The sequence below is a fragment of the Anomaloglossus baeobatrachus genome, chromosome 1 (genome assembly GCF_048569485.1).
Source record: "Anomaloglossus baeobatrachus isolate aAnoBae1 chromosome 1, aAnoBae1.hap1, whole genome shotgun sequence".
In the NCBI taxonomy this organism is placed as follows: Eukaryota; Metazoa; Chordata; class Amphibia; order Anura; family Aromobatidae; genus Anomaloglossus; species Anomaloglossus baeobatrachus.
In genome coordinates, this window is record NC_134353.1 from 338,002,773 (window position 1) to 338,060,247 (window position 57,475).

Consider the following 57,475-nt stretch of genomic DNA (forward strand, 5'->3'; position numbering starts at 1 on the left):
CCCACCACATTGCTTTCAGTGAGAACTGCCCGAAGAGGTATAAAGAAGCTGTCCCCATATGAATTAATGTTTGGTAGTGTTCCTGAGACAGAATTATATTTCCCACAGCAATTGCAGGCCTCGTATGCTTTTCTCACTGAATATGCGTATGCTTTTCTCACTGAATATGTCGCTGAGTTGCACAAACATCTGACTGTTACTCATAACTGTGTTCTTTCCTCCATCCCAGACCCCATGTTTATAAGTGGCACACACACACCGGCACCAGGTGACTGGGTCGTGGTCAAGAGACACATAAAGAGACCATTGGAGCCTAGATCCAGGGAGCCATTCTAAGTGATGCTAACCACTGCCACTTCTGTCAAGATCCAAGGCAAAGATACAAAGATAACCACTCTGCCTTTTGGATTATGCTGATGGCAACTGTACCTCTTGTCCTATCAATGAGGCACTAAAAGAGGACTGTGATAACAAACTGGTAAAGCATCACCAAGTTCTGTTCCAAGATATGGACTCTAAAGCACTAAGAACTGTTGGATATGCACTCCGAGCCCAATATCTTCTAATTCTACGCCATATCTTGCAGATCCCCTGATCCTATATGAGGACTATAAGTTAAGCCTGTGATGCTCACACTCTTAGGACTGGAAAAACTGTGAGAGTACTTCAATTACTCGTGATTATTTGTAATGATAGTTGTTTCCAGAAAAGTGACCATGGATGTTTGGAGCAATAGTGAACTGTGGTTTACACATTCTGTGTAGACTTGTGAACAACTTTACCAATTTAACTAACATTTTGAGTCTAAGACATCCTGAAGGAATGAGGTCTGTCTCAAGAACTGCTGACATTTGTGTACCAAACCTTCGAAGCAAAGGACGTTTGACTGATATGTGTTGTGTTGGGAGAACCACTGACATAATACACTGCACAATTCCTAAGGATTTATATCTAGTATGTGGTCACCAGGCCTATAAATGACTTTCCCGAGGCGCAGAGGGGATCGACACCTCTGCACGCCTTATGCCGCTACCTTTATATTTCCTCATGGTGTTCTAGATATAAGTGCTTTACCTAAACATTCCCTATATAACCGAGCTGCAGACAAATGTATCTGACAATTTGGTTCTCAGGTATCACTGGGTGGCTGATGGGCATTCTACAGATGGGAATGTTGATACTACTAGTGTATGTAGCTGCAAGAATTGGTATATTTGTTGTGACAACATTATGTAAAGAGACTCGTAAGATCAAACATCACAGGCCATCAGTTAACACATCTGCAAAACATCAAAGTGCTCCCTTAGTAAATATATATATGATGAAATTTACAAACAAGATATCTATCAGTGAACGGGGTTGGCCCCTTCATGCTGTCACAGCATGGGGATATAGCTGGTGGATAAATTGTCTGTAAATAATAAAAAGGGAGGAATTGTTATGGTTAATATTTTATATTAAGTTTTGATTATCATTTAAGCAATTTATATATCTATATATCTTTGATAATTTTGTATTTTTATATTAGCTTCATAAGTGTTATTCATAAAAGCAATAACACAGGGTGTACTCTTTGTTATAAGGATGCTTTTGTCTCAAATGTCTTTGTTAATGAAGGTCCAGAAAACTGGACAGAACTAGATTTTTAGAAATGCAGCCGGATCCATGATTTACGATTTTGTTATTTTCAACTTTCATTCCATTTTTGGTCATGTACTAAGCCGTCCCCTTTTCTTTTGTGGTTGTAATAAACTACTGTCTGGGCATCTGAGATTCAGACAAAGCCTGGTACACGGACATTAACTGTGTGTTCGTGTGTTTGTCTCCGATGCATCGCTATTAATTGGACCAACACTGGCAGATCTGGAGATCACTTTGTATCTCACCCTAAATTAGCTCTCCCAAGAAAGTGGTTTCCACGACAGAACACACAACATTGTTGGTTATAAGTGACTTAAGGACAAAATGAAGAATTGGTGACGGAAGGTTGAACTAGATGGACCTAGGTCTATTTTCAACCTAAATAACTATGTAACTATATAACCTCTGCTTCACCCCCTTCAAGATTCGCTCTCAGCGGGGCTCAGGAATCCGGTACAGTTTCAAAATCATTCGGACATGAGGTTCCATGAGGATTTCATGTTCTAAGACCTGAAAACAATCTGTCAGTTCTGAGAACAAGTCTCTGTTCCGATGAAGCAATTTTCGGCAGTGCTGCTTTTGGGCAGGTGACATCATCTCTGCGACCTTGACAATCTCCACATTGGCATCAAACTTAACCACCCAACATGAGATTTCCACGGGTTCCCTTTCTCACTAGTTTCAGTTCTTGGAATGCTGTCTCAGCTTCTGGAGATCATGTGGACATAATTGACTTTGTGCCCTTAAGGAGGTCAGTTTCAAACTCACTCATACATGAGGTTCCATGAGGATTTTTAGGTTTTAAGGCTTGAGTTAAACCATCCAGTGCAAAGAACAAGTCTCTGTTCCAATGAAGTAACTCTCAGCACTGCTGCTTTTGGGCAAGTGACGTCTCTCCAATCTTGACAATCTCCACATCGGCTTCAAACTTAGCTACTAAATGCTGGGCTTCTAAGGGTTCCCTATCTCGCTAGCTTCAGGCCTTGGAAGGCTTTCTCCACTTCTGTAGACCATTTTATCATAGCCAACAGCGCCTCTGCAACATTGACAATCTCCACATCAGCTTCGAATTTAGCCACCCTGCATGCTCATGCACTTAGGCCACATGCTCGATTACGCTCTTGAGGGGTGTAGAATCTGATTCTCAGGTCTCTTTCACTATATCCATTAGTCCACAAGGATGTTGGCCATTAAAAAGCTCAAACGAGGAAAATCCTGTAGAGGCCTGTATGACTTCTCTGATGGAAAACAATAAGTACAGTTGTAGACAGTCCCATGTCTCAGTCATCCTTTTCCCCAATCTTCTTTAGCATGGCCTTAAACGTTTTAGTAAACCGTTCCACTGGTCCATCCATCTGCGAGTTGTACACCAAGGACCTGAGGTGTGTGCTCTGCAGGACTTTGCATAATTCCCTCATGATATTTCACATGAATGGAGTGTCTCTTAGTCTGTCAGTATCTCAATCAGCAGTCCGCTTCGGAAAAAGGTCTGGACCAGTTTTTTAGCTATACTTTTAGCAGAGGAATTTTTCAGTGGTACTGGCTCTGGGTATTGTGTAGCATAATTCATGATCACTAGATTAGGCTAATAGCGGACTTGACCAGGGGTACTACTAAATCCATCGCTATGTGATCAAATGGGACTTCAATGATAAATAACTAAGGGACTACGAAAGTGAGAAACTGGGGCGGTTAGCTGGCAGGTGTGACCAGACCTACAATAATTCATAATCTCTAAGTGACAGCTGGACCAGTAGAATCTCTTGAGAATCCGCTCCTTTGTTTTGTCCACCTCCAGATAAACACTTAAGACATGAGTATGGGTCATCTCTAACACCTTGCATCTGTAAGGCCATAGTACCAACAATGGTTCTAATACCTCACCTCTGTGCTTGCTGACACAATACAATAACACCCCATTTATGGATACCTGTTGTCGACCCCCGACTCTTGAGGAACCCCGTTTAAAACAGTTACATTATCAAATGCCCCTTTAAGAGTTAAGTCCTTGAGGTGGGCGATTCCAAAGTTACCCCGGAGAAGATTTTTTTTTTTTTTTAGAGGTACCCTGGTTGTTGTCAGAGCAGCCTAGCAATTCCATTTTTCCCCACAAGTCCCAAAATAAGGCAAAGTCCTGCAAGTTCTTAACTATACCACCGGCTTGGAACTTAATGTTTCACATGTCAAATTTTCTTTATGTCCTCCAGGGCCATAAGGTAGTCCTTAGCATCCCCGTGGATACAGCGAATGCCCACCATCTTTCCAGAAATCAGCTGGTGAGGAAGTGTGCTCCTTCTTAGGGTCACCAAACTCACTGGGTCCAAAAGAGCAGTCATTAGCACCCCGTTCACTGACACAGGACATGTTTGAGACCCCTCGCTGGGTTGAGAGTCAACACTGCAGGCAAGTTATGCAGAAGAGAGCAATGCCGACCTATGTTGCAGTCCATCGGCTTGGTGGTCATGGGGAAACAAGTGGCTATGTTACCTGGGGCGTGACACTTCCAACAAATCACATTATTAGCTAGGGCCTTCGGCAATAACTCAGACAGCCCTTGAGACCCTGGAAGTCCACATTTGTGGCTTTAGTTCTCTTTTTTTTTCGGTGTCAGCATCCCATTGGGAACCATTGGGCTCTTGGCATGGAATGGACCTGTCCATGAAAACCCTTTCCACCCTTTGCACTGGAGAGGAAGATTCCAGTTGCAACCACTTCTGAACCAGATTTAATAAATCAAACATTTAGGACCGGGATGATTTGTCACCACAATAGCCAGAGTGGTGCACCCATTGTGCCCTGACCATCAGCATTACTCCTAGGTGCACCAAGATCTCGGTTTTCAACTTGGCGTACTCTTTCGCATCCTGCAGTCAGGTCATAATAGGCCTTCTGCAATTCCCCCGTTAGATATGGTGCCAGCACCTCCACCCACTGCTCCAAAATTAAATTTCTCCCTTTCCGCCACCCTTTCGAAAACTGTCAGGAATGCCTCTATTTCATCATCCGGTGACATCTTCTCCAAGACTCTACTTACTGTCTTTCATATCTTCATCATCTTGACTCAAATGTGGTGAGGAGTTCCTGGGGTGGAACTTCCCAACCAAGACAGTCGTCTGCAGCTGCTGTTGTTCTTGCTGCAGCTGTATCTGTTGCATAAACAGTTTATTGGTTTCCTCCTAGCCTTTCTGTTGCGGCTGCCATTATTATTGCTGTTGCGCCATGCAGACATCATTACTCTAGCAATGTGCATGTGCCGCCGGACAAAATTTGAATAAAGAAAAGGGGCGAGACTGGAGGAGGAATTTACACAGAGGACCTGGCCCAAACCGCTGCATACGTCAATCAATGAATGCACCACTTTGTGGACCTTTATCAACGTTCTTTTTCTGCAATCAAAGATCCAATCTGAGAATTGAGTGTATGGCTCTAATCAACATACAAGTGCCAGTATGGCATTGCTTTTAATTTATATGGGAAAATCCTGCTCTTTGGTTCCATTTCAGCATACTTTTCTTTCCATACCACAGCAGAAGTAAAACATAACTCTTGAAACAAAAAATTTAAATCTTTATTATTTCCAAAAATTATTTATAGAAGACAAGCATATTTCAGTGCATATTACAGGAAAAATAACTTTCTGGATATCTATGTACCGTGCACAGCAGTATCATAAGTATAATACACATTGTTATAGGGGACAACAACAATTTTCTTAGTTCTAGTTAAAGGGGTTATCAGACAATAATGAATAATTCCTTAGCACAAAAAAATTGGTCAAAAGGAATCATTAAAACAAAAAATGCTCCTGTATCTAGAAATATTATTACACCTATTGTAGAGATGAGCAGATTGTTTGCAGGACGACAGTCCAACGATCAGCTCAGTGGAAACCGCAACAGCTCTGCCCTCATCTACTGTCTCCTCACCCATCCCTTGTAGACTGTGAGCCCTCACGGGCAGGGTCCTCTCTCCTCGTGTACCAGCCTTGTATTGTTATTATTATTATTTATTGTACTGGTTTTTATTATGTATACCCCATGTAAAGCACCACAAAATAAATGATACTATAATAAATAATAACCTGGCAGCTAGACGGGAGGCCTGGGAATCTTTAACCTTCCGGAGTCCCTGGCACAGCCTTTGATTTGTTGGAGATGACGCCTTATCATCTGTATGACGTGAAACATTGATGACATTTTGCCAGCCAACCAAAAGCTGAGTCATGCACTCCTGAAGGTAAGAAGTTTGTGGGTCTCCAATCTAGTTGGCACAAATTACTGAGCTGGACTAGAGTCCTACGCATCGTTCTGCTCATCTCTATTCCTAGTGTTGTTTTACAGCAGAGTATTTTTCCATTGTGCAGGTGATACAAAAGCTTGCCATTCCCATGTGAAAGCTGTCACCTTGGTGGGTTGACAGGTCTTTCTCCTTACTCCCATACATATACATGAACATATGGTTTGACTAAACATTTATAAGCTTTAAATATAAAGCAAGAAGAAAGTTGCTGACAGACACCCCAGCTTATATGTATGGGGGACTTTAGAATCAGCCTCTTCTTGCCAGCAGATATTGTGAGTCGGGAGAGGGGGCATACTATAATAAGTAACAGTAATAACTACACACAGGAACAATTTAGAAGAAAAAAAATACTTCAGACTAAACAGAATAAAAAATAAATTGCTTGAATAAAGAAAATGAACGTTTGCGCATGGGGCAACCCTTTTATTCCCGACTCTTTCGTGGGTGTACTAAACATAGAAGTCAAAACATTACTCTCTCCAATATCAAAAGGGGTTACACAAATCAAGAAAACCAGTGCCATATCTATCCATATATTGTGACTGTAAGGATGATCTCTTGAATGGAAGGGTTGCCCACATCAATGCCGTGCAGGAAAAGACTTCAGAGTGCAATATGCCAGTGATTTTATTTCTCTACGTGTTTTGAAGCTCAGGCGCCTTCATCAGGAAAAGTCATTCCTGATGATGGAGCCTGAGCTCCAAAATGCGTAGCGAAATAAAATCAATATTTGGCATATTGAAAGACGAAGCCTTTTCCTGCATGGCATTGATGTTGTCAAACCCTTCCCTTCAAGATATTATCCTTGCATCCACTACGAGGCCTGCAGCAGCCGAGAACCATTCACCACATATAGAATTCAGTGGTTATGACTGTTCTCAACCATGCCAGGTGAGCGCATACTGCTAATCCTACACCTGAAATCCATCGGGGTAAGACCCCCCCCATCTGTGTTTTTTGTCTTTCCAGCTACATCTCATATTGTGAATGGTACTGCAGCAAATATGCATTTACTTAATGGCACTTAGCTACTATACCTTACCTGTACACACCCCAGGGACGCTATCCCTGGAAGAAAGCAGCTAGGTTTATCTATTCTAGTATGACCCACTTCAAGGATTTTTTTATAATACATCCACTGGCTACATACATACATATATACACATATATATATATATATATATATACCAACAAATGACTTACTAAATACTGGGGCCCTCATCATATGTCTGTCAAAACAGAATCACTTTGCTGAGGATCCGTTTGATTATACGGGTTCCCATCCAGTTTATTAATATCTCTTAAGATATATTCAAAGGGGCCAACAAACTAATGATGAATAGCTGGGCATCAATATCAAATTAAGCTGTACATCCAGAAACCAGTTAGGTTCCAACAAATAATGAAAGACATGAAATAGGTACATGGAAATAATGGCAGAACTCTAAAATAACCACATAACTTAAACTCAGTTTTAGATGTGTGAGCTAAGTGATAAAATGGGGGGGGGGGGTGGTGTATGAAATAAATACATCTTGAATAAGATGAAGACGCTGGTAGGCAATAATAAATATCCCTAAAAACAACATGCAAGCCATTTTTTAAACTGCAATGTATGATCAGCTGCTGTGCTTCCAATGCATGGCTCGATTGCTTGTCACACACAATTATTCCTCATGAAAGCCAAGAGCCATTCTGCGTAGCCCTGAGAACGAATTTGATCATCACTTTCAGCATGAAAGACTAAAGAACTTTGGACACAAGGTTGTGCTGTGCAAACTTACTAAGCGCTCAGTGTAAAAACTACAACCAAAGGATATATCAGAATTATACAATACATATCTATGCATGTTATCAGTAGTGCTGGAAAGAAGATCCTCAGTGACCCCCATATAGTTGCGACAGTAATTCTTTAAATGCAGATGTAAGATCATTTTTTCAGATGGATGGTGGCATATTATAGGCATATCTACTGTACACGAAAGCAGACTGCTCTACGTAATATTAGAGGGAAGTAGTCTATAATCCTAACATGGACCCAAAAGCCACCAACAATTTTGAGGTATCAAAGCTTTACTATGTTACTCCATCTAGACTATAAACACTACAGGAATAATTTGCCTATTTTTCCCCGAAAATGTATTGCCTAAGAAGAAACACCCATGGCAAGATTTTTAGATTGCGTTGCAATTTAGCCTTCTTTCAAAAGGAAAATAATCTCTAGTCGCCAATTAAGATGGCCACTTTGGCAGTCCATGTCAACCCCATAACTAGGTATTACCACATGACTGAGGATATACATTCAAACTAGTCTTCCCCTCAAAGAAGACATCTCCATCTGGCAACAGCTGTTTCCAGGGTTCTTACCCCTCATCAGTGTAGAATAGGACAATAATTGGCTGGGTACCAGGCTTCTTTCTTTAGCTTTGCATAAATATCCCAAGTTAGGCTGATTACAGGATTCACAATGACCTATAGTTACTAGTGATGAGCAAAAAAAAAAATTGTTTAAAAGAACTCAAGTCCTCAGTGGTTGATACCTTTTAATGGCTAACTGAAAAGATGGTAATAATTGCAAGCTTTTAGTGATTAGCAAGCACTACCATGCTCAGGTGCTCGTTACTTGTAACGAGTAGTTGAACGCTCAGACGGGCTCAACTCGTGTACCGAGAATAAGGCTATGTGCGCACTTTGCGTTGAGTTAGTTGCATTTCAAAACGCATCCTCTGGCAGAAATTGTCTGTCAAATTTGGTTTTGACCACAAAAATGCTAAAAATACGCTTGCGTTTTTACTGCGTTTTGGCAGCATTTTTACATGCTTCTTCATTGCTTAAAGTCAGATGCATTTTGAATACAAATACACTACTAAATAAAAAGTTTAAACATTCAAACACTATGGAAAAAAAAATGGATTACAAATATGATTAAAATCATCCAAAATTGCTAATTATGAAATTTATAACTGTGTTCTAATATTCATGTATAAAATTACATTAATTTTTTATTAATTTAATTGTCGGACTGTGTGTGTTAAGGGACATATCATGCCCTTAATAGAATGTTAAAAACGCATGCTTTCAGCATCAAAAACGCATGCTAAACGCTAGTATTTTGATTTAGGAAGCATTTGGAAACTTCTCATTGACTGTTAGCAAAACGCTGCCAAAATGGCAAAAACAATTGACATGTTGCTTCTTTAAACGCAGAGTTTTTGACAAATTTTCAGCATCAAAAACGCTGCGTTTTTAACAGCATTGTGCGCACAAGAAAGCCCTATTTCCCATAGACTTTGCTTGAAAATCAAAATGCATACATTTTTTGCATTAAAACGCTGCAGTTGAAAACGCTGCGGAAACCCATGAAAAAAAGCAAAGTGCGCACACAGCCTCATGGAAGTCAATGAGGAACTCTAGTATTTTTCTGGAAAAGTGCTTAAATTCCCCATTGACTTCCATTATACTCCGTACACAAGTCGAGCCCATCTGAGTGTCCACCTGCTCGTTACAAGTACAGAGTAGCCGAGAATGGTTGTACTCGCTCATCACTAATAGTTACAATCGCCAAAGGGTGGTGCTAAAAAGCAATCTTAAACTGGGAAGGATATTCTACAAATCCTTTAAAAGTATAAGACAGAAAATATTCTCTTTGGAAATCAGGATAAATGCCCACTATTTAGACAAACATTAGTAATAAATGCAGCAATTACATATTAAAGAGAACCTGCCTGCAGGATTTAGCTCCATAAAGTAGACCCATGGCCATAATGGCGTCGTGAATGATACCTAAGGTGAAGGAATCCAATCTGTGGTTGTTGAATAATCTTCCTCTAAAGCCTGCTTTACATGTTTCAATTAATCGTGCGATCGCACCCGCCCCCCATCGTTTGAACGGCACGGGCAATTTGTTGCCCGTGTCGCACAATGCTGTAAACCCCCGTCACACGCAGTTAACTTCCAAACGACCTCACTGTGGGCGGCGAACATCCACTTCCTGAAGGGGGAGGGACATTTGGCGTCACAACGACGTCACACAGCGGCCGGCCAATAGAAGCGGAGATGAGCGGGACGTAAACATCCCACCCACCTCCTTCCTTCAGCATTGCCTGCAGCCGCAGTTAAGCTGCAGTTCATCGTTCCCGGGGTGTCACACGGAGCGATGCATGCTGCCTCGGGAACGATGAACAGGACGTTTGATTTTTTGAAAATGAGCGACGTGTCAACGTTGAACGAGAAGTTGAGTATTTCTGCTCGTTCATAGCTGTCACACGCTACGATATCACTAACGATGCAAGATGTGCATCACTTACGGCGTGACCCCACCGACATCTCGTTAGATATATCGTAGCGTGTAAAGCCCGCTTAAGGCTTTCATTTCATATTGTTTTCGGTGCATTGGGTCAGACTTGGGGGTAAGACCTTCTACTGCTTCTTCACCACTACTCTGTTTCTTTTAGAGGTGATTATTCGGTGACCTGACTCTTTTTGGAAATTTTGTGCCACCATCATTGAGTGGGCGTCGCGTGCACTGTGTGATTCTGCAGCCGAACTGAAGGTCTTCAATAAAAACGCGTCAAAGTCGGCAAATGCACAGATCGTAATTTAAACTTAATGACCTCTTCATAAAGGCAAAGTTTCGATCTACACATGCGTCACCTCTGGCACAATTTTATTGAAGACCATGAGCAGCGTGAATCTATGAATTGTCTACAATAAAATTGGCGCCAGAGGTGGTGAATGCGCAGAATGAATTTTTGGCTTAATGATAAGGTCGTTGAGTTGCAATCTTGATCTTCGAATACCATCTTCGGTGCCATTTCATTTAAGTCCTACAAACTGACCGCAAAAATCTCACTAAGCAAGTGCCGCCCACTGCAATGATAGCAGCAGCGGCACGGAATTTAAAAAAGGAGGCAGGTCACTGAATAACCAGTGACCTGTAAAAGAAAGAGGGGGTAGGTGAAGGTGTGGAGAAGCAGAAGACCCTAGCCTCAAGTCCCACCCCGATTGAACAATGCACCGAATAGGTCATTAAATGAAAACTTTAGAAGAAGGTTATTCCACAACCACAGATCGGATTCTTTCACTGCAGATGACAGTTTAATCAGAATCACAATGCCATTATGGCCACGGCTTTACTTTATACTTTAGAGCTAAATCCTACTGACAGGTTCTCTTTAAGGACAACTTAGATTTTAAGTCTGATTGCATTTCTACACAGGGATTTGTGAGTGCTTTATCAAAGAGCAGAACATACAGTCATGATAACAATACCCACTTATAAAAGTGTATGGACCACCATTCTTAATATTGTAAAAGCACATGTAAAGATGAAACCTCCTACATGATGATGGAACATAAAAGCCAGGGAAACACAACCTGCATCACTTTATACATTTCTTCTCCATCTCCCTACTTAGAAAGAACTTTACCAATAATGACCCAGGTAAGTAGTGTACAGATCTTATACTAGATGGAAACAATGGGCATCAGGTACAGATTGATGTTTACAACATCACATCTGTGTGTTTAGTTGACCTCCATATAATGGGACTGTCAGCAAGGCTCCACTGGGAAAGGTGTTAAAGTTACTAATTTAGTGATATTCATTAACCGCTAATACCATCACCTTAATGAAAAACCCTTGTAAATGAGTTGCTTCACAACAGACATTTACAGCACATCAGCAGGATATGCCATAACTACTAGATGCTGGTCCCAGAGGAAGCACTGACTAATTTACAAGGGTTCCCTGTCCTGACTGGTACTTTTCTGCAGTTACGTGGGCCGGCATTTCACAGCTAGAATTAGATTAGCTGTATTCAGAACTGCCATAGCAGTGAATGGAGCCGGGACATTCTCTACTACTCTGAGGATTGAGGGTGCTGCAGCTCTGGAGATAAGTTCATACCAGGCCCATATATTTTTACTGAACCTTTTCTTCATAATAGTCATATTATTAAGACAAGGCCTTAGCTTGGCCAACCCAGTCAAATTTCACTATCCAATCTATATGCCCACACTTTTCCCATGGCAAGTGGATTTAAAAATGCCTGTTCCTAGGTTTTCAAGAGATAAGCCACTGCCATACTCTGTTGGCAATTAATTATTTCCCTCTACTCACAGATCATGCAGGAACAAGAGGTCTACATTTGGAATGACTATTCGTGACGTTTGTATGATCGGTCCATTGGCTATTGAAATATGGATGGCAAGGGCTGAAGAACCCAGCACTGGAAGGGGAACCAACAAACTAAAATGTGCATGCTGACTAATATACTGAGAGAAAAATCTGTATGTAAATATAATCCCACTAATATAGATGTATGCATCATGTAGGACCAAGATACAGGGAGTTTTATTCAAACCCCTCCTAAGCCATTTTTAAAGACCCCGATATGGCCATTACACCTGATCCATTGTAGTTCTACTTACATCAATATAGAAATCCATAAGACTGCCACGGGTCTAGTGAACCATACTACGTCATGCCGTATTCTGGCTGAGAAACTAGCCCCATCATCGATGACCAACCCAGGCTCCAATGCATCCGTTCCCCTCATTACAGGGGAGCATAGCCTTTGCTCAGTGTAGCAGCTTATTCACTGCCTAAACCCCCGACCCCCAGCATAGGAGAATATGATTTCTGTCCATATCAATGTGCTTAGTAACTGCAAAAATTACTTCTGCCGGCATTTTTACTTCATTTAAGTTAAAGGAAAATAGAATTAGTAAATTTAATTTACAATTGTTAGAAACAAAACAGGACAGTAATTCATCTGAGAACCTTCTTAAAATAAAACACAAATACAATGCTCATGTCAGTCAGAATGATGGCTATGATACAATAAAACATAAAAAAAACATTTATAATAACAGCCTAAATAAAAAGTGCATTTTCTATGGCATTTTACTTTCAAAACTAATTCATACATTGAGGCTCTGACTATGAAAATGGAATAAGCCCCCTCCTCAAAAAAGAAATAAAAATTATAAATATTAAAATAAATATCATCTAACAAAGCTAACAGAAGAGGTATGGACACTGAACAGACATCAAGGAAGCAGGTTGCTATCTCTTTAAGTAGATTCCAGGTAAGCCATTCTACATGTTCATGGCAAAAGCATGATTAAACAATGGCGAGACTCCACATGCTACTGCCAGTTTTATCTGTGCCGAGTCCTTCACTGGCTGAATGGGTGGTCGCTGGAGTCAGGATCATGGGCCTTTGAAGAGTTCAGTCCAGGTAATGTGCTTCACCACTGCTGCCAACTGAAATCATCATTGTTGCCAAACACTAGGAAGAAGCCTAAAATGGTAGAAAAGATGACGGTGTTTCCCGTCAGGACAAGCGCACATGCTCCCCAGCGAATCTGTGGACAACAGAAAGGCAGCATAAAGATATAATATTCATTACATCCAGTACAAAAAAATGTCAACCTAAGGATACAAACTTGACAGGGGCGAAAGAAAAAGGGTACAATATTATATGCACGCACACATATATATTTATTTGGGATATGTTTGTCACATGTGTGGCACTCAACGAAAAGCGCCACAGGTGTGGTGGTAATAAGTCACATGTCCTTTCCCAACTGTCCCCAATACTGTTTTGGTTGGTGTACGGCCTTTTTATTCATAGGCTCCGCAACAGCACTTTAACCCCTTCACCCCCGGCCACTAAAACACCCTAATGACCGGGCCATTTTTTGCAATTCTGACCAGTGTCACTTTGAAAGGTTATAACTCTGGAACGCTTCAACGGATCCTGGCGATTCTGACATTGTTTTTTCGTGACATATTGTACTTCATGTCAGTGGTAAATTTAGGCCGATATTTTTTGCGTTTATTTGTGAAAATTTAGGAAATTTGGCGAAAATTTTGAAAATTTCGCAAATTTCAAACTTTGAAAATTTATGCCCATAAATCTGAGAGATATGTCACACAAAATAGTTACTAAATAACATTTCCCACTTGTCTACTTTACATCAGCGCAATTTTCGAAACAAATTTTTTTTCCGTTAGGAAGTTAGAAGGGGTCAAAGGTCATCAGCAAATTCATTTTTCCAACAAAATTTACAAAATAATTTTTTTAGGGACCACATCACATTTGAAGTGACTTTGAGAGGCCGAGGTGACAGAAAATACCCAAAAGTGACCCCATTCTAAAAACTACACCCCTCACACTGCTCAAAACCACATCCAATAAGATTATTAACCCTTTAGGTGCTTCACAGGAACCAAAGCAATGTGGAAGGAAAAAATGAAAATTTTACTTTTTAACACAAAAATGTTACTTTAGCCATAAAATTTTCATTTTTACAAGGGAGAAAAGAGAAAGTACACAATACAATTTATTGTGCATGTTCTCCTGAGTACGCTGATACCCCATATGTGGTAAAAATCAATTGTTTGGGCGCACGGCAGAGCTCGGAAGGGAAGGAGCGCCATTTGAATTTTTGAACGCAAAATTAGCTGCACTCATTAGCGGACGCCATGTCGGGTTTGAAGACCCCCTGAGGTGCCTAAACAATGGAGCTCCCCCATAAGTGACCCCATTTTGGAAACTAGAGGCCTCAAATAATTTTTCTAGATGTTTGGTGAGCACTTTGAACCCCTGGGGGCTTCACAAAAGTTTATAGCGTTGAGCCGTGAAAAGAAAAAAAATTTTTTTTACCACAAAACGGTTGCTTCAACTAGGTAGCTTTTTTTTTCACAAGGGTAACAGGAAAAAATGCACCATAAAATGTATTGTGCATTTTCTCCTGAGTACGCAGATACCTCATATGTGGTGGAAAGTAATTGTTTGGGCGCATGGCGGGGCTCAGAAGAGAAGGAGCGCCATTTGACAGCAAAATTGGTTGGAATCATTAGCGGACACCATGTCACGTTTGGAGACCCCCTATGGTGCCTAAACAGTGGAGCTCCCCCACAAGTGACACCATTTTGGAAACTAGAGCCCTCAAATAATTTTTCTAGATGTTTGGTGAGCACTTTGAACACCTGGGGGCTTCACAGAAGTTTATAGCGTTGAGCCGTGAAAAGAAAAAAAAATTTTTTTACCACAAAACGGTTGCTTCAACTAGGTAGCTTTTTTTTCACAAGGCTATCAGGAAAAAATGCACCATAAAATGTATTGTGCATTTTCTCCTGAGTACGCAGATACCTCATATGTGGTGGAAATCAAATGTTTGGACACACAGCAGTGCTCGGAAGGCAAGGAGCGCCATTTGAATTTTTGAGTGCAAAATTAGCTGCACCTGTTAGCGGACGCCATGTCGGGTTTGAAGACCCCCTGAGGTGCCTAAACAATGGAGCTCCCCCACAAGTGACCCCATTTTGGAAACTAGAGGCCTCAAATAATTTTTCTAGATGTTTGGTGAGCACTTTGAACCCCTGGGGGCTTCACAAAAGTTTATAGCGTTGAGCCGTGAAAAGAAAAAAAATTTTTTTTACCACAAAACGGTTGCTTCAACTAGGTAGCTTTTTTTTTCACAAGGGTAACAGGAAAAAATGCACCATAAAATGTATTGTGCATTTTCTCCTGAGTACGCAGATACCTCATATGTGGTGGAAAGTAATTGTTTGAGCGCATGGCGGGGCTCAGAAGAGAAGGAGCGCCATTTGACTTTTCAAACGCAGTGCACTGATCGGCCGCTGCAGGACGCACGGTCGGATGCGATAAAAAAAAGCGTCGGGGATACGTAAAAAAAAAAAAGTCACGCCAAAAATTGACCATGGATGCAGATACGTTATGTGCATCCCTGATCAGCGCTTGGCGGGACGCACGGACGGATGCGATACAAAAAGCGTCGCAAATACGGAAAAAAGTCACGCCAAAAATTGAGCAGGGATGCCGATCCGTTATCTGCATCCCTGATCAGCGCTTGGCGGGACGCACGGACGGATGAGGTGTAAAAATGGACAGGGGATACGGAAAAAAAAAAAAAAAAAGTTATACTCACAGTACCTAGAGGACTAGCAGGAGGATCACTGACCAGAAGAGCTGCAGAGGAACAGATGGCAGAGAGATGGACAGCTTTACAGGAGCAGCAGGCAGATCAGCAGAATGCCCAGGAAGGACCAAGCGATGGACGCAGATGTGATCAGGCCGGTGAAGACAGGTAAGAGGACGTCGGGGGAGAGCAGAGGGGGAGAGGGGGGGGTGAGAGCAGAGGGGGAGGGGGTGAGAGCAGAGGGGGAGGGGGTGAGAGCAGAGGGGGAGGGGGTGAGAGCAGAGGGGGAGGGGGTGAGAGCAGAGGGGGAGGGGGGGAGAGCAGAGGGGGAGGGGGTGAGAGCAGAGGGGGAGGGGGGGAGAGCAGAGGGGGAGGGGGGGAGAGCAGAGGGGGAGGGGGGGAGAGCAGAGGGGGAGGGGGGGAGAGCAGAGGGGGAGGGGGGGAGAGGGAGCTGCAGAAGCAGAATAGAAATAATGGGGGAGGCAGTCAGATCGCGGGGGGAGCGGGTCGGGATGTCGGGGGGGGGGGGGGGTGGTTGGGGGGAGCAGATCGCGGGGGGGGCACGGCAGGGGCTATCACGGCAGCGCGCAGGGGCACCACGGGAGCGCGCAGGGGCTGCAAAGTGAGCACAGTACTCACTTTGCAGCAGCAGCGGTGGTAGCAGATCGGGAGGGGCACGGGCAGGGGCCTTCACGGGAGCGCGCAGGGGCCTTCACGGGAGCGCGCAGGGAGCGGAATACTTACCATTAGAGCTGCAGCGGCGGAGACATCAGAGGCGGCGGCGGCAGCAGCAGCGGTGGCGTGGTACCAAAAGTACCAGCCACTCCACGCTGCAGCCATGTTGGGGGAGGGCTCGCAGGCCAGCACAGGCCTGGGGAGGGCGGCCACCGGCAGATCAGACCGCCCCACTGCACACTGATTGGAGCGATTGCGCGTCATAGCACGATCGCTCCAATCAGTGCTGCAGGGGCTGGGGGCGACATGTTTGAGGTCCACCTATGATATGCTGCTGCAGCTGCGGCATCTCATAGCTGGATCTCACAGGATCGCACTAATTCGGGCATTATTTTTGCCGAAATTAGTGCGATCGATGTGGTTGGCGGTTCAGATTTGAACAGCCAATCACATCGATCGTCGATAGGGGGTGGCGATGCCACCCCCCCTGGGGTCAAGCAAAGGTCCCCTGCTGTAAGAAACAGCAGGGGACATCATTTGAAAGCCGTTGCTATGGCCACGGCAATCAAATGAAGTTTAGGCCGTAAAATTACGTCCCTGGTCGTTAAGTCACGTTAAAATAGGACGTAATTTTACGGCCCGCGGTCGTGAAGGGGTTAAGATTGTATGTAGAGAATTGCAAATCTGAACTGTAAAGTTTGGGGTTCATATCAAACAGTGGGTGTCCTGGTCTAGGACTCGAACACGGACTTTTAAAAAAAATTTCCGGTGTCCGAATTAAGGTGCTGTTTGTATGTCAACCACTTGATCGAGCATCGCTGTGCTTGGGTACGCTCAGTGCTCAGCCCAATGAGAGCTGCTTGCAGTCTTTGGATAGCTCTCACAGGGTGTAAAAAACAAAAAATGCCCTCTCTCACCCAGAAATGCTCTGTTTATGGCTGGCTGTATGTGGGTGGAGAGCCAAACTGCCCAATAACGGACTTTTATTGTACTCATTACTCGAGTTGTACCAGTTAGTTCTTGACTTACATTGAGTTTGGGCTCCAGGATGAGGTTCAGGTCAAGCCCGGGTCAAACTGAACTTTAAAGCTCGGTTGAACCCAAAACTTCACAGGTCCGCTCATGTCTACTTGTATGTATAAAATGTCACAAAATAAAAAAAAAAAAAAAAGGTGATAATTCTGCATTAATTTTTAATTTTACATGCAACTTGAACAGAGAACAAAACCCTTTTTGTTTCGAACAGATCAAGAGCACATGCCAAAGTTGAAAATCGAATGCCGTCTAGTATAGTGAGGCTTATTAATAGAGGAATATTTTGATTTTCACACATTAAAGATGGTTGACTGTAGATGTCAGAAAATAAGTCGCATTTAACCCCTTAACGACCCATGATGTACTGGGTACGTCATGGATCGTGTGCCAGTAAGCCCCGCCCCCTGCCGCTGGCAGGCGGCCGCGATCCGCGCACATATCAGCTGTTATCAACAGCTGGCATGTGTGCCTGCTAGCCGCGGGTGTAATCGCTTCCACCAGCGGCCATTAACCCCTTACATTTCGCTGCCAAAATCTGGCAGCGATATGTATATGGGCGCCGCCATGACAGTCACTTACCCCGCCCCACCGGAAGTCATGTGACATGATCACGTGACTTTCGGTGGTTGCCATGGTAGCACAGGGTCATTTGATGACGCCTGTAGCTAACATGACTCACTTCCTCTCAATGCCGGAATACAGCCGGCATTGAAAGTAAAGCAGCAAATCTGCAGTTCTCAGCTCTGTAGCCGAGATCTGCAGAGAGTGATCAGCAATCCGATCGCTCTGCACTATAGCCCCCTAGGGGGACTAGTAAAATAAATAAAAAAAAAAAAAAAGTTTTAAAAAATTAAATTAAAAAAAAAACCCTAAAAAGTTTAAATCACCCCCTTTCACCCCATTGAAAATTAAAGGGTTAAAAAAAAAAATACAAAACACACATATTTGGTATGGCCACGTTCAGAAATGTCCGATCAAAATATAAAATCAATGAATCTGATCAGTAAACGGCGTAACGGCAAAAAAATTCCAAAACGCCAAAATTACATTTTTTGGTCGCCGCAAATTTTGCGCAAAATGCAATAACAGGCGATCAAAACATAGCATCTGCGCAATAATGGTACCGTTAAAAACGTCGGGTTGAGACGCAAAAAATAAGCCATCACTGAGCCTCAGATCCTGAAAAATAAGAACGCTACGGGTTTTGGAAAATGGCGCAAAACGTGCGCCACGTTTTTTGGACAAGCTTGTGAATTTTTTTTAACCCCTTAGATACAAGTAAACCTATACATGTTTGGTGTCTACAAACTCGGACTGACCTGAGGCATCACATAGATATATCTCAGTTTTACCATATAGTGAACACCGTGAATAAAATATCCCAAAAACTATTGTACGATCACACTTTTTTTGCAATTTTTCTGCACTTGGAATTTTTTTGCCGTTTTACAGTACAGCATATGGTAAAATGTATGGTTTCATTTAAAATACAACTCGTCCCGCAAAAAACAAGCCCTCATATGGCAAGATTGATAGAAAAATAAAAAAGTTACGCCTCTCGAAAGAGGGGAGCAAAAAACAAAAACGCAAAAACGGAAAGTGCCCGGGGGCTGAAGGGGTTAAAAGAGCCAAGTCAAGCTAATACAGGGGGAGTGGATCTTAAGCAGGTAGGAATTAGTAATAGTTCATGGAAGCAAAAACTGACTGTATAAAGCATATCAAAATAGCAAGAAATTGCGTTAAGTTTCCAGTAAACATGGAAGGAGTTTAAGGGGGGGGGGGGGGGGGAACAAAACAAAAATCGCACTGCAAAACAAGCTCTGTACTTACTAAGTTTGCTCTGGCAAAGACAATGGGGAGTCCGAAAGCAGAGACCACGATGCCGGTTGTGAGGAAGATGGCCAGCTCCTTGCATGCGTTACTTGCAGCATCTGTGTCATCTACCACCCGTCTTGCTATGCAGTATGGAATCGGTGCCAGCACATAAAAGAACAGGACAAATAATGGCAGATACTGACTGCAGAAGATGGGAAGAAAAACAAAGACAAATAAGAAAAGCTGAGGACATCATAACAAGGCTTGAGACCTAAACAATGGCCATAGTGCCACAAACATTTTCTTACTGACTAATCAAAGGAAAAACATGAGCAAACTTGCTGAGAAAATACAAAGTTTATTGATTTTCCTTTTATAAGAATAAGTATAAGACAGGGCAAATGGTACACTCAAAAATAGTATGGGAAGTGAATAGCAGGTGAAAAGCACAAGAAACAAATACTACACAAATAATTACTTAGAGTAATAATGCCATATTAGGGCCTAAACCTTAGGCAAGTTAACAAATAGGAGTGTAGTGCTGAACAACCTAACTCATATCCATTATTTTAATACAGTCTCATACACAAGCATTATATACTGAGTGGTAAGAAAGGAAGAGTTCCCAGGCAAAAAGGGACCTAAAGCACATTCACAGGTATATTGTATAGAGTGAACAAAGGTTGAGAAGCACAAAACAAATTTAGATGAACATTACATTGTTGGAGGGGTGGAGAAAACGCCCGACATACGTTTCAAGGGGGAAGGTGATGAAGCGGCTGGCTTTACGCCTGATGCCACGAAACGTACGTCAGGGGCATTTTCTCCACCCCTCGAACACTGTAATGTTCATCTAAATTGTTTTGTGCTTCTCAACCTCTGTTCACTCTATACAATATACCTGTGAATGTGCTTTAGGTCCCCTTATGCCTTTTTGCCTGGTAACTCTTCCTTTCTTACCACTCGGTATATAATGCTTGTGTATGAGACTATGTATTAAAGGAATGGATATATATGAGTTAGGTTGTTCAGCACTACACTCCTAATTGTTAATTTGCCTAAGGTTTAGGCCCTAATATGGAATTACTCTAAGTAATTATTTGTGTAGTATTTGTTTCTTGTGCTTTTCACCCGCTATTCACTTCCCATACTAATTTTTGAGCGTACCATTTGCCCTGTCTTATACTTATTCTTATGAAATGAAAAATTCCTCCTTTTTGTCGCCACTAGGTACATATAATATAATTGAGACCTTGCATTATTCACGCCATCTTTTTACTACTGAGGTTGTTCAGCACTATATTTATAATCCTTGTACTGCAGCTAATCTACATCTTTTTCAATCATCCAATTTCCGTCCTCTTTTTATCATGTCTTGTGTATGATGAATTTTCAATTATTTACTCTATGCACTATGAAAAATATTTATAAAAATAAACTTTGTATTTTCTCAGCAATTTTGCTCATGTTTTTCCTTTGAGTAATATGCTTAATATGAGCTGCTGTTAAATTGTGGGCTCCTCCCACTTTCGACATCATTTTCTGTCTATTAATGAAATTTAAGTCTCTTATTTTCTTACTGATGCATTTCCAATTGTGCTCAGAAAATTTTGGGAAAACCTAGGTTACACAGCAGTACCAATATATTCCATGTTCCCATTCTAATTAGCCCTTTCTGCCATGGGCACTAGTACATTATGCAATAAGTACAATCTATGTGTAAGAAAACCCTAGATGAAAATATAAACATATACCCTGCTGTAACTAATAAAAACAATACATATAAACAGTATTTTTTGATTAAAAAAAAAAAAAGCATAAAGCCATCCCACCGCGACAAGGTGTACCCAATCGGGACAGTACCTAAAGGCCCTGTCACACACAGATAAATCTGCGGCAGATCTGTGGTTGCAGTGCAATTGTGGACAATCAGTGGCAGGTTTGTGGCTGTGTACAATGGAACAATATGTCCATGATTTCACTGCAACCACAGATCTGCCAAAGATTTATTTCTGTGTGTGACAGGGCCTTAAGACTCTTGTATTAAAACCTTAATACTGGCCCCCTTTTCACCGAGCTGGGCATTTCACCTTTAGTGCATCGCATCCCATGGCTGTGTTCGTAGTCAGGACCAGTCACTCTCTGCCCTTATTCAGATTGATGTCTGTTGACACATGGTGAGGCTTTAATACTAGACTGTTAGGTACGATCCCGAGTTGGGTACACCTTGTCACGGTGGGATGGCTCTGTATGCTTTTTTTTTGTATCAAAAATAGTGTTTACTTAGTACCCTATTTATATGCACTGTGCTTTAATTTAGTTACAATAGGGAATATAATAATATTATTTATATAGCGCTGTTAATTCCACAGCACTTTACATACCATGACAACTCTGTCCCCATTGGGGCTCACAATCTAGGTTCCCTATGAGTATGTTTTTGGAGTGTGGGAGGAAACCGGAGTACCCAGACGAAACCCACGCAAACACAGGGAGAACGTGCAAACTCCTTGCAGATGGTGTGATTGGTCGGATTTGAACCCAGGACCCCAGCGCTGCAAGAAATATGTCCATATTATTTTTGTCCTGGGTTTTCTTTATCATATGCGCAGTGTGAACATGCACTTCTAAGGCTAAGTTCACATTTCCGTCAATTTGTATCAGTCACAATCCGTGGCTCTGGTAAACAACGGAATCCGTTTGGCAGATTCCGTTGTTCCCATAGACTTGTATGAGCGGTGGATTGTTACTGATGACGCTGCATGGCATCCTCCGCCCGACTGATCGGTAGTGGAACGACTGACCCTCGGGCGGCAGGAACGCAGCTTGTAACGTTTTTTGAGCAGGGGAATCCATAGGATTTCGCTGCGGATGCTCTCTCTGGCTCCCTGCACACGTAACCAGGGTACACATCGGGTTACTAAGCAATGCGCTTTGCTTAGTTACCCGATATTTACCCTGGCTACGTGTGCAAGGAATCAGCGCTAAGCGGTGTACGCTGGTAAGCAAGGTAAGTATCCGGTAACCAAGCAAAGTGCTTTGCTTAGTTACCCAAAATTTACCCTGGCTACGTGTGCAGGGAGCCCGACACTTCCCCGCTCGGCATGTACACACACACACACGTCCCCAGCCATGCAGTCCCCGGCACTGACGTCCTCACTACCATGGCCCCGCTCGGCTCCGCCCCCGGCACACATTCTCGGCGGCCGAACGATCAGCTGATCACCCAGCGGCTGGCCGCTGTGAGCGATCGGCTGATCACCCGGCGGCCGGCTGCTGTGAGCGATCGGCTGGTTGCTCTCATTAGCCGGCCGCCGGGAGATCATCTGTTCGCTCTAAAAAGCCGGCCGGCTATTGTGAATGATCAGCTGATCGCTCTCTTACAATGGAGTCCGACAATGAATTCTAATTCTTGTCATCCGTTGTATGACACATCAGTCACAAGCGTCAAGTAACGCATGTGACTGATGCAAAACAACGGAAATGTGAATCTAGCCTAAGTTGTATGTAGACCAACGCATGCTACGGCTCATTTTTTTTTCCATCTATGTGTAAGTAGATTTACTAACATTCATCAGAAGTGATAATAAATATTTAACAAAAGGGCAATAAGTATTAACGCCACTTACCTATACTGAGGCAGCGCACATCCCAGCATCAGAAACATCAGTCCAATGGCTCCGCCAAATGAGAGGCTGATCAGAGCTAAAAAAAAAAAAAAAAAAAAAAAAAAAAAACAAAAAACAAAAACAGACAATTAGATATTATTCTCGTTATTAACAACATCATTCATAGAAGAAAAAGGCAACTCAGTCGCAGGGCATAACTATGCATGAATAAAGACCAGTACATCCCATCCAGCCTCCCAGCTATGGGGAGAACATGGATAGCAAGTATGTCTCTTTTAGTGAAGAGTCAAATTTACAGGTCTAAACATAGGGAGAGATGGGAATGGAGATTCCTACCGCAGTTCTCCTGTCTACTACCGTCCATAGCTGGAAACCGGCTTGAGGAAGGCACATATGACTGGTCACACTGGGATTTATACCATCCAGACTGGAGGATGTGACCAGTCAGCAGGCAGTCATCTGACCGCTCTAATCCCTCCAGGCACTGGAACGCATTTCAATAAATGTCAATTTCACATTTTTGGAGTTTTCTGCCCACCCTGAAACCCGGAATACCAGAATCTTATGAATGCATCCGTCACTTGTAGTGTATTCAGCCACTTCTATCCCAGGTGTAATGTAGCAGATCAGTTGTGAATGTATGTCCTTGGAATGAATGAAGCACATGGCAGTGATGTAAGCAGAGTATGTTTTATCACATGCCATGCCAGGTTCAAGGAGAAGGGGGTTGGCCAGAGAACTATGATCTCTAGTGGAAATGCTGGGACATCCCACTCCAACATTTATTTTTTTAGCCGCTGGAGTGGTGCTTTTAATCTAAAGGTCCCTGCCCTCTGTTTTATACTCGCCTTTTATTAGTGACGCTCCTGTTGGTCTCTGGCAGTTTGTGACCTGCTGCTGCTCCAGTGTTTCACGGAGTGAGCCGGAGGTCTACTAGAACCTTGTTACGACTCTCAGACTTGCATTGGGAGCTTGTGACGTAAAATTCTGACTTCCGCCAAATCACAGCTTACGGACACAAGACTAGGGGCAGGGAACTTAGATTAGAAGCACCACTAAAAAATAAATACAGGAGTGGTGCTTTAAAGGGAACCAGTCAGCACATTTAACGACCCATGATGTGCTAAGTACGTCATGAGTAGTCTTCCTGCCTCTGATGCAGGCTAGCATCTCTCCCTACAGATGAAGGCCGAGTGTGGAGCGGTGCTCTGTCTGCGGCTGTTATCTATCACTGACAGCAGCATTTAATGCACCAGCAGGGGGTGCCCTCTCCTGAGCGTTCATAGGAGACAGATTACGTACGTACATACATACATACATACATACATACATAACAAATGATCAGACTATTGCAGGTTTGTGTCCCCTAGGGGGATGGATAGATGGAAAAGCTCTTGGAATAAGGGGAGGAGGAAAACAAAAAAAAAAAAACCACACACACACACACACTCGCAGAAATGAAAGCTTGTACTGTCCTTAAGGTGCTAAAAATCCAGCAGTCAGCACAATTTTACCCCTGAAAGCAGTGGTATAGCTATATAGGTGCTGGTCCCCCATAATAGAATAAGGCTATGTGCGCACGTTGCGTAAATTCATGCAGTTACACTGCGCTTTGTAGCGCAGCGTAACTGCATGCGTCCTGCGTCCCCTGCACAGTCTATGGAGATTGTGCAGGGGCCGTGCGCACGTGGCGTTTTAGAGCGCAGCGCTTCGGCTACTGCCGAAGCGCTGCGCAAAAAGAAGTGACATGTCACTTCTTCCGTGCGCTTTGCCGGCAGCTCCTGCTCTGTCTATGGGAGGAGCTGCAGGCAGAGCGCGCGTTCTCGCCGGCACCATGCGCTTCAGAACGGAGCTTTTCAGCTGCGCTCTGAAGCGCACCTTTTACGGTGCTGGGCTAGTACGCAACGTGCGCACATACCCTGACACCCTTTGTGAAGACAGCCAGTGTGACAATCATTAGAAATCCAACGTTGACACCATATACAGATTGCATGGAGATAAATCTTTGTTTTTCTTTTCAAGATTTTCCATAAGAATCTGCATTTTTTTGTGTCAGCCTCAAGACTTCAGCATGTAAATGCGTCATCACTTAAGATTTGCTGCAGCCATCAAGTGTTGACATAACACTACCATTAGAAGTAACTGGAAAAAGCAAAGTCAAAAAATGAAGGCAATGGTAATAGTAATGAAAAAAAATAAATAAAACCCATGACATAGATCAGTCCATGTGTCACAAACACAAGCCATTCAGCACTGCAGTACGTTAGTATAATCCCCTTTATTCAGACCGGGGATCCCAGGCCACAGTCTCAGCCTACACAGAAGCCTTCTCCATGTGTAGGACAATTTCTGTATTCCTTGCCTGCACAGTGGCAATTCTTGGTATAGTGATGTCCTACTCTATTTTTGAACGTTGACAAGATCTTATAGCTGATGGCCAGGACACAGACCGGAAAGGGCTGGTAAATATTCAAATTGTCTCTTCAGGGAGGAAGTAGACTTAAGCTGGTGTCACACATAACGACGACGACAACGACGTCGCTGCTACGTCACCATTTTCTGTGACGTTGCAGCGACGTCCCGTCGCTGTGTGTGACATCCAGCAACGACCTGGCCCCTGCTGTGAGGTCGCCGGTCGTTGCTGAATGTCCAGCTTCATTTTTTGGTCGTCACTCTCCCGCTGTGACACACACATCGCTGTGTGTGACAGCGAGAGAGCGACGAAATGAAGCAATCAGGAGCCGGCACTGGCAGCTGCGGTAAGCTGTAACCAGCGTAAACATCGGGTAACCAAGGGAAGTCCTTTCCCTGGTTACCCGATGTTTACGCTGGTTACCAGCCTCCGCTCTTGCTGCCAGTGCCGGCTCCTGCTCTGTGCACATGTGGCTGCAGTACGCATCGGGTAATTAACCCGATGTATACTGTAGCAAGGAGAGCAAGGAGCCAGCGCTAAGCAGTGCACGCGGCTCCTTGCTCTCTGCACTGTGACATGTAGCTGCAGCACACATCGGGTTAATTAACCCGATGTGTACTGTACCTAGGAGAGCAAGGAGCCAGCGCTAAGCGCGGCTCCCTGCTCTCTGCACATGTAGCACAGCGACGTTATGATCGCTGCTTCTGCTGTGTTTGACAGCTAAGCAGCGATCATAACAGCGACTTACAAGGTCGCTGTTACGTCACCGAAAATGGTGACGTAACAGCGACGTCGTTGTCGCTTAGTGTGACACCAGCTTAACTCTAGTGGCACCTATTGGAAGTAGCAATCCTAAGAGTCGAAAGTGACTCTCCAACAAGCCTTTTCATATGTCCTAACATTTATGTCAGCTCAGAATCTCAATTTGCAGATACGGTGTTTCGGGATGATTGTCCCTCGTCAGTGCAAAGTATGAGACTGATCTGAGTTTGTCTCCTTCCTCCCTGAAGAGAATATTTGAATATTTCCCAGAGGAGCATTGCAGCTATAAGTCCCCTCACCACCGACAGCCAGATTGGTTTGTCAGTCTCCGCAAGGAGACTAGTTTTCCCCTTAGACCCCACGATAGCTTCTCATACAGCCAGATCAGTCTCATACTTTGCACTGATGAGGGACAATCATCCCAAAACACCATGTCTGCAAATTGAGGTTCTGATCTGGCATAAATCCTAGGTCATATGAAAAGGCTCATTGGAGAGTCACTTTTGACTTTTAGGATTGCTACTTCCAATAGGTGTCGCTAGAGTTTGTCTCCTTCCTCCCTGAAGAGACAATCTGAATCCCTTCATCACACATATTTATATTAGCTTGTAAACTGCTCAGACTGGGGTAAGATGAAAGCAAGACAAGGGGTCAAGGATCATCTTTATAACATTTTAAAGAGGGCACAGAGATGGCAAGATTAAAGAGCAAAGTGTGAGAGGCACAATACAGGGACTAACACAGACTGCATGCAAAAGAGAAGGAACGAGTTAACCCGCATAGACAAAAAGATGATCCAAGTACATTTTATTACTCAAGCAGGTGGGTTGGGGGCACAGAGGGGGAAAAAAAAAGAAAAAAAAAAAAAAAAAAAAAAAAAAAAAAGGAATTTGGGGAAAGGAGCACACTAACACTAATGGAGGCAATGGGAGACTTGGGGACATGGAGGGCTCTTTAAACTTGGCTCCATATTCACCAGGATTACCCCAACTCTATATACAGTTGAAATCAGAAGTTTACATACACTATCTAAAAAGACACATCAGCATGTTTTTCTCACTATCTGACATGAAATCAGAATAAACCTTTCCCATTTTAGGTCAATTAGGAACCAAAATTATTTCTATTTGCCAAATGTCAGAATGAGAGAATGTTTTGAAGGCATTTGTATTACTTTCTACAAAGTCAAAAGTTTACATACATTTCATTAGTATTTGGTACCATTGCCCTTAAACTGTATGACTTGGGTGAAACTTTTTGGGTAGGCTCCCGCATGCTTCTCACAATAGTTGGTAAGAATTTGGGCCCATTCCTCCTGACAGAACTGGTGTAACTGAGCCAAGTTTGTAGGTTGCCTTGCTCGCACCGGCCTTTTCCCTTTGCCTATAAATTTTCAATATGATTGAGATCAGGGCTTTGTGATGGCCACTCCAAAACATTAAGTTTGTTATCCTTAAGCCACCTTGTAACCAGTATGGCAGTATGCTTCTGCTCATTGTCCATTTGGAAAACCCATTTCCGCTCAAGCTTTAAAGTTCCTGACTGATGTCTTGAGATGTTGCTTCAGTATTGCCACTTAATCTTTTCTTATGATGCCATCTATTTTAAGAAATGCACCAGTCCCTCCTGCAGCAAAACAACCCCATGACATGATGCTACCACCCCCGGGTTTCAGAGTTGGGGTCGTGTTCTTAACGCTTCTCCCTTTTCCCCCAAAATGTAACGATGGTCATTATGACCAAACAGTTTAATTTTAGTTTCGTCAGACCATAGGACATGTCTACAAAAATTAAGGTCTTTGTTCCTGCGTTCATTTGCAAACTTCAATCTGATTTTTTATGTTTCTTTTGGAGTATTGGCAGCTCCTGTCAGAGAGGTCTTTTAGGCCATGTTGATACACTGTATAATGGCACAATCTAACCAGCTTCCACCAGCATCTTCACAAGGTCTTTTGCTTTTGTTCTTGGGTTCATATGCAGATGTCTGGCCAAAGCACATTCATCTCTGGTACACAGAACCTGTCTCTTTCCTGTGCGGTATGATGGCTGGACATGCCCATCTTGTTTGTACTTGGCTATAACTGCTTGTATAGAGGAATGAGGCACCTTCAGGAATCTGGAAATTGCACTCAAGGATGAGCCAGACTTGTGCAACTCCACAATTCTATTCCGATAGATAAACTGGGATCCTGGATGAGTCAGCCAATTAAGCCTCACTGCAGGTAGCTAGGAATTGTTTGCTGGGCTGATTCCAACGCGCGTTCTGGGGGCAGCCACAATCCCCTTCCTCAAGGATCCTTGAGGAAGGGGACTGTTACTGCCCTCGAAACGCACCCCCGAAGGCTTAAAGGGGTAATCCGGCTTCTTTTGACTTTTTTTTTTTTATTACCTTTTTTATTATTTATTATTGGGCTACATTGGGGCAGGTAAGTAGATAGTGAGCACTTACCTGCCCTGCTGTCAGCCCCTCTCCACCGGCTCAGAGTGGTCATGCGACCGCTCCTGCTGCGATTTTGCGGCTTCCGGTCATTTCATGTCAACATGGGCAGGACCATGTTGACATGCAAATCTGGAACAGCATGTCGCCTCCCTGCTGGGAGGGTACTGTGCGTGGAGTCCCCGCCCCCTTCCCTGCACCCTCCCACACATTTCCCCACACCCCATATTCTGCCCGCAACCTTCCACTGCACTGCTGTGGGGTCCGTCACCTGGGGGAGGGGCCTGGCGGCGGCTGCCGTGGTGTCAGCGCCAGCAGCGGGCCCCCTGCTCAGGATCACACATTCAAATGTACCGGCATCACAGATTTGAAAGCGTTGATGGGAGGGAGCGCAGCGCTGCTTCTCATCACTGCCCGTGCAGTCTGTGTCTGACAGATCAGGACAGCGGTGACGTCACTACTGTGCTGATATGGCCAGAGCACAGACAGCGTGCAAAAGTGGCGGGGACCGAGGACGGGTGAGTATGTATTCCCTACATGTGTTCCCTGTGGGTGGGGTGTGCGCAGAGCCCGGTGCGTGGGTGGGGTGTGCGCAGAGCCCGATGCGTGGGTGGGGTGTGCGCAGAGCCCGATGCGTGGGTGGGGTGTGCGCAGAGCCCGATGCGTGGGTGGGGTGTGCGCAGAGCCCGATGTGGGGTGGGGTGCAGAGCCCGATGTGGTGCTGTTATTTGCAATTCTGTAGTGATAACAGGTCAGGTGCTGAGGCAGAATACTGACAGGGAGTGTGTGTGCAGGGGGCGGGCAGAGGGCAGGGGGCGAGACTGGACACTGAGGTGGGGCTGGACACTGAGGCGGGGCCAGCTCTGACTGAGGTTTTGCACAGGAAGTGGTCAGTTTGCTAGAACTGAATGTAAACAAAGAGCTGCAGAGAATAAAGGGTGAATTCAAGAGGAACAAAAGTTAGAAAACAAAAAATAACAATGTAGGGGTGTTTTATAGGACAATACAGCACAGATTAGCTTAACAACAATTTTTGAGTTTATGTCGGACATCTCCTTTAATTGTCTGACTCATCCAGGATCCCAGTCTATGTAACGGATGGACGCCCAAGATTATTCCTGCATTCGTGCCCCGGTAGAATCTCTTACCCCGGAATCTAACTGCTTGTCTGCCCACGTGGAGCGGAACCCTGACCTGGTATAACTTCTCATGAGACTGTCGCCCCCAGGTATCAGGAACACACACAGCACATATCTAGTATAACTGCTGCTTATAGGCATCAGGAGCTCATACAGTGCGGACCTGATATAACCCTTGATGAAACTGCCGCTTCCAGACCTTGGGAGCGGACACAGCGCAGAAACCACACGGCATTTGAAGTTCTCAGACAGATGGCCGTTAATCAGGTAACTTGCACCGGGCACCCACTACGGGCGCTTGGGGTATCGTTGCATTCCTGCTATACTCCGGTGAGATTGCAACGGGCAAACACGCTAGGAGTGTGGGGAGAATTAAACCCACCAAGGAGATCGTAGCTCGTGTGGAGCGCAAATATTTAAAATGAAACTTGCAAATAACTTTTTTCTGGATTTCAGCATACCACCCCTGACTGAGTTTTCATCATCTTTGCTGTTCTAACCTTAGCGGGAAGCGCTATTTATTTTTAAATACATTTAGAAACTTTTTTAAACATCTACATATTTACCCTGGAAGTTCCTGAAATGATTTGTTATAAAGGACATTTAACCCTTTCTTCAATTTATTGAATTGGAGATGGCAGCCGCCGGCCGGGGCTCCACTTTTTTAGTATGTATGAGTTATAACCGTGCAGTAATGTGAAGTGTATGTATTGGATTGTAACATTGTAATCTTACTTTTACAAACAGTAAATTAAATCCCTGTTTTAAAGTAAAAATAAAACAATTTTTTTTAAGTATAGCTTAATTTAACGCAGGGTTTTTTTTTTTGTTTTTTTTTTTTTACACAAAAAAACCTCTTTGTATGTACCTTTAACATGTACCTGTAACGTCATTAACCTTGGTTAGGCAAAGTGAGGGTGTTTTTGCCTTAAAATCTAGCTGCAAAACTATAGGTATTTAGGGTAATAGCGCTGGTCTTCATCCTCACGGGTGTACAATTTTATATATCAGCTTTCCCATATTTTTTATGTAAACTTTTGACTTTGCAGAAAGTAATAAAAATGCCTTAAAATTTTTTGCATTTGGCAAATATAAATGATTTTGGTTCCTAATTGACCTAAAACGGGAAAGGTTTATTCTAACTTCATGTCAGATAGTGAGAAAAACCTGCAGATGTGTATTTTTCGATCGTTATGTAAACTCCTGGATTCAATGGTATATTACATAAGATGTCATTTATGGGCGGTGTTAGTGCGCTCCACCCTCCTGTCTTACTCGCACCACTACAGGACTGCTGTATATACCTTACATAGGATGTTATTTATGGGCAGCGTTTGTGTGCTACACCCTCCTGTAACATACCTACCACAACAGAAATGCTGTATATACATTACATAGGATATTATTTATGGGCAGCGTTTGTGTGCTACACCCTTGTGTCCAGCTCCTGCCTCTACAGCACTGCTGTTTGTTTATACATTACATAGAATGTTATGGGCGGCATCAGTGCGCAAATCAGAGAGCATTTTTAATAACAGATAAATTGCAAAGTTGCGTGTTTTTTGCAAACGCTTGCCAATTTTGCCCATTCAAGAGGATGAGACATCTCTGACTGGGGCATTTAAGTTCTGCGATCCCAATAGGTTGTCCATCCACTCCTAGTAATAGCAAGATGCAGTTGAGTTACTACGGCGACTGGAGGACTGCGGAAAGAAACCTTCAATGCTATCTTGGTACTCCCACGGAGCCCAGCCAGACATAAGAATTTCAAAAAAAAAAAAAGGAGGGAGGTGCTTATTTTACATAGGCAGCACCTCCCACCTACAAGAATGCACTAAACAGCGATCAAAATGTTGTGTACACCGAATATGTGGCAATAAGCACCACAGCTCAGAACACAAATAAGCTCCGAACAGCTACAGATATGGGACAAGAGCAGTCAAAAAAAAAATAAATAAAAAAAAAAATTAAAAAAATAATCGTTGACACAAACCAATTTATTTTAAAACAAAGTTCAGGTTTTGTTAGGACACCAAAGTAATAAACCTATAAAGTGTGGTAATCAGTGAAGACCTGAAGACTCATTACACCAGGTGAGTTTTATTGCACACCATAAAAACCACATGGCAAGCAAAGAAAAATAATATATATATATATATATATATATATATATATATATATATATATATATATATATATATATATATATATATATATATATATATATATATATACACATACACACACACACACACACACACACATACACAATTTTACTGCATTTGGGATTTAAATGTCTATGACGGCTTTCAAAGCATTATGTTAAAATGAAAGACTACAACTTGGCTACTACAAGTTGTTTCTCCAGTATGAAGAAAGTGTGTGTAGGGAAAGGGGTTCAAAAATGAGAACTGGCTACGGTGTGAAGGGGGCAAGTAAATTAATATGGAGAGAATGGGGGTTACCATCTCATCAACAGACTTCACATCAGACTCAATTGCAGTTATGGTCACAAAGCTGACGCTGGCATGTGCCCTCCTAAGAGGCTTTCTGATCACCTGCCCCACTGGCCATGCTATTATCTCCCTCTGACACCTCTGCTGGTGTCATATCAGTTCCTGGCATATTCCCATCACTGACATGTCTTCCAACAAGCGATACGATTGCAGAAAACTAAAGAACTGACAACACCAGAAGCTCAACCAAGGTCCGCGCACGCGCCCATACACCCGGGGGGCACCACAGAGGTCCATGCGCCCATACACCCGGGGGGCACCACAGAGGTCCATGCGCCCATACACCCGGGGGGCACCACAGAGGTCCATGCGCCCATACACCCGGGGGGCACCACAGAGGTCCATGCGCCCATACACCCGGGGGGCACCACAGAGGTCCATGCGCCCATACACCCGGGGGGCATCACAGAGGTCCATGCGCCCATACACCCGGGGGACATCACAGAGGTCCATGCGCCCATACACCCGGGGGACATCACAGAGGTCCATGCGCCCATACACCCGGGGGACATCACAGAGGTCCATGCGCCCATACACCCGGGGGGCACCACAGAGGTCCATGCGCCCATACACCCGGGGGGCATCACAGAGGTCCATGCGCCCATACACCCGGGGGACATCACAGAGGTCCATGCGCCCATACACCCGGGGGACATCACAGAGGTTTAGGCGCCCATACACCCGGGGGACATCACAGAGGTTTAGGCGCCCATACACCCGGGGGACATCACAGAGGTCCTAGCGCCTATACCCAGGGGCACCACTGAGGACCTTGCGCCTATACACAAGGGCACCACTGAGGTCCATGTACTTATGCCTAGAGCCTGAGCAGAATCCACCCTGCTCCTGGGACACTGGCATCATGCTGGCAACAGGCACACAATCGGCTGGCAGCCGCCATCTCTCCCACACACATCCCTCAGGGTTACTGACCTTTGATACCAGCCATAGCCGCAGAGTAATGGCGCCCTGTGACCTCCCAGCTCCGCACTGCCTTCCCTGCACAGCGGCCACTCACAGCTAGTCCTCGGCTATCTCAGCTCTATACACAGACCACACCGCTTCCGCCGGAAGTAGCGCACCTTTCCTCCAGCTCTGCATTGTTTATCTTTTTGTATAACTTTATTGGTAAACAGACACTAGTACAGAAAACCACGCCCCTCCTGATGCTGGACCAATAGAATGCTGACAAGCTCCAGGTAGAGGAAGCCAGTGACAGCCGACTGATGAAACTCCGTGTAATGCGACATTTCTCTGCCGCCTGCCCAGCTAATTTCCGGCAGACCGAGCAGTGATGGCGGGGCTGCTGCTTCTCCCGGTACTGGCTGCACTGCACCTGTCCGGGGTCTGTGGATGGAACCAGCACGGTAAGGCTCGGACAGGCGTGGTGTCTGCCCCACAAGCTTGTCATCCGGTATCCTATAGGATAGCTCGGGGTCCCATATCAACAGAGAGATCCAACACTTTCCTGCCATGATGCCTAATGATTAATGGATGTCCTATCGATAACACTCATCACAGGCGGTAAATGTGTGATGTCGGTGGTCTCTCACTCCCCGATCACCAGAGGGGTCCCACATTCATCACAGGTGGTAAATGTGTGATGTCGGTGGTCTCTCACTCCCCGATCACCAGAGGGGTCTAACATTCATCACAGGCGGTAAATGTGTGATGTCGGTGGTCTCTCACTCCCCGATCACCAGAGGGGTCTAACAGCAATCACAGGCGGTAAATGTGTGATGTTGGTGGTCTCTTACTCCCCGATCACCAGAGGGGTCTCACACTCATCACAGGCGGTAAATGTGTGATGTCGGTGGTCTCTTACTCCCCGATCACCAGAGGGGTCTAACATTAATCACAGGCGGTAAATGTGTGATGTCGGTGGTCTCTCACTCCCCGATCACCAGAGGGGTCTCACACTCATCACATTATATAATAGACACTGCACTCTCTTGTTGATAAAATGAAGACAAAAAGTTTTTTTCTTTGCAAAAAAGTGATTATTTATTTGATGGCGACAAAAGATGGTGGACGTTTCGGCCCAACGGCCTTTATCATGTATAGTCGCTCCACAAGAGGGCTGTTTCAGAAGAGAAGAAGATAATGGAGCAGGATGGAAGGAGTACCACCAAGAATAGTTTATGATACAAGATTTTCCAGAGGATGAAGTCTAGAAGCAGGTTAAATTTCCTTTGGCTGGAAGGAATTTGTGTACATGTATTCCAATGGAAGAGATTTCCAGCTTTTATCTTTATATATTCATGTGGATCACATAGACGTTTGGGTGGTTGTAAGAGAACATGTATATAAACACCATCTGTAATTAGGTTGCATATAGTGATAAAGGGGTTAAATGCAGAGACATGTTACAGGCATCTACTCGATTAGCTGCAGGCTTACGGTCATATACCTGATAAAGGCTCCTGCAGACTTCTCTCATGTGGAGGAGGAGGTTTTAGACATTGGTGGGGTGGATATTTTCCTTCTGCACGCCACATTCCCAGGATATGGCCGTCAGTCCATACACCGACAGTCCATCACAGGTGGTAAATGTGTGATGTCGGTGGTATTGCACCAGGCTCGTGATCATTGGGTCCCAGCGGCGATGCAGCCCCCCAGTATTACACATTTGACACCTTTCCATTGTGATTGGCTGGATAAAGCCTTACTGGAGGCTGATAAAGGGAACCTGTCGGCAGACACATGCTGGCCGAACCACAAGCACCAGGTATTACCATGTTTTTCCAAAAATAAGAAACTGTATTTTTTTTGCCCCCCAAAAAACCACTAGGGCTTATTTTTGGAGGAGGTCTTATTCTTGGAGATACACGGATGGGGGTAAGTTTACCCCCCAAAAAAGCAGACTCCCCTCCCCCCCCACACACTTCCCAGGAGACTCATACTCACCAGACCTGGACGTCTGCGTGTCTGCGTGGTTCCAAGGTCCTCCTGTGATCTCCGGTCGGTGCTGCACGCTGTCTTACCCTGCTGCTAGCTGACACACACAGCCGATCGCAGGCGCACACAGCCGATCGCAGGCGCACACAGCCGATCGCAGGCGCACACAGCCAGCAGATCGCAGGCGCACACAGCCAGCAGATCGCAGGCGCACACAGCCAGCAGATCGCAGGCGCACACAGCCAGCAGATCGCAGGCGCACACAGCCAGCAGATCGCAGGCGCACACAGCCAGCAGATCGCAGGCGCACACAGCCAGCAGATCGCAGGCGCACACAGCCAGCAGATCGCAGGCGCACACAGCCAGCAGATCGCAGGCGCACACAGCCAGCAGATCGCAGGCGCACGCACACAGCAGATCGCAGGCGCACGCACACAGCAGATCGCAGGCGCACGCACACAGCAGATCGCAGGCACACAGCAGATCGCAGGCACACAGCAGATCGCAGGCACACAGCAGATCGCAGGCACACGCACACAGCAGATCGCAGGCACACGCACACAGCAGATCACAGGCACACGCACACAGCAGATCACAGGCACACGCACACAGCAGATCGCAGGCACACACACAGCTGATCGCAGATATACACAGCAGATCACACACAGCCGATCGCAGGCACACACAGCAGATCGCAGGCACACGCACACAGCAGATCGCAGGCACACGCACACAGCAGATCGCAGGCACACGCACACAGCAGATCGCAGGCACACGCACACAGCAGATCGCAGGCACACGCACACAGCAGATCGCAGGCACACGCACACAGCAGATCGCAGGCACACGCACACAGCAGATCGCAGGCACACGCACACAGCAGATCGCAGGCACACGCACACAGCAGATCGCAGGCACACGCACACAGCAGATCGCAGATATACACAGCAGATCACACACAGCCGATCGCAGGCACACACAGCCGATCGCAGGCACACAGCAGATCGCAGGCACACAGCAGATCGCAGGCACACGCACACAGCAGATCGCAGGCACACGCACACAGCAGATCGCAGGCACACAGCAGATCGCAGGCACACAGCAGATCGCAGGCACACAGCAGATCGCAGGCACACAGCAGATCGCAGGCACACGCACACAGCAGATCGCAGGCACACGCACACAGCAGATCGCAGGCACACGCACACAGCAGATCGCAGGCACACGCACACAGCAGATCGCAGGCACACGCACACAGCAGATCGCAGGCACACGCACACAGCAGATCGCAGGCACACGCACACAGCAGATCGCAGGCACACGCACACAGCAGATCGCAGGCACACAGCAGATCGCAGGCACACGCACACAGCAGATCGCAGGCACACAGCAGATCGCAGGCACACAGCAGATCGCAGGCACACAGCAGATCGCAGGCACACAGCAGATCGCAGGCACACAGCAGATCGCAGGCACACAGCAGATCGCAGGCACACAGCAGATCACAGGCACACAGCAGATCACAGGCACACGCACACAGCAGATCGCAGGCACACGCACACAGCAGATCGCAGGCACACGCACACAGCAGATCGCAGGCACACAGCAGATCGCAGGCACACAGCAGATCGCAGGCACACGCACACAGCAGATCGCAGGCACACGCACACAGCAGATCACAGGCACACGCACACAGCAGATCACAGGCACACGCACACAGCAGATCGCAGGCACACACACAGCTGATCGCAGATATACACAGCAGATCACACACAGCAGATCGCAGGCACACAGCAGATCGCAGGCACACGCACACAGCAGATCGCAGGCACACGCACACAGCAGATCGCAGGCACACGCACACAGCAGATCGCAGGCACACGCACACAGCAGATCACAGGCACACGCACACAGCAGATCGCAGGCACACACACAGCTGATCGCAGATATACACAGCAGATCACACACAGCCGATCGCAGGCACACACAGCCGATCGCAGGCACACACAGCCGATCGCAGGCACACAGCAGATCGCAGGCACACAGCAGATCGCAGGCACACAGCAGATCGCAGGCACACGCACACAGCAGATCGCAGGCACACGCACACAGCAGATCGCAGGCACACAGCAGATCGCAGGCACACGCACACAGCAGATCGCAGGCACACGCACACAGCAGATCGCAGGCACACGCACACAGCAGATCACAGGCACACGCACACAGCAGATCGCAGGCACACACACAGCTGATCGCAGATATACACAGCAGATCACACACAGCCGATCGCAGGCACACAGCAGATCGCAGGCACACGCACACAGCAGATCACAGGCACACGCACACAGCAGATCGCAGACACACACACAGCTGATCGCAGATATACACAACAGATCACACACAGCCGATCGCAGGCACACACAGCCGATCGCAGGCACACAGCAGATCGCAGGCACACGCACACAGCAGATCGCAGGCACACGCACACAGCAGATCGCAGGCACACGCACACAGCAGATCGCAGGCACACGCACACAGCAGATCGCAGGCACACGCACACAGCAGATCGCAGGCACACGCACACAGCAGATCGCAGGCACACGCACACAGCAGATCGCAGGCACACGCACACAGCAGATCGCAGGCACACGCACACAGCAGATCGCAGGCACACAGCAGATCGCAGGCACACGCACACAGCAGATCGCAGGCACACAGCAGATCGCAGGCACACGCACACAGCAGATCGCAGGCACACGCACACAGCAGATCGCAGGCACACGCACACAGCAGATCGCAGGCACACGCACACAGCAGATCACAGGCACACGCACACAGCAGATCGCAGGCACACACACAGCTGATCGCAGATATACACAGCAGATCACACACAGCCGATCGCAGGCACACACAGCCGATCGCAGGCACACACAGCCGATCGCAGGCACACACAGCCGATCGCAGGCACACACAGCCGATCGCAGGCACACAGCAGATCGCAGGCACACAGCAGATCGCAGGCACACGCACACAGCAGATCGCAGGCACACGCACACAGCAGATTGCAGGCACACGCACACAGCAGATCGCAGGCACACAGCAGATCGCAGGCACACGCACACAACAGATCGCAGGCACACGCACACAGCAGATCGCAGGCACACGCACACAGCAGATCGCAGGCACACGCACACAGCAGATCGCAGGCACACGCACACAGCAGATCACAGGCACACGCACACAGCAGATCGCAGATATACACAGCAGATCACACACAGCCGATCGCAGGCACACAGCAGATCGCAGGCACACGCACACAGCAGATCGCAGGCACACGCACACAGCAGATCGCAGGCACACGCACACAGCAGATCGCAGGCACACGTACACAGCAGATCGCAGGCACACGCACACAGCAGATCGCAGGCACACGCACACAGCAGATCGCAGGCACACGCACACAGCAGATCGCAGGCACACGCACACAGCAGATCGCAGGCACACGCACAGCTGATCGCAGATATACACAGCAGATCACACACAGCAGATCGCAGGCACACAGCAGATCGCAGGCACACAGCAGATCGCAGGCACACGCACACAGCAGATCGCAGGCACACAGCAGATCGCAGGCACACAGCAGATCGCAGGCACACGCACACAGCAGATCACAGGCACACGCACACAGCAGATCGCAGGCACACACACAGCTGATCGCAGATATACACAGCAGATCACACACAGCCGATCGCAGGCACACACAGCCGATCGCAGGCACACACAGCCGATCGCAGGCACACACAGCCGATCGCAGGCACACACAGCCGATCACCGATGCACACACAGCCGATCACCGATGCACACACAGCCGATCACCGATGCACACACAGCCGATCACCGATGCACACACAGCCGATCACAGATGATATTTCAAAAGACTGACCTGCACATCCTACAAGTGTGTATAGGTGCCAGCTGAAAAAACCTAGCAAATACAAAATGGATACAGCCGCACACTAAATGCCATCAATGTATAAGGGAACTCTGGTACTGCATTACTGCTATATGAAAAAATGAGATTTTTAGTTTATGAATTGGCCAATGCATGTAAGCCCGGACCCCAAACGGCAAGGTAAATCTCAATATTCCAGGTCCCTAACTAAAATGCCACTATCTAGATTAAAAACATCCATGCCTGGGCAGCTAGACTAAAAATCTAACTTGAAATGCCACTATCTGGACTAACCTCCATGTCTGGGCAGCTAGGACTCCTGGTATAAGGATTGTGAACACAGCCTGGTTTATAGGGCGGAGTGCTCAGTCAGAGCCAATCATAGATGCACACACAGCCGATCGCAGGCACACACAGCCGATCGCAGGCACACACATCACATCACATCCAGCACTTACGGCAGCAGGGAATGAAGCAAGTCACGTGTCCGGCCGCAGGTCCTGTTCGTTCCGCTGCACTGCACTGCCTCTCAGGATTCTCCCGCCGAGAAAAGATCGGTGTCGCTGGATGAGGTATGTATGCGATCCGATGTGTGTGCGATCCGATGTGTGTGCGATCCGATGTCGGTGTGTGTGATTTGATGTTTGCATGTGTGCGATCTGACTGTGTGTGAGTGAGATCTGAGTGTGTGTGTGTGTGTGCAGGTGTGTGATCACTGCAGGTCCTGCCGCTCAGTGTCGGGTGAGTGTAATTGCCGGGTGCCGCTGTGTATAATGAAGTGTCCTGTAGTATCTGTATCTTTTTTAGCTGCACGGACACTTCATTATTGATCCGCGACTAGGGCTTATTTTCGGGGGAGGGTTTATATTTAAGCCTTTCTCTGAAAATGCTGAAAATCAGCTGTCCCTTTCAGTGAACTATGTTGCTGCTGGTTGTCATGCACCATGTATAGTATATGTTTTACATGTTTATGATCTGGACCATACTGCACACACTCTAGTGACTTGTGTTAGACATGCCAAATAAACCCCAATTTGATTTCTTCCAGAGCGAGTTTTGCTCAGGGATATCCAGGCGATCACATTGTATGCCGACAGATACACTAATGGACGCCGGTCAGCTCCTGTCCCACAGCTGAAGTGTATTGGAGGTAGTGCTGGGTGTGGTGCCGTGGTACCGCAGGTGGTGCAGTGTCACAACAGAGGATGGGATGGCATCGATGTCCAGGTAAACTGGCCGCTGTGGAAACTCATCAATGGGATTTGCATACTGGTGGTCACGTGCCGAGTAGACGATCTTCCTTGTCTGAGGTTCTAGTGGAGGAGATTCCAGTCGGACTGCAGTCTTTTCTTCTAGACTAGACAACCCCTATATTATACTATAAGTCACCTGTATGTATTGTGGCATTGAAAGCAGGTAAAGAAAAATGCTAAAATTGCTCATTTTTGTTTATCCATGCCTCCCAAAAACTGGAATAGAAAGTGATCAAAGGGATTATGCATCTCTAGATGGTACTAATGAGAATGTGGCTACAGACAAACAAATCTTTTAAAGGGAAATTGTCACCAGGTTTTCCCAATATCAACTAAAGCTACCACTTTTTCTGCTCTAATCCCACAATCTGTATATAAGCCCCCAACTCCCCTGCATATCCTAAAAATACCTCTTAGGCCAGATTCACACTTGCGGTGACTTGGTGAGTCTCGCATCGGCATCACCCGACACAGCCGCACACTCTTGGACAGGAGTGGGTCAGCTGCATAGAAATACATGCAGCTGAGAAGCTCCTGTCCATAGAGTGTGCGGCCGCCCCGGATGGTGCCGATGCGAGACTCGCCGAGTCATACACAAGTGTGACTCTGGCCTTATAAGTCTTCTGCACGTATGCTAATCACCATGGTCTTGTCTTCCACAGGTCACTGTCAATCTTGCGCATGCGTGCATAAAGCGCAGGCGCACTCTGTTCTGCCTTACTAAGGCCAGAAGGAAGTCCTGTAATGAACCAGGACCTATTAACCAGAAGTGACGCTGGTTTAGGTCCATAGTCATTACATGACTTTTTCTCAGGCTCTCACTTAAACTGCGCAGTCACAGATTCATAGGGATCTGTGGATGAAGTAGGGTGCATTATACCCATCAATCAAGGCAGGAGGACCCCAATCCTGCCAATAGATGAAGTGTGGACCACCAATACCCACTGGACTGGAATCTGCTGATTATTGTACAGCACAGGAGACTTACAGAAGGCATTTTTTAGGATATGGGGGGGGGGGATGGGTTAGTGGCTTCTGATGGACTGCAGTACAAAGTGGTGGCTTTTGTTTATATTGTGAAAAAGTGATGACCATTTCCCTTTAAAGCATCACTCCTGTGTTTTGGTTTTTTTTTTGTTTTGTTTTTTTTTCAGCCCTGGAATGGTGCTTTTAATCTAAGGTCCCTGCCTCTAGTAATATACTCACCCTCCGGTGTCTTCACCTTTTACAGACGCACCTCCAGTCCCACAGCATCATCTTGTGCCCGTAACGTCTGACTAACCAAGTTACATCAACAAGCTCCCAATATAACTCTATGAGAGCCAGAATGAGGCTCTCATAGACTTGTATTGACCTCCGGCGCGCTCCATGAAACACTGGAGCTGCTGTCAGGTTACAGACTGCAGAATATTGACTGGAGCGGTGGTGGTAGAAGATGAAGACGTTGTAAAGTGCGTATAAGACGGGGCAGGGGACTTAGACAAAGCACCACTCCAGCGGTGCAATAAAAAGAAAAAACACTGAAGTGGAGATTTAAAGTATTTTATTTTGATTTTTGTCAAAATAAAAAATAACTATATAAGTTTGGTGTAATAATACGTATCCACAGAATAAGGTTCAAAGGATAGCCTTGTCTCAGACATTTATGGCAAATAAAGGCTCATAGAATGGCTGTCACCTAATGTCCCAAATTATTGCATTCATAAAGGGGTTCTCCGAGACTTAGTGATCATCCCATTTCAAAAAAAAACTTTGGACTATAAGCCGAGGAAGCTAAAAATCCAACAAACTGAGCATTACATACCCTCCCCGGGTCCGGCCCTGGTCTCTGCTCTTTGGCTGCAGCAGAATATACACTTTTATTAATAATTTTCCAAAATAGTGTCACTTCACTAGTAAGTAAGGGAGTTGGCCAGTGAAAACCTAGCTTATTGATAGTGGGTGTCTGACCGTTGGGACCCCCACCGATCGGAAGAACAGGACACTTTTATCATTAGAATAGAGTGGTAGTGTGTATGTACGACCTGCGCTCCATTCATTCCCTTTGGGGCTGCCGAGCACGTGGGCGGCTTTTTCCGGCAGCCCCATACCAAATTAATTGAGCGGCGGTTGAACATCCCACCTGCCACGCCATTACATAATGGGAATAAAATATTCCTGCTCTGTCAGTCTCACTGATGAGTAACTTAGTGCTTGTCCTGCAGATACGTGATAACTTGTTTCACTGGACAACACCATTTAAAGGGAAGCTGTCAGCCGTTTTTTGCTATGTAATCTGAAAACAGCGTGTTGTAGGGGTTTGGATCCTGATTCTAGGGATGTGTCACTTACTGTGCTGCTTGTTTCAATAAAATCAGTTTTTTATTCTGTCTTGTAGGTCTCCTGCACTGTATAACCCCACCCCCACCACTTATTAGCAGCTTTCTAACTATGGACAGTGTACACAGAAAGCTGCCAATCAGTGGTATGAGCTCAGCATTCAGAGAACTTGTAAACAGGGATTTTATGAAGTCTGCAGCAAAAAGCTAAGTGACACATCGCTGGAATCAGGGTCTCTGCCCCTACGTTATGCTGCTCTCAGATGGGGTAGCAAAAGCCTGGTGTCAGATACTTAGTAACATCACATGCTAGCTCCCTGATTTTGATGCAGGCTCAGGAACTGAGTCAGCTGCGCCTTTGCTGGCAGATGATCGCCATATTATTAAGCTATCATCTGCCTCTACCAAAACTGTATTTTTTTGGCCCATTCTTCCTAATTATGATGTGACCCTATAAATCATCCTATTTGCCCGTCTGTGGTCTCAGTGATGTTTCTGCTTCACCTTCCAGTGGGAATGCAAGGTTGATATGGAGAACGCTTACAGATTTGGGAAAGTAGAGGTGAGCTGCGAGGGCTTTGATTACCCTGAAGACCCCTACATCCTGCGTGGCTCCTGTGGCCTTGAGTACACCCTGGAGCTCACAGAGGAAGGACGGAAGAGATCTCAAAGTGGCCACGGTTCTACAGGATTTGGCTCTGGATTTTTCCAGGAGAAAGCAGGTGGCTGGAATAGTCAGCATTCCTCTGATGGTGGCAGTGGGGTCATAGTCTTTGTGGTCATCCTGGGCCTGGCGTATGGTGTATACAAGTTATTTCTGAGCGGGCCTTCTAACCAGCAGCAGCAACCTTACCCGGAGAATTATGGCCACGAGCAACAAAGCTACAGCCAGGCCAGCGCACCTCCGCCCCCAGGCTTCAAATCAGACTTCACTGGTAAATACACTCCTCTAGTTTTGTTTTTCTGTTAGGGAAAACTTGGAAACAAATTAAGAAAACCACTCTCCTGTTTTATGAAAGTAGTAGAAGTATGGCAGATTTTCTTGAATAGCTGAAACAGTTAAAGTGTCAGACTTCAAGGGTATAACCACTTTTGAAAACCTTTTTAATTGCTCTAAGGCATCTTAAATACAAGAGTAAAGGAACTTTGCAAATAATCTTAGGTAGCAATATCTTACCTTTTGTGTCTGCAGCTTTTATGTAAACCAATGTGTATCCATGGTAACAGACTACAAACTAACCTTGTGTAGTCTGATCCTGCAGTCATATCCTCTTCTTCTGCACCCTACTATTTAGTAACATACATATAGAAAGAAAAGGTAATATGACTGGGGTAAGGGAAGGGTATATGGAAGGAATGGCAGGGTATTTTTTAATAGTACTTGCAAAGAGTTTTTATTTTTACATGCATCAGAGCTGTGAAAATGATTGCAATGGTATACAAACGCTTTAAGAGTAATCAACTTTCTTTCTCGGTCTCCATTGGAGATGGAGAAGCGGTGGGTGGTTACTGCTACAACAAACTGCCTTTAAAGGGAACCTGTCACCAGTTATTCTTGTCCCTGCTATTAATCAGAGTAACCATTTAATGCTAGGGGCGGAAGCTCGATTTAAAGGGAACCAGTCACCAGTTTTTCGGCCTATAAGCTGCGGCCACCACCATCGGGCTCTTATATACAGCATTCTAACATGATGTGTATAAGAGTCCAGGCCGCTGTGTAGAACGTAAAAATCACTTCATGATACTCACCTAACAATCGCTCTACGGTGCAGTTGGGTCATATGGGTGTCTCCGTTGTCCGGTGCCGGCGCCTACTCTTTCGGCCATCTTTGTCATTCTTCTTCTGTCGCCAGGGTTCATGACGTGTCCTATGTCATACACACTTGCTGGCATTGAGGTTCTGCGCAGGCGCACTTTGATCTGCCCTAAGCTGGGCAGATCAAAGTATTGTAGTACACCTGCGCGGGACCGGCGAGTGTGTATGACGTAGGATACGTCATGCACACAAGGTTCAGAAGGAGGACGAAGATGGCTGAAGGAGGAGTCGCTCATCTGACCCAAATCCACCGTAGCGCGACCGTTAGGTGAGTATTATGAAGTGTTTTTTATGTTCTACACAGCGGCCTCGGCTGTGATATACAGCATGTTAGAATGCTTTATATAAGAGCCCGGTGGTGGTGGTTGCAGCTTATAGGCCCCAAATCTGGTGACTGGTTCCCTTTAAATCGAGCTTCCGCCCCTAGCATTAAATGGTTACTCTGATTTAATAGCAGGGACAAGAATATCTGCTCTCAAATATCAGCCACAAGAGGCGGACCCTAGAATCCTTCTATATGCCTATTCTATTTCTGAAACCTCCATAGAAGTGAATGGAAGTTGCAAAAGTGGCTTAGCGCTGCTACCTTTGGCATTCTCCAGGTCCTCACCTCCTGTGGCTGTCACTTTGATTCCCATCTTAGTTATGGAGAACTGAGAAAAATATAACCCTTTAGATGTGACTATACATTTCTGGTGAATATTCACCATACCTGGTGCCCTCCTTTATGCTGCTGTAGCCTGTGGTGCCCCCTGGTGGAGGAAGGACCGAGAAAACATTGGTTCACACATTTCTCAGCCCTCCCTATGCCACTGTGATGGGCATTTTGACATAGTGAAGAAACAGATGCAGTGTCAGCATAAAAGAGGGCACCAGGTATAGTGACACACCACAAATGCATAGTCATATGCATGATCAGAGGTGGAGTATGTCTTTAACAATTAGTAAAGCACATTATTTACAAAGGTAATGAACATTGTATGTAGTGCATTTAAAGGGAACCTATCAGGTGTAATATGCACCTAGAACCAGGAGCAGTTCTCTGTGCATATTGCTAATCCCTGCCTAAACGTCCCTGTATACACTAGTATAGATAAAGGGATCTTTAGAAAAAGTATTTCTAAAGATCTTTTATCGTATGCTAATTAGCAAGGGCACTAGCCCCCTGAGTGTTAGTTCCCCTGGTTAGTCAGCCTCATTAGCATGTTAGTACGCCCCTGTGGGTGTGCTATCATGCTAATGAGTGTGCAGTGTCAGAGGACGATCTCACTCACCTCTCTGCTGCCACCATCGACCGACACTGGATTTCGGCTCAGTGCGCATGACCTTGGAGTTTGGGTCATGCCCACTATGAAGCCTAGTGTATGCGTCCTGGCTTCAAATTGAAGTAGTGCGCACTGAGCCAAAATCCAGTGTCGGGCAGCGATGGCGCCAGAGAGGTGAGTGAGATCTGGGTGCATATTGGACCTGACAGGTTCTATTTAAAGGGACTCTGTCAGCATAAAGTAGCCACTGCATCCAGAGATTTATCCCTTATTAGGCTGTTTGCTGTAATTTCTATACTTTCAGTATTTTATCAGCAGGAGATTATCACTGCCCGGACTTGGTCTCACCCAGAAAGGCTAATCTATGTAATTCCTCCCCCACCACTGATTGTCAGCTTACTGACAATACACAGTGTACACCGGAAGCTGCTATTCAAGGGTGTGGGTGGGGTTATATAGAGCTCCGCATTCTGAGAAACAGAGAAAATAAGGATTCTAGCTAAACTGCACCAAGCAGCCCAGGAAGTGATACACCCCTGGAATCCATCTTTCTGCCACTACATTGTGCTGCTCTCAGATTACATAACAAAAACCTGCTGCCAGATTCCTTTAAGTCACGTTTTCCTTTGTTGTTGATGACATTCTTCATACAGGTTGTCTGTATAAGTCTAACAGAATGTATCTCATTAAGGTGCTTCATCAGGATTTGGTAACTTTGGAGGTGCATCATCCTTTGGCACACAAGCAGGTCAAGGTCCTGGCTTTTGGACTGGTTTGGGAACTGGTGGTGTACTTGGCTACCTGTTTGGCAATCAGAGGTCAGTATTAGCTAATATATGTCTATATAAAGTAGAAGAATCACCCCATCCTAGAAAGTGAAAAGGACTGTGCCCGGAACAGTCACCACTCCCAGCTCCCATCTACATAGGCTCCTATAGATAAGAAAAACTGTCCGGTCACTGAGAGCCCCTTACAGCACCAGGTAATCAACTGGTGACAAAGATCACATACTGAATTAATGACTAAAATCATATACCAACCAGTGAGTAACCAACACCATTCTATGGCGGACCGGCAGCATTCATCTCGCTCCCACCAATTGGGTGTGTCATTAGTGAAACCGTGTTCTTTGACCAAAGGGATTTACGCTAAAATATGATTAACCCCTTCATGACCGGCCAATTTTGCGCTTTCCGGGGTTTTTTTCGCCATTCTTCTTCCGAGAGACACAACTTTTTTATTTTTCAGTCAATATGGTCATGTTAGTGCTTGGTTTTTTTGCGGAACGAGCTGTACTGTTAAATGAAACCATGAGTTTTACCATATAGTGTACTGGAAAACAGCAAAAAAATTCCAAATGCGGAAAAATTTCAAAAAAAGTGTGATTGCACTATTGTTTTTGAGATATATTATTCACTGTGTTCACTATATGGTAAAACGGATGTGTTGATGTGATGCCTGAGGTTGGTGCGAGATCGTAGATACCAACTATGTATTGGTTTACTTTTATCTAAAAGGTTAAAAATAAATCAGAAGTTTGTCCGAAAAAAGAGGCGCACGTTTTATGCCATATTTTGTGACTCGTAGCGTTCTCATTTTTCGGGATCTATGGCTCAGTGACAGCTTATTTTTTGCGTCTATATCCTCAGAATTTTTTCTTGTTCCAGGTTCCTTCAAAAACTGTGTACCTAGAAGAACCGATGCTTTTGAAGACCAAGAGTGGTCATCCCAAATATTGATGTGATTCACATTTCTCTTTTGTTAACCCCTTAACGACCGCGGGCAGTAAAATTACGTCCTAGCGGTCATAACATTACTGCCCGCGGTCTGCCGGCGGCAGCATGCTGCGATTTGTGCACATCTCAGCAGATTTTCACAGCTGAGATGTGTGCCTGCTAGGCACGAGCAGAATCGTTATCTGCTCGTGCCGTTTAACCCCTTATATGGCGCTGTCAATATGTGACAGCGCCATTATAAGCGCGATGGCGGTAAACTTTTACTTACCGCCCGATACCGGAAGTCACGTGACGCGATCACGTGACTTCCGATAGTTGTCATGGTAGCACAGGGTCATGTGATGACTCCTGTACTACACATGACTTGCTTTCACTTTCACTGTGCCCGCTGCACAGTGAAAAAGACAGTGAGCGTATCTGCTGTTTACAGCTAGGTAGCTGTGATCAGCAGATAGTGCAGAGCGATCGGACTGCTGATCGCAATAGCCCCTAGGGGGACTAGTAAAATAAAAAAAAAGTTTTAAAAAATTAAAAAAAAACAAAAAAACCTAAAAGTTCAAATCACCCCCCATTCGCCCCATTGAAAATTGAAGGGTTAAAAAAATAAAAAATATACACACATTTGGTATCGCCGCGTTCAGAAACGCCCGATCTATCAAAATATAAAATCAATTAATCTGATCAGTATACGGCGTAGCGGCAAAAAAATTCCAAACGCCAAAACGACATTTTGTTGTCGCCACAACTTTTGCGCAAAATGCAATAAGAGGCGATCAAAACGTAGCATCTGCGCAAAAATGGTACCGTTAAAAACGTCAGCTCGAGACGCAAAAAATAAGCCGTCACTGAGCCATAGATCCCGAAAAATGAGAACGCTACGGGTCACGGAATATGGCGTAAAACGTGCACCACTTTTTTCAGACAAACGTCCGATTTTTTTTTTTTTTAACCCCTTATATAAAAGTAAACCTATACATGTTTGGTGTCTACGAACTCGCACTGACCTGAGGCATCACACCCACACATCAGTTTTACCATATAGTGAACACAGTGAATAAAATATCTCAAAAACCATAGTGCTATTGCACTTTTTTTGCAATTTTTCTGCATTTGGAATTTTTTTGCCGTTTTCCAGTACACTATATGGTAAAAACTGATGGTTTCATTTAAAAGTACAGCTCGTTCCGCAAAAAATGAGCCCTCACATGACCATATTGACTGAAAAATAAAAAAGTTATGTCTCTCAGAAAAAGAATAGCGAAAAAAAAAACGGAAAGCGAAAAATCGGCCGGTCGTGAAGGGGTTAAGTGATAGAAATAATCTATTATCGCGTCTATTTATGAAAGCCTCCTTACTTTGCAGCAGTATTGTGTGTGCGTGTGTATATTATATCCACATAATTGCTTTTTTCACCTAGAGCTAGAACACACCATTCTCCAAGCTCACCATATTACAACACATGGAGTGGACCTTCTTATTCAGGACCTGTTCATGGCAGCTCTCAGCCAAGTTCTGGTGTCAGAACAGCCTCAGGTAAGGCGATTTATACATAATCATATTATCACGGTCTGTGCAAAACTCCCTCACTCCAATTCCCACTATGGGGTTGGTGTCAAAATTCTATTGTGTTCCAAAACCCTAATCTTATGGTTGAATGGTCTGTAACCCATGTAGTAACCTTTCGTAGAGAAATTAAAAAAAGAAAAATGCCAGAATGGCTGTTTTTCGGTTGCCACGCTTCCTCTAACAAATGCTATAGAGCGATCAAAACAGAAGGGACCCTATTCATCAAGCCTGGTCTTTCTGATGGGACATTTTGGAGTCAGATGGCCATTCTTCATGAATCAAGAGCGTCTGACAAATGGCATTTGCCTTGCCGGAAATTTTACTCCAGTCAGTAACGGGAGTAAGATTACTGGCAGAGACTAACTATGACACCATGCCCCTCCACACCTCCATTTATTGTGGGAGAGCTGGGTGAAACTGTTGTGAAAACTCCAAAAGTTGCAACATTTTTGGGCAACTTCTCTATGAAAGGCCGCGACCAGTGATGTCTCTATCACTAGAGAACAGAAGAACCAGCAGTCTGAATTGGAAATACTGGATCCTAATCTCCACCGACAGTCATTTGTCAGTTGCGCCACGTACCCTTAAACTGTTGGCCGAACCCATTGACATTGTTAAGGCCGCTTTACACGCTGCGATATTGTGACTGATATCGCTAGCGTGGGTACCCGCCCCCATCGGTTGTGCAACACGGGCAAATCGCTGCCCATGGCGCACAACATCGCCCGGACCCGTCACACTACTTACCTGCCTAGCGATGTCGCTGTGACCGGCGAACCGCCTCCTTTCTAAGGGGGCGGTTCGTTCAGCGTCACTGAACCGCCGCCCAATAGAAGCGGAGGGGCGGAGATGAGCGGGACTTAACATCCCGCCCACCTTCTTCCTTCCTCATTGCCGGCGGCCGCAGGTAAAGTGAGGTTCCTCGTTCCTGCAGTGTCACACGTAGCGATGTGTGCTGCCGCAGCAACGAGGAACTACATCGCTAGCTGCAGCAACAGCGATAATCGAGAAGAGGGGGGCATGTCACCGATGAGCGATTTTGAACATTTTTGCGACGAATCAAAATCGCTCATAGGTGTCACACGCAAAGACATCGCTAAGGCGGCCGGATGTGCGTCACAAATTCCATGACCCCAACTAGATCGCTTGAGCGATGTCGCAGCGTGTAAAGCGGCCTTTAGTCTAATGTGTATGGGGGTCTTAAAGTCCCAGGTGCTTGGCGAGAGGAAAACCTCAGCAAGATCCTTCGAAGTGTTTAAGGATGATCTTTATTAAGTCAGAAATGAGGCACTGAGTCCTAGTCCTACCATCACTAATCACTGCAAATTACAGACGATAAAGTGCAGAATATGATGTAAAGAAATGAATATTTTCCCCGTTTGATTAGTATGTAGAACTTAGTGGATATAGACATATCAGTATCTGCTGGCATCCTCTGTATTACACAGACCTGTACATCACTGGGCACTGTCATTGTGTTTGGCGACTGACAGTCCGGTGCTGCTCTCTGACGTGAAGATAATAGTGAGTATTTTAGCTGCATGAGCATTTGTACAGAGGCGGCTCCATGCCCCATGTCATTACGGGTCATTGCACCAATCGGCCCAGAAGGCAGGGTGGCAGAGAGGAATGCTTTGGTAGAGATGTGGATCCATTAACACCTGATCACAGGCTATGACTTAAGATTAGTACATAGTTAACTATGCAATGTATATTCCAGGGAACTCAAACAAATCTACTAAAACCTTATAGATAAAGGAGGTGTCCACTACTTTTAAGTTTTTAAAAATGATTTTACTTAAAGGGAATTGGACAATATGTTTTTGCTATGTAATCTGAGAGCAGGATAACCTAGGGGCAGAGACCTTGATTGCAGCGATGTGTCACTTACTGTAGTTTTGATAAAATCATTGTTTCAGATCTAGCAGTTCTCTGAACGCTGAGCTTTGTATAACTCTGCCCACACTACTGAGTGGTAGCTTTCCACCCATGCAATGTACACAGAAAGCTGCCAATCAGTAATAAGGGTGGGGTTACACAGAGCATGAGGACTGCATGGCATGACACAATTAGTTCACTAGTGATGATAATCTCCTACTGATAAAACACTGATTTTATGGAAAGAAAAAAAGCAGCCCAGTAACTGACATATCGATGGATTCAACGTCTATGCTCCTATGTCATGTTGATCTTTGATTATATAGCAAAGCTTCCTTTTTAAATACAAAAATAAAACACATACCGACTGGACCCTCGGCTCTTTTCCATTTGGATGCATATGACAGGTGATAGGTGGTGGTTGTCAGGGGAAAACTGATCAGTGGTCACGTTCTGTGCGAGCCAGAAGAGAGAGCTAGGTCAGATGTTACACCCAGCTCAGATGGAACATAGCGGCTGCATCTGCAACCTGACGCCCCTACCCCTCCCAGCCAAGAAGGAATAGAGTATAACAGAGAAGTGGGGTGCTGGTAGATATATAGTGTGTTTTTGTTCTTTTACTAACATAGACCAATTTTTAAACATCTAAAAGTAGTGGACAACACCTTTTGTGTGTGTATGTATAAAATATATATATATATATATATATATATATATATATATATATATATATATATATATATATATATATATATATATATATATATATATATACATACATACACATAATATATATAATTTATTATATATATATTCTTCAACCCTTAAGCTGCCAGGACAATTTTGACTACTTTGAAAAACTCACAACCTGATTTCTTAAATAAAGAAGACCTATTGACATTGACCACCGCCATATATTATCTGAAAGACATTGACAACAAGTGTAATATGTACATCTAGATGGAAATAAAACTGGCCAAGCTAAATACACTCAACATTGAACTCTCAACACAAAGAAGGAAAAGTTGTAGAATTAAGTAAATTACAAGATGGGAAAAAATGTTAATGACATGCTGGTGATGAAAAAAATGGAAACAACATTTTCATAGCATCTTAATTTATTCAATATTAAATCTAAAGACCACACCTAGAAATACCCGCACATAGCATGTCAAGGATTATATCAGTGAGATTAATAATGGTCTGAGTAATATTCTGCCACGCTAAATGCACTGACTGGGATACACAAATCACCAAGATCCGCTGCTGGCAGCTCCTTTATCAATGACATTCTAGATGGGCTCAATGGGAGACTGATCCAGTACTGCTGCGTGCTATGGTAGTGCGTTTAGGCCACACAAGCTGTTCACATTAGCATGAGCAACATACAACCTGGCATTATTGTATTGAAAAATGGCTTATGGGAAAATTTGAAATGGCCGAACCACTGGTTCCACAACATCATCCATGTATCAAAAAGCTGTTAGTGCACCTCGAATGAAAACTAGAGAAGTCCAGCTACTGTACATTATACCACCTCACACCATTATTTTAGGATTAGGACCAGTGTACCCACGTGGTCTTAATCCATGTGGTCCTAATGAGACAAAGTGATCCATTCTGTATTGCAAGTGTAATATGACAGCTTAGGCTTGATATGTGACGTCTGACAGTTCCACAAAAACTATTGGAAGGCGCTTTGACATTGGGCTACAAGCGTACGTCCAACTATAGATGTTCCACTGACCTCATTCCATCAGAATTATAGTGAAGAGCAGGATGGCAGTGGAGGTTGGAGTGATGAATCATTGGATGCAATGATAGTCGGAGATTGGTCTGAAACCCAGATTGGCAACGCCATAAAAATACCTTGAGGTAACGTGAACGTTTCCCAGGAATCATTTCACAACATGACAACACCTGGCCTCATGTTGCTCGTGCAACTAGCTGTGTTCTGAATGTGCTACCATGGCCTTCAGCGTCTCTGGACTTGTCTTATCGAGCATATCTGGAGACGTCTATGGTCAGCAATATCAAGCAGTGGTGCTCATACTCAATACTGGATAAATTGACATATTTTGAACATTTTGTTTCCATTTCTTTATCATTTGTATATTATTTACAAAAATGTTTACATTTGTTTTTTTTCTGTAAAGATGGGGTGCAGAGTGTACATTAATGAGAAAAAAAATGAACTTTTTTGAATTTACCAAATGGCTGTAATGAAACAAAAAGTGAAAAATTTAAAGGGGTCTGAATTCTTTCCGTACCCACTGTAACTTAATTTATGCATATCTGTGATTTGATTTCTTTGCCTGTGTGGATTAGATATGTTGTTACTGACATCTGGTGAGAAATTCATGTCAATAGCACCTTTTAGAAATATATTTAAATTTGTGATGTGATCAATATTTATTTCATCCGCTGCACATCAAGGAGACATGTGGGCCGCCACTGTCTTCATGGGAAGAACTGGAGTGCAAAGTATGTTATGATGCTGGCAGTGGTCAGTATTGGGACATATTCTTTCATTACATGCGCCACAGAGTTCACTAATGAACGCTTTTTGTGCTTGCTCACGGTGTATAGAGCAGTTTAAGGGTACATGCCCACAATCAGGAATCAGGACTCACTGCGTCCAGGACACAGCAGGTCTTAACCTGTGGGGCCACGAGTCTCCTCCGCAGGAGACCACAGCTGCTTGTACCCACGATCAGGGTCAGGTATGCTGCAGTCTCCTGCTTCTGTTCTCCCTACGGAGGAAGCATGCGATTCTGCAGCAAACAATTGACATGCTGCGGTCTGGAAAGCCGCACTGCAGGTCAGTGTTTGCTGCGGAAAAAACAAGCACAGTGCATGGGATTTCTAGAATTCCCGTCCACTATGCTTGTACTGTACACTGCAGCGTTTTGGACACAGCTGAAGCATGCTGCATCTAAAAACCCAGCAAATACCGATCGTGGGCTCACCCTGAGGCTATGTGCCCACAGGACTCTGTACTTGCGGATTTTGCCGCAAAAAAACTGCAGATTTATCTGGATTTTATAGATAAATCCACAGGTTTTAGCAAGTACAGACACTCTCCATGTTATCCTATGGGACATGGGGAGTGCTGTGTCAATGCTGTGATATGTGCGGCTGAGGAATATGCTGCGGATGTCCCGCAGCCGCACATAACTGCATGTCAATTATCCCCGCGGAAATATCTGCGGAATTCCCGCCTTTCCACTATGGAGATAGAGGCCGGGACTTCCGCAGGTAAGTTGCATGAATGTCCTCAGGTTTTCCGCAGATATTTTGCTGGAATCCCACAGCAATGAATAGCTGTGGATTCCGAGGAGCTGTTGCGGGAAACCTGCGGATATATCCACGGGCACATAGTCCAGTGGGCACATAGCCTAAAGGGTACTTTACACGCTGCGATATCGGTATCGATATCGCTAGCGAGTGTACACGCCCCCGTCGGTTGTGCGACACAGGCAATTCGCTGCCCGTGACACACAACATCGCTTACACACGTCACACAGACTTACCTTCCCTGCGACGTTGCTCTGGCCGGCGATCCGCCTCCTTTCTAAGGGGGCGGGTTGTGCTGCGTCGGAGCGACGTCACATGGCAGGCGTCCAATAGAAGCGGAGGGGCAGAGATGAGTGGGACATAACATCCCGCCCACCCTCTTCCTTCCTCATTGCCGGTGGAGGCAGGTAAGGAGATGTTACTCGTTCCTGCGGTGTCACACATAGTGATGTGTGATGCTGCAGGAACGACGAACAACATTGTACCGGTGGCAGCATCGATATTAAGGAAAGGAGCGACGTGTCAACGATCACCGTTTTTGAACGATTTTGCGATCGTTGATCGTCGCTCCTTGGTGTCACACGCTGCAATGTCGCTACCGCCGCTGGATGTGCGTCACTAACGACATGACCCCGACTATATATCGGTAGCGATGTCGCAGCGTGTAAAGCACCCTTAACTCATGCCAAATATCTGTCCACTAAAAACAAATACAAAATAGTAAGTAGCCATCTTTACAGTATTATCTTTCCTTACAAGTTGTAATAATCATTTAAATATATTTTCTTTTAGGTTTCGGAGGTACAAAGAGAAGATAAATGAGAAATATTCAACATGTATGAAGGAGAATGGGAAGAACCTTATTAAATATGTATATGCGAGTGAGGGGTGCAGGGTTGTGTTATAGGTGATTTTCTTGGCACTTTATTTGTACTGTGAAATAGATCTCTATATATATATATTATGAAGCTTTATGTAAAACCTGACTGACTGCGTATTCTATGTAAGATTTTGCTAATTTGTGTTTTAAGGTACAGTTAGTTTAATATTTTTTTTAACGAATAATACATACATTTCCTTGTTATTTTAAATTTGTTCTATTTGCTTTAGTTTAACTAGGTATAGTAAAACATGGGGTAGGGATTCATGGATTTCCTACACTCCAGTTTTTTGCCTTTAAAGTCCCACAATTTGGCACAAAAACGTTCACTTTTCTACAAGTGGGCGAGGCTAAGCATTAAATAAAAAAAAAAAATGGGACGAGTCGCTAAAGGACAAATTTACTATAATTGATGCCAGAAAATTGTAGTAAATTATCCCAGAGATGTTCACCAGCTCATCGCCGGCACAGATTAGCCCAAAGATGCCCAAATTTGTTAGTCATGCCTCCTAATAACTTTTTTGTTATAAAGGTGACTGCATTTCCAATACATTACTGTATTGTTACATTTAAGTTTAAAGAGCATTTATGGGAGTAATATTCTATAAAGCATTCCCAAAATCAACAGTCCATTTTAATATTAAAGGGATCGTCTAATACTGAGAACCTCAGCTTAACCAATTCAGGAACCGTATCTCCTGCAGCGACCATGTTCCTGACTTGTTTATATCATTGCTGGCTGCAGCCAATCAGTGACCGCCCTGATGAAGTATTGATAAGCTGCAGCCAAACAGTCACATGTCACATCAGGAAACAGCGGCATCGACCTCACGGGAACAGTGCCCCTACAGGTGGCGAATACACATTGTTTGTTTTTATTTTAATTGATTAAGCTGGGGTTATCCAGTAGTGAACAACCCCTTTAAGGGATCATTGAGAGAAGCATATTAATATGAGTGTGATACGATGCATTTTACAAAAAATAAAGGAATATCTGTACATTCTGTATAACCTTTTGGTTCTATAGCCATGTTCTCCACTAAGGAGGTCTTTCCATACATTGTACCTAGTTGGTGTATGATACATCCATAGATGACCATCAATGCTATCCTAAGCTGTATGTGCCTCTTTCATAGAAATTGCATATATTGTCATTAGCACGGAAGTATCACTCCTAGGACAGTAAAAGGGAAACCATCAGCAAGAAAGACACGCAAACACATTCTGTCCTGTCTCCCTTAGGCCAGAGTCACACTTGCGAGTGACTCGTGTAATACGCGGGAGTCTCGCATTGCATCACCCGGCACGGCCGCACACTCTCTGGACAGGAGCGGGTTGGCTGCATGTATTTCTATGCAGCTGAAACGCTCCTGCCCCGAGAGCAGCAGGCCATGCCGGGTGATGCAATGCGAGACTCACACGTATTACACGTGAGTCACTTGCAAGTGGGACTCCGGCCTTCCACAGATGCTCTTGCCTGATGTGTGGCTAGTGACTACTACATATGCGGCCACATTGTGATGTGCTGTACGCTGGATGTGATAACGGCACCGGTAGGTTTAGACCCCTTAGCTCTGGATTGTACTGTAATGCAGAAGGAAACTGAAAATAATTGTGTGATGTTCTGCCTAAAAGATTAAAGCTGTACTTATAAGAAATAAATCTGGCTTTCTGATGTGAAAATGTGCACATTTACTGTCTGGCTGTAACAAAGTGAATATGTAGGTGACATTTGGCTCGTATTTAAGGGATTATTCCATCAGGGAGGCCCCTGTGCAGATCCCCTTCTTGCGCATGTAATTGAATAAGAAGGGGGTTTCTCAGCACCCCATCTATAAGCTGTAATATATAGGGCATCTCCCTCTATTTCTTCAGCGCTCTATTGGGAGACCCAGACGATTGGGGTATAGCTACTGCCCTCCGGAGGCCACACAAAGCACTACACTAAAAAGTGCAAGGCCCCTCCCCCTCTGGCTATACCCCCCCGTGGTATCACAGGTTCTCCAGTTTTCAAGCTTTGTGCGAAGGAGGTCAGACATCCACGCATAGCTCCACAGATTTTAGTCAGCAGTAGCTGCTGACTATTTCGGATGGAAGAAAAGAGGGCCCATATAGGGCCCCCAGCATGCTCCCTTCTCACCCGTGGATGGTGTTGTAAGGTTGAGGTACCTATTGCTGGTACAGGGGCTGGAGCCCCACATGCTGTTTTCCTTCCACATCCCCTTGTAGGGCACTGTGGAAGTGGGATCCTGCCGGCCTCTAAGCTCTGACGCCGGGCTCCATCCACAGACCCATAGCA

At 45.1% G+C, this 57,475-nt stretch overlaps 2 protein-coding genes across 2 annotated transcripts; one reads left to right on the forward strand and one right to left on the reverse strand.

Moving 5' to 3' along the window:
- Positions 1-5,185: 5,185 nt before the first annotated feature.
- On the reverse strand, positions 5,186-33,414 carry LEPROTL1 (leptin receptor overlapping transcript like 1). The gene is made up of 4 exons (XM_075352282.1): positions 33,251-33,414; positions 23,052-23,127; positions 19,438-19,624; positions 5,186-13,314 (listed from the first exon to the last, which is right to left on the reverse strand). The coding sequence occupies exons 1-4, from the start codon at positions 33,264-33,266 to the stop codon at positions 13,198-13,200; spliced, it is 396 nt and encodes a 131-aa protein (XP_075208397.1). The 5' UTR covers positions 33,267-33,414; the 3' UTR covers positions 5,186-13,197.
- A 62-nt stretch (positions 33,415-33,476) lies between these two features.
- SARAF (store-operated calcium entry associated regulatory factor) lies at positions 33,477-56,859 on the forward strand. Its single transcript, XM_075352271.1, has 6 exons — positions 33,477-33,684; positions 40,216-40,394; positions 43,250-43,673; positions 46,511-46,637; positions 48,973-49,088; positions 55,089-56,859. Exons 1-6 carry the CDS (start codon positions 33,612-33,614, stop codon positions 55,112-55,114), a joined length of 945 nt encoding a protein of 314 aa, XP_075208386.1. The 5' UTR covers positions 33,477-33,611; the 3' UTR covers positions 55,115-56,859.
- The last annotated feature ends 616 nt before the right edge of the window (positions 56,860-57,475 follow it).

Excerpts from the sequence above, each read along its gene's own strand:
- LEPROTL1 (XM_075352282.1), bottom strand. Across the intron at positions 19,625-23,051 it reads TGTGCGCTGCCTCAGTATAG|TCAGTATCTGCCATTATTTG; the intron begins GTAAGTGGCGTT and ends CATCTTCTGCAG. Across the intron at positions 13,315-19,437 it reads TCTTTGCCAGAGCAAACTTA|ATTCGCTGGGGAGCATGTGC; the intron begins GTAAGTACAGAG and ends TGTTGTCCACAG.
- SARAF (XM_075352271.1), top strand. The coding sequence starts at position 33,612 with ATGGCGGGGCTGCTGCTTCTCCCGGTACTGGCTGCACTGCACCTGTCC. Across the intron at positions 40,395-43,249 it reads GGGATGGCATCGATGTCCAG|TGGGAATGCAAGGTTGATAT; the intron begins GTAAACTGGCCG and ends TTCACCTTCCAG. Across the intron at positions 43,674-46,510 it reads CTTCAAATCAGACTTCACTG|GTGCTTCATCAGGATTTGGT; the intron begins GTAAATACACTC and ends TATCTCATTAAG.